Raw genomic sequence first — 72,089 nt, 5'->3', positions numbered from 1 at the left:
TCCCTTTTCAAGGATATTACAGGTGCCTGTTCTGCAGTCCTATTTCAAAAGTAACATTTATGCATAGGACACCAAGACAGTGAGCACTTCCATCCCCTATCTGGGCTGTATCAGATGGTTCCTTTGGGATTTTCAACCAAAATATGCAACTGAATATACTGGGAATCCTATGTCATGTCCCTGACAGATCCACAGGCTAGGGATGAAGAAAGAAGAGATTATTATGTGATTGCTTATTGCAGCTCTGACTGCCTTGTTCTCCCCTTGTGGTAATTCATGAGGTCTCTCCTGATGGCACAGTTTTAATCTAAGGGTTCCAGACAAAGCTATAAATATTGGCCTTTGGACAACAGATCCTGCTTTTGCAAGTGATAATCCCCAGTGCAACAGCAGTAATTGCCAACTGCTTCTCTTTTTTGGAAACAAAGCAAGCATATAGACTAGGTATGAATGCTTTATTCGGTAACAAAGGCATTCAGAAGCATACCCAACATGACAACAGTATTCAACATGTTAAAATAGTTTGCGTGAAAAAAAACATTTCCTTCCATTCCATAACTTGCCACAGCTCCTATTACCTACTGCATTAGGTCACATCAGTGTGTGCTGCATGACATGACGTTACATAGCTTGAGAGCAACTGACACAGCTTTGCTTCTCCTCGGTTCAGAGAGGACATTAGATGCTTGGGCAGCAACTGCTGCAGTTATTGAATCCACTCTACTGACTGCAATTGGGCAAGTGACCCGTGCCCTGAAGCATGGGGGTGCTGAGAGAATGTCAGTATTTTCATAACCAGGAGCACCGGGTCCAGAGGAGATTGAGGAGCAATCCAGGAATTGGTGAGAGAGCTAGTGTTAGGCTGCTCTGATGGCTATGGTGACTACTTTGCATCGAAGAGTAAATTGGAGCATCATAGTTGGAAACTGTAAGGGGTTTATAGCTGGAAAGAGGCAGAAGTGAACTGAGATGTCTGGCCTGAAGGTTATGGGCTGGGAGCTGTGTCTGCACATCCTTCTGTGGGTCGCTGATATCTAAGTCAGGATGTTTAAAAACATTGAGGTGAAGCATCAGGTGTAATATTTCTTCTATCAAAGTTGTAAATTGGCTCTTCTCATCTGTGTTGTTTAAGTAACTGAGTGTCCATGACCTCTGCTGGAGTCAGAGGGAATGTGTGAGTCCAGACCCCTTTCTTTCTTGCCACATTTTGAATCAGCTAAAATAGCTGAACTTGGGATCAAACTGGTACTGCCACAGCTAAATAACTACCTATGTCTCTGCTCCCCTGACAGGGACTTGCAAATATTTCTGCTGTCAGACAGACAAGTTGGAACAAGAAGGAAAAAAAACTGGACATTGAATTGCTCTGAAAGCCTGGGGAGACCTAGTGACTGTGTGCACATGTAAAGCAGGGTAACGCTGCAGTCACCATGGCAGCATCTCAATATTGTACAACAATATTTTGAAATGTAATAAAAATTCCAATTTTTCAGTCTTAACCCATCAAATCAGTTTTACTATAAATATCCACACTATCAAGTCTCTGAAAGAACTAAGGCTGACAGCTGTTTTAGAACTGTCCAACGAAAGACCTAAAAATGCAAGTTATATTCCTTGCCAAAGCAGACTTCTTCAATTAGGAGAACAGAAGGATTTTCATTTTAGGCAGGCAAAATCAAGGAAATATAGAGGACGTAGAAGGAATGTGGTCTGTACTTCCTCATACCTCTGGATTATGGCAGCCTTCATTTGCCCAGCATTTGAAAACACTAGGGCAACATAGACAGGTACACAGAGACGGTTCTTACCATGACTAGCTACACTGTGGATCAGCTACAACTATGAAGGCACGGAAAGAACATGTACAACAGCCTAGGTTAGAGTGAAGCATCAAGTTCCTTTAATAAACTTTGACTCAGAGGCTCTGAGCACTGGCCTTTGCAGCTGCTGACAATTTAAATTAGCTTATTTGTCAAAACCAAGCAAAATGCCATATAAGCATCTTGTGAGGTAAGTTACCCATGCATTGTAATGAGCTTGAAGATCCTCCAAGATTTTCACCCTGGTCTGCTGTCTCCATTTTGATGTCTGACAGATGGGGATGCTCAGATAGACCTCATCTAACCTCCAGGGTGGTGGGCTCTGGCCTCAAAGCTTTGTAGCTGCAGCAGCCTGACTTTCTGAGTTAAGTACTTGCCCAGGCTAAATTAACCAAATTTCTTCCTCCAGCTGAGTGTGTCTGGCTCTAAACTTCAGTGTATATACAAGAGGGAGCAAATAGCATTTTCTGGTCCTTGCTTTCCTTTCCATGTCCTATATGGGTTTCTATATGGGTCATGGGAATGGCCTCTGTAGGTGCATGATGGAGAAATAGTTATCATAAAACAGGAGGCTGAATAGAGGCAGGTTCCCACTGAAAAGTAACATGTAAAATTCTCCCAAGAGCTGATAAGCCCTGGAGACTTACAGTTTCATTCAATCCACAAGAACTGATAAACACAGGACGCTAACAGTCCTGCTGAATCTGCCTAAGGCCACCAGCACATGCCAGTCTCCACCATGGTGTGTAACTCAGAGCACGTCTGAGAAGGCGGTGACTGCTATATGCAGATGACAAGTACAGGCTTAAATACACACCTAGTGAAACAAGGGACCCTGAGGGCTCTGCTGAACCCTCTAGTGCATCCGTACAAGCCTCAAGTCTGAAGAACCAGCTGGGATTGGCCTCCCAGCAGTTGCCCCGAGCAAGTAACCAGAAGTGTGTGTGTGTGCACTCAAGTGAGTAATTGAATGTACTCTGTGATGATTGTCTGGTCTCCATAATAACAGCTGGATTCTGTTCAGAATAGCAGCTTAATTGAGATAAGGTGTTCTAATGAATATCAGTTGTGATCTCTGTCTCCACCTGACTTTTTCCTCTGTTAGGGAAATTCGCAATGATCTTATGGGAGCTGCTGAAAAGTTACCTATGGAAAACATATCCTCATCCCTAAATATGCAAATAAAATTATTAAGCAATGAGCTGCAACTCAATTTAAAGTTATTTGCATTTGTCTTGTAACTCTATATACAGATGCTATTAGATCAGATTTTCTTATCCCACTCTCATTTTTGCCCCTGCAGACAGATCACTTCGATATCTGAAACCCCAATTTCTCTTGCAGACTGAATACTTTGAAGAGCAGTTGAAAAATGTTTTGGACAGATATCAAGTCCCTTATAAACACCAGAAGCTTAGTCTTATCCTCAGAGGGAAAGCAATGGGTTACAATTTGTCAGTCAAGCATGACAGCTCTGACCCATGCTAGAATTACTAATTAAAAAAAATGTTACTTGTGCTGTTGGCAAAAAATAAGTTACTTGTGCTCTTGGCAAGTTGTATTTTGCCATCTGTAGTAGCAGATATATCACAGCCAGCATTTCTCTAGAAAATGAGAATGTTTTATTCTTTCCAACATCCGTAGATATACTGAGGAGTTGCTAGCAGCTTTGCAGCTGATTACACGTAAAACCAAACCATAAATAAATAAATAAATAAATAGAGCGTGAGATAATTACAAGGTGCTGAGAATGTCAGATACATAAGAATAATCAATAAACAACTGTTCTAACAGCTGTCTCTGTGGAAACTGGAGACTCTGATGATCAAACAGAGATACCAACTCAGTCACTTATTTGCTGAGCCTGTGCGAAAGATCTCAGTGCTCGCCATTCCTTCCCAGTGCAGTCAGGGTGTGTAGGACTAGGCCCATTTGTAGAGCGATGCATTGTAATGCTTGCAATTCAATGAGAAAGAAGGAATCAGCAAATGCAGGTCTGTATGAGATGCTGGGATGCAGTTCATACGGTATGAGGCTGCAGCCATCTCTGGATAAAATGACACCCAAATAAGAAAGAACAGGAAATTACATGACAGCTTGAAGACAGTGTGGGACTCATTGCCCAAATTCAGAATGTCAGTGCCAGCTGTGATGCTTGAGAGAACTCCCCTAATTCTTCCAGAGGTCCTATGTTATATCTGCTTGCCCTGCGCAGATGATTCAACTGCCCTGAATGTGTATGCATAGTCAGCGTATACAGAGCAAAGCTAAATGCTGGTGGTCATTTTTTGGTCAAGTATCTTTCCATGATGCCCACAGTCCTGGTCTGTGTGTAGTCACTCCTTTAGCCTTGCATGCCAGTCTTCTTCACTCTCAGTTGCTCACTGCAAGTCTGAATGGTTGCTAATGTTGCTCCATCATTACCACTCCGGTAGCTCAGCCTCAAAAGAAACCTGATTGCTCAAGCTCTGCAGCAGAGTAAGAGACTGTTCCACCTTCACTGGCAGCAATGCACATGGCAGGAACACATCTCAGCTCTCAGAGCTGCCTTGGCCTGCCTTACATCTATAGCCACATCACACAAGCTTTGCAGCTGCCACCATCACCCATGTGTCTATTGGCTGCCTAGTAAACACAACGTCCCTTTCCCCTCAAGGTGGGATTTGTCTTGGGAAGGTCTCTTCAAGCTTGGGGGTTTTCTGTAGTTTTGTCCCTCTCCTTCAGCTGGTGAGCACTGCTCCCTCATTCATTCAGTATCGGTCCCCACTGCGATGCAGAGCCTGATGTGCCCATCTCCAGCCCACTGGCATCACCTCCCCTGGCCCCAGGCAAGAAGGCAGGAGGGCTGAAATACTAGCCCACGATGAAAAGGGAAGGACAGCCTGATAACCATGGAGATCACCAACTGAGACGTGTGAGCAGCACAAATGATAACCAGTGGCACCAGCTGATAGCTTCTACCTAAGGAGCAGGAGGAAGAAAGCTCAAGTTATTGCATTTAAACACGAGCCAAATGCCTGCCCACAGTCATTTTCAGGCAGAAAATTTAGATGTGGTCTGCAGTCTTTTCTATTTGTACCACAGATGGTGAATACATTACCCAACTTGTCTTAATTTTTAGCTGTGACTGTGTGTGTTTCCTACATGTATTCCTCCCTCTCCAGAGGCCCCCAGTGCAGGTGTTATTCTCCTCAAAATCTAAGCCGATCAGGAGTTACAATCACATAGTTAGTGGTGAAAAAAGTGAGGCATGTTACAAAGGGAGAAGGTCATAATTTCAAAACACAATTCCCTGTCTCTCCTCCTTCTTATAGGCCTCTATTTTAAAAACTTCTTTCTCTCCAAGAGCTGATTCTACCTTGTTATTTGCACGGTGTCTGGAATTATCACATGCAAGTGTGGAACCCTAGGCATCAGCATTGCATAAATGCTTTTTAAAATGTTCTTGATTTAGGAGAAATGAGATTATTTCTCTCTGTTTATATGGTAAGACCATATCTCTGACATTTTGGATAATTAAAATATATATAGCAGAAACAACGATTAATTTGGAAAAAATACATTTACTTATAAAACATGAAAAATTATGCAAAGAGCAAAGATACTTCACATTTACAGGAATACTTAGATATTCTGTATTAATCTTCCGGTCAATCTGGAGCACAAATATGCTCAGTCAGAAAATTCAGTTATCAAAGCAAACCTTAACATTAAAACTTTAGAAACGGTATGGTGATTTAAAATAAGCAGGCCCACCTTAGAGGTAAATATGAAATGCCACAGTTTCATACAGGACTGAATTTAATATGATAATAACATGACACAATGCAGAAAAAAATATTAATAACAAAGAAATCAAAATCCTTCTCTAAGAAGTGCTGCCTGTTCCATGTTTTAACATATTTTAGAGAGGGATTTATTGTTCACAGAATAAAAGCTGTGAAAATATATCCAGGATTTTAGCTGTTAAAAGCACTGTTGAGAATTCAAGGGAGACAAGTTCATGATTTGTTTGTTGGCAGAGGGAGGCATCTTTTCTAATTTATGATTTGGGAGCCTTGGAGAACTGGGTTTTAGGACAAGTCAAGGACTTAATCATGGAGAGTCACTTTTTATTTTATTTCCCTTCCTTTCGCTCTGGACAGATGCCAGGACCTTCAGGACTCCCTTTTCCTGGCTGCTGCTGCTCACTGCTCGTTTCCCCTCATTGCATAAGCTTGTCCCAGTCCCGCAGTATAAGGTATCACCCAGCACAGCAGTCGGTGGAGAGCAGCCTGTTGCACTGGATCTCCTAAATAATTCATGGCGCTTAAATACCACAAGTCCTGGTTTCCAGACACCAGCTATTTCAAGTGGCTCCTCTGGGCACGTTGTGGCAGTGGTGTTGATGCAGGCTGCAGCCCTACATGTCCTTCTGGCCTCCCTGTAAAGCAAGGAGTTGAGAAGCCAGTGCTTGCTGCAATGCTCTCCATCTCTCCTCATCACTTCCTTCTGAGCCACCCTTCTGCCCTTCACAAAACCTCAAGCACGCTACACGTGCCCATCTCTGCTGTCTTGCAGCTACTGCCGAGCACTCATGCTGGCTTGAGGAGGGGCAGTAGCTTCTGACCCACAGCACTGTGAGCAGCATAAGAAATTCCTCTTGCTTACAGATCCACGCAGGCTTTTGTGGTGAAATCAATCAATGCTCATTAAACTCAATCTTCCTTACAGACCCAGCGCTTCTATCTCAGGTGGGCTTTGCTTTACTGATGTGCGTGGTCCTGGACTGTGCTTTGGACTCCGGGAACGGCTCAGAGAGAACTGACTGTATTTGGATTTACTTGTCTGTGGCGGAGATGCAGTGTCTGAGCATGAATTTGTTCTGCATGAATTTGCACAGGAGGCAAATGCAGAGGTCAGACTCTGCCACGTTGAATCATGAGGGTTTCTTAGTTCTGCCTGCCTGCCTGCTGATCAAGGTTAATAAGAGCTGGCAAGCTCCAGAGGCCCAGCTACACTGATTGCTTTAAAATCTTTCAGAGGCCAAATTGACTCTCATAAGTAGAATCAACTGTATTGTTCTCACTGGAGTTATGTTTGCTTGCCCCAGTTGTGACTTTATCTATCAAGCAGGTAAACCTGCTGCTGGAATAAACCACCTTTCTAAGGTCAATGTTGATTTAAGCTGAAATTGCATTGAAATGGGGACTGAAAGCATTTGAATAAGTGGACCAATAGAATGTCTACTTGTGTTGCAGTTTATATATTGCACCTTCAAAATGTGCAGTGCAAAGAAAGATTTAAAATTGAGTGAAATCTCATTTTTCTGTGGCTAACACCAGACACCCTTGTGACAGAAGTGCTGAATAGATTAGTCTTCCTTTCACACTAGAGATGTTGCCAAAAAAAATCTATCATTAAACAGAATCCTTACTCCGTCAAATAAAGCTACAGAGCACCTTAGGTTTGACTCAGAGAGGCAGTCCTGTGCTTCATGCCTGAGCTGAACTTTTCAAGTCTTCATCGCTAAGCTACAGCCTGAGGCCCATATTCTTGCAAGAATGAAGGCAGCATTCAAGGTTAAGAGCACAGTCCCACAACCATTGTCTGTCCTACACACTCAAAAGTCACAAGCCCCTGAGCTCTTGCTACTAAAGTTCTCAACGTTCTGCTACTTACCATGCCTGAAGTAGCTTCTTTACTGCATGGCTGGATGTCTCCATACTTATGTTGCATCTCCACTTTGACTAGAAATCAGAGTCTCTTCAGTTTAATCCTTCACACACCACACAAGCACAGTCTGGTATAGCTGGCCCAGAGAGTTGCTGTCTTAAATTCAGGATGAAATTTAAATGTGAATTCATTTCAAACCAGTAACAGTGTTCCTGAGGGAAGAATGAGGAAAGCTCATCCACTTTTTCTAGAGACTGTACAGACCAGCGTAGCATTGTCTGTGTTTTAAAATAGTAATTCTGCTGCCTGTTCTGAAAAAGATGGCTCAGATGTTTAAGTTCGCAGTGGGTCCTAAGCTTTGAATACCAGGCCTATGTAGGCATGAATATCAGGTTACAAAGAAATACCTGAATTCAGGGGTGAAAAAAAAGATATCTGACACCCCTTCTCAACATTTCTGCCTTAGAGGACTCTGTTCTCAGCCTGCTGTCTGGCAGGAACCCTGTTTGGAGGTGATTCACAGCCCCAGCACACCTCAGCAGAGCCTGTATGCATAAAGCCAGCCAGGTACTGCATCTAGAGATTCGGGAAGATGGCAGCAAAAATACCATGTGGGAATTCCCAACAGAGTGCCTAAGGGGCAGCTGCCCTCATCCCGACACCAAGACAGGGCAGGAGGATAATCCCCTGCGCTACATGAGGCTACAAGACGTACTTTCACCTGCTGGGCAGAAGCAGCAGCACCAAATGACCGCAGAGCAGCAATGCTCTGGAGGAGAGGGCTCACGCCACTGGGTTAGTAGCTCAGCATTAACCTGTCCTCTCAGCATGGGCACTGGGCTGCCTTTTGGCTATCAAATACTGATCTAAAAGAAGACATACGTAGCCTAAACAATTTCATAGCCAAGCATTTGCAGATGCTGCCATCACAGTAAATCTTTGTGTTGATGTTATGTTAACAGCAGTCTGTGTGGAAGGAAACAGGGTGCCGCTTTGCGCTCGGTGCTAATGCTTTTGGTTAAGCATAATCCAGCCAAAGGTCTTTTCAGTACAGCAGAGTTCAGGGAAGGACTAGCCGAGTGTGCTGGTTCAGAGGGCACTAATGCAATTGTGTGATTAATTTACATCTGTGCTTTTGTTTGCTTTGAAGGCTGCGTTTGGTGGAGACAGGCAACGTAATCCGGTCAGCCACTCCTACAGTGCCTGCTGTCCTCTGACAAAGATGACTGCTGGCCTCTGAGAGCTGTCTCCTTCAGAGCAAAGATGAGACACTGCCCCTGGGTAAACAGTGAATGCTATGATAACACTCACGATTGAAAGACAGTGAGGTGGAAAAAACCAAGGTAATTTCTTAACAAATATTTATTTCAGGGAAACAAATTGGGCTTAATACTTCTTCCACTGATGTTTATGAAAGCTTTGCATTGACAAAAGACACTGCAGCACTTGTAATGTATTTTGACATGTGTGGATGAAAGGCTGTGTACAGCAGCTAAAGATTATGTATTCCTCAGTGGGAACATGAGCTAGCCTACTGGATAAATTAATAAACACATTGTTATGGTAAGTATGGTAAAATGCTGCTGTTGCTTCATGCTTACACTTGACATGTTGGCAAAAGTAAGCTGAGGATTTGGTTTAGTTCATTTCATTTCATTTTATTTTGTTTTATTAAAATTTCATATTGCTAAGAATTACTTGAAAAATCTTGAAATGCTTTCTGGTTTAAGACATTAGGTCTCCAAACAGAGACAAATAGTTTAGCTCTGTCTCACACGTAGATATATTGAGGTATGCAAAACATCACTGAGGCTTTAAAGACGTGGAATCTGTGAAGTAAAGGCTGCACCTCTGGTCAGATGCAGTAAGATCTTACTGCAAGATGCAGTAAGAGCTATTTACTCATTCTCATCATGCAAAAACCTTAAAAAGGTCTCATGAAGAGAAAGGCACCTACCTGGTGTAAAAATCAGAAAGCAGGTGTTCTTTAGGTTTAGATATTTAATAATGGCCAAGAAAATATACCATGCACCCATTGTGGTACACCTTGTATTCTACCCTAATTTTCACCATGAATGCTACAAGCATGGAATTCCCTAGATGGCTTTCTTTGCTATGTGGGATACATATTCCTGTCCCTGGAGGTTTCACTACTAATTTCTCAAAGCTTCATAAAAAGTTTTTCTCTCCCCTCACCTGAATTTGCTGTTGGAGACACTGTGCAGCATTGACGGTGGGTATTAGAATCTGTCCTTGCAAGCCAGCCAAATGCCACAGATCTGCTGAATGCCACTGTATTTAAGTCAAAGACCTTTCTTTCACTCTTCTTTCTTCTAAATCACTGAACCTATTTTAAGAATTTGTAAAGTGGTCCTCACTGTGTTACTGAACAATTTTTTAAACACTAAACTTGATCTCACAACTGAAATGTCTAGTACCTGAAAATGTGATATATAATGATAACTCAAGCTTGAAATCTGTCTGCAGACATCAGACTACATGGTACATAAGTGATTGGTGTTTGCTACTAAATGCTAGACAGCCTAGTATGGAGTATTTATAACAAACAACAAAATATATCATGGAAGTGGTTCTGTTTTCCAGGTGCAGCCTACATCCCTCCTGCAAAGGAAGCCAATAGAGTTGACCAAGGTTATGATTAGCTACCACCAGCCAACTTCCAGTGCTGCCATCTTAGTCTGGCATTGTATTTTCTGCATTTCCAGTAACGCCACAATTATTCTTCTGGACTTGGACAAAGTTAAGGCTAAAAGGTCACTTTTCAGTGGCTGATAGTTTCCTTCAGAGCTGAAGAGGATTTTTTTTTTCATTTTTCCTTCAAAGGTAGTGCTTTTTACCTGGAAGAGTTTAGTACTCTATCTTCAGTTTCTGGAGCCCTGACCTGCAAAGACCACTGCGATATCTGTGCAAAAAGATGTCAAGCAAATAAACAGGGAAGGGAAAAAAAAAATATCAAGGGAGTTTGTGGTATTTCCTGCCTGTTTTCTGTTCCACCTAAAATTTATTACTGTTTTCCTGTGGGAATGACATTTTGCATGATTGTGCTGCCTCCCTGTCTGTCTCAGTCTGCCTTCCAATGTCAATGACATTTGGAAGGAAGTAATTTTCTGAAGGAGACAATGTTTTCAAAGATCTCAGAAACAGAGGTGGTTGTGTGTGTGAGGCCAACTTTAAGTGCTTAGACTGAGAACGATCTGGGGTGGCAATCTCACACACTATTGGAGAGCAGAGGATTCAGATGACAAAGTCTTTTTAATATGCCAATCATAGATAAAACTCCAGAACTTATATATCTACTACACAAAAACCAATCACCTCAGAAAAAATATTATTGGGAAATCAGGTCTGCTTAGTCCTGGTGCTCACGGATCTGCCTGTTCCTTGCCTTTTTGGAATGTATTATCCACTTAGATGACTCATGGGGACAAGGACTGTCTCTGAATAGATGTCTGTACCTAGCACAGTAAGTACCCATCTCAGCTGAGTCAAGGGCTCTTCCACGGCAAAAGCAATTATGCACTAATGGAGTCTGCTTGCTATGAAACAATAATACTGAGATCAATCAAGTCGATCAGTAACCTTCCTTTTCTTCTCTTAGATACAGATAATGGAGATTCTGCCTTCCATTACTTCTCTGGTATCAGTAAGAAGAATTATTTATTACCACAGGAAATTAAAAAGCTGAAGATGAAGCTGAAACTCATTACAACATAGTGTAGATTTTGATTCTTCTTTTGATCTCTCATACTGGAGACTTAATACACAAAGGAAGGATGAAGTCAGTGTCATGGGCTGGCAGTTCTAGCTTGCACTGCATTTACTTGAAGGTACATGAGTATAAAAAGCAAGGGTGGAAGAAAAGTGGGCATTTCTCTGTTCTCTCTTTACAGCAGAAGGACATGCATTCCCGTATGCATCTTGTCTTCATCCCAGAGTCATAATCATCAGTGTCAAAAGCTTTTGTTGTCAAGTTTTTCTGTGTGAAGAGAGTGTCTGGCTGCTGGAGCTGCGTCAGCAGCTGCTGTCACAGGCAGCACAGCTGGAGATGCCTCCTGGAAGTCCCAGCTTGTGGGTTGCTGCAGACAGCCTAAGTCCAGCTGCTGGTTTTTTTCTTAGCTTTTAAACAGACATTCCATTTAATGCGGGGTGTTCCTCTCTGGACACAAATATAGCGGAGAGCAATGCTTCCCTCCTCATGGTGCAGCAGCTAGCATGCAGCTTGCTCCCCTGCATCACAATCGCTTGCTTGCTTTCTTTCCAAAATAATAGCAGACAGAAAGCAATAACTTAAGCCGTATAATTGGTATGATGATCTCTGTGCTGCTGACCTTTTCCCAGTCCTGGGAGACCAAACAGCCTTTTTTCTCCTGCGCAGCCCTGCCAAATCCAACATCTGCCTGTGCAAGACAAGTCTTTTGTCACCCCAGCCTGTGATTCTTCTCTGCCAGTATTGCCTCCCTTTCTCTCCATTTCCCTCCTCTGCGTCTGTCCCTCTCTTCCCTGCTTCTTTCTGCACACAAGCCCCGGCCAGTCTCTCCACATGCCACGCTCCATCTCACCCCTGCCCATTGCAGTTCCTACTCAGCCACTTTTCCACTTGGGCTGGCGCTCAGCGTGCCTGCTGCAGTGACCTTTAGAGCGCATGTAGTGCCATGTGTGCGTGAAAACACACTGCCCTCCACGTGTCGGAACAGCCACAGCCTCGCATAAACTTTTGACCCTTGCTCAGCCCTCTGCCATCCCCTGGCAGGAACAATGGCAGAGTTATATGCCTGGGTTTAGTTACCAACGGCTGGAGACTGTCACAGAACACAGTGTTGCAGCTCTGATTACATGTACATGGGAGAAAAATACTCTTAAGACAGCAGCTGACATTTTCTTCTTGTTTGCGCTTGTTTTCTACACCGTTTTTCCTCTTCTTTGAAATGTGTTTTCTTTTCTTTTCTTATTATTTGTCTTTAGGTTGCTGCTCAGGAGCCAGATGTGAAAGGCTGCAGTGTGATGTTCTCTGAGCTGCTTACCAAGTCCCTATGATAGGTGAAGGCAAGGAAGAGCATGGAAACAGAGGGGGTGCTGCAGTTCTTTTGGGAGAGTGAGGAGAAAGTAGAAGCAGCAAGTCCGTGTATATAAACTAGAGACTTAATGAACAAAATGGCACATTCCCTGATTCCGAGAAGCAGAAGAAAAATCCCTCTCCAATCAAAACTGCACAGGATATCAACCATTGGGGTTTTTTTCTACTTGTAAACAAATGAAAGTGACTTTCCATTGAGCTCCAGTGCAACCTTGAGTGCTCTTATCAGAGCTTTGGTTTGCTTATTTTCAGTACATCATTCTCCCACTGCTGTTGTGCTCTAAACAATTTATAAACTTCAAAGCCTTGCTTAGAAAACATTTTCAAAAGCATTGTTCTTTCACATTATTTATTTGCAATGCAATAGGTTTCTTTTCAGGTCCTGACACCTTATTACATCAACCTCAACTATCCTTCTCAGTTGCAGCTCTTATCCTCCACCATCTCTTTCACCCTTTTATGAGGTCCATGCCATCTGAGTGAAAACCAGTTAAGTAATGGATGTTGTGCTCTAAAAGATATTGCATTGGGCATGGTCATACTGCAGAAGGGTTGGTTAAATGTCAAAAACGCAGCAGCATTGTTCTTCCAAGGGGAATTAGCTAGTAGAGATATGTTCAGATGCATAAGGTTACTGGTAATCTGCAGGGCTTCTCTGAGAGCATTCAGAGGCTGGGTTTCACTGAATGCTTCTTTAGAAGGAAATAAATCCCTCAGTCTGAGACGTCCCTTCATATAGAAATGCCACATCTCACACCTTTGACATGGTTTGCTGCTTTGGTCTCAGTTGCTTCTGGTCTTGTAGTTGGCCTCATGCATGCTGCAGTGAAATTAATGTGTTAGACTACAGCATAAACTCATTGCAGAGAAATGAGACTCATTCTTGCTACTGTATTAACACTTCATGTTTACAAAATAGCTGTTTGATTCTTCTCCTTTCTTGTCATATCCCATTTAATTTAAACTTGATACCCTATTTTTAAACAGAGCAGGTGCCACAGCTTTAATGACTGAGACACAGTATCTCATTATCCTAAATAGACTAACAACAACAACAAAAAAAAAATTGCAGCTTATTGTCAACTTTCATGAGAGAAGTTGCAGATGCAGAGCAGGAAAGGGCAGTCAGGTTTGGCAACCTGATGAGGAATACAGAGAAATGTTAAATAAATTATTACTTATGCATTATTAAAAATAACAGTTACACTTCTATAGCTCCTCTCAGATAATGAACTCCAAGCCATTTATAATTAATTTCACAACTCCATGTAGGTGAAGGAACTATGCCATGTTGTTTTTATGAGCAAAGAGCTGAGACATCGAGAAGTGAAGTGTTTAAAGTTGTGTATATCCTCCCTGAACTGCATGAAGTTTTTCCCAAATGGCTCCACCAGGTAAGTAAGGCAGGCAGGCAAACATCTCATTTGATTTACCAGGTTTTAAGCTCCTGGAGCTGGGACTGACTGCCTGTCCTGGATTTGGCTGGAGTCTGGACCAATGGGCTGCTCTGATTTGCCTGCTGGGACACTGATCCAGCATCCTCAACTCTGTGGGATACAGACTGTTTAACCCAAAAACTGGAGCTACTAAAAATACATCCCAGTGCAATGCTGTGACAGGGTGATGAGGGCTCATGTCACTGTTGTTGAAGCCTGAAAAATTGTAATGCTGCACAGAAGAGGCAAAAAAAAAGCTACAAGACACAAATGCTGATTTAATTCAAGGATGGGGGACCTACAGCTGGAAGCTGTTGGGCCACATGCTGACGGGAGGCAACAGGGCAGTACTTGTCCGATCTGATGACAGGCAGCGAGGAAAGCACTCATCTGCTGCTGAACCCCATGAGAAAATGAAAATCCTCCCCAAAATGATTTTATGACATGGTATATTAAAAAAAAAAAAAATAGCAATGACATCCACTGGCATACTGACAACAACATGAACGTTACACATAACACAACTGAGTATTTTATCAGAGCTGAAGTCAACTGTGCAGCCCAGATTACTTCCACTTTTGTAGACAGCATTGCAGAGAGTACTGTGGGTAGCACTATTTCAGGAAACGGCATGGTTGGAGAATCTGAGCCCTGCGAACACAAGAGAGTGCGACTTGCCTTCCTTTCCCTTGCGCCGCTTGGGTTTGCAAATGGCAGATACTTCTTTCTCTCAGTTGTCTGTTTTGTTTTATTTAATGTCCCATTGGCAATTGAGTCAAATGGCACTGTACATGTGGTATCCTCTGATATTCCTTATCGGGCAGTGACAATCTTCCTGTGAAACAACACATCTAAACATTTCCTTACGTTATCATCCTTGCCCAGATGAATGTTTGCTGGGGTCAGCATCTTCTGCACCTGCTCTGCATCATGCAGGGAGCAGCAGTGAGGTCCTGGAGGCAGAAAATGCTGTATTTGCTTCTGTACTTTAAATGTGTATCTTTTTTCCTCTCTCCTAAAATTGTCTTTATTATCTAGCCATGTTTCAAAGAGACAATGAATTTCTGTATTTAAAAAACTTCTGAAAGTGATGGGATTTCCTGATTAAGAGACAGGAAGAAGAACCTGTTCCATTTCAAATGCCTGAAAATAAAGATCCTGACAAATTATTGTTGCTTCCTTCTTGTTGTTCTTTTATATAAGCTGTTCCAGAGGCTCGTTGTGCCCGTGTCAGACAAGAGATGCGCGGAAGTTGCCTCCAGCTTTGGGCTGTGAAGGGCATAAGTAGTGTCAGGGAAGAGGATGATCATGAGAAATGCCCTCCTTCTCCTGGGGCCAGTGGGCTCCCTGCAGGAGATGAGCTCCAGACAGCGAAAACAGGTGATTTGCTCTTCAGATGATGGTAGAAAGGCTGTCAGGACTCCAGCTGCTGATGTGGTCCTCATAGGGGTCTGCATATTTTATGACCGTGAATTTTAGCTGCATTAAATATACGGTTTCCTTCCTCAAAGCACCATCATTTTCATAGGAATTATTTTGTTATCTCTTTTCCTGCAACATTCTATCACTTAGGGGTTTAATATGCTACAGAATGTGCCTATGAAATGGACTGTGAAGATTCAGTGAATATTGTGATACTCATAATAATCTGGTGAACAGTTGACTCTTACCTACATGTGTATGTGGAAGAGCATGAAGAAAGGAAATCTATTATGAGTAATGGCCATATGAATAATTTATTTGACACAAAACTATTTTGTATCTTGACAAAACTCTTGTATGTCTATGAAAGCAGAAGTTCCTGAGGCAGCACAGTTTGTCTCTAGGGTAGTATGTTTTTTTCTTATCTTCATTTCTCATTTTCTAGCAACAGTCTTATTTACTCTGTTGGATTCATTGCTAATAATCACTTTTCAGGAGTTTTCTGACATTACCAGTGATTATTTTGCCATCCTGCATTATCATTTCCAGAGTGAACTATGGACTATCTATTCCATATTTTGTAATAAAGACATGGGAAGAAAATATTTGTGGTTTTGTGAATAAACAGAATGGATGTAAGATTTTATCAACAGAATGATGTACAGGTTTGGGTTTTGAGTGCATTTTTACCAAATGAAAAAAAGACATTAGGATTAGAAGAGAAACATTTGCTGAAAATAAGAAAAGGTCACCTCAACTTTTTTTGTCATTACAAGACAGTATTCAAAAGAGGTATTTTTATACCCATCAGGGAGCCATGCAGGGTTTATGCAGATTTGACATTTTCTTCTTTCTTCTCTATTTGTGTGTGGACCCCAGGGTGAATAGTCTCCTTTTTATTTGCTCTATCTAAATATCTCTGTCTGGGCAGCTGTTGATTCACGCCCTGTGAATAAATAAAATGAAGAAGACCTCCTGCATGATTTAAAAAGAAATGGTGTTTTCTGAATCCTGACTTGCTATTTGTGGTGTTAGCATTATCTTACTTGACAAACAAATGGCCTTTTCTACCCCCTCATGAACATATTAGCTTTTCACTTGCAAAAGCTGCAGCAAGTGAACTTCCTTGACTTTAAGGGGAAATGACAGCAGGCAAGGGAAGATGCTGCCTTTGTCCAAGAGGAGGAGAAGTGCTGTGAGCCCAGCAAGCCTGCAGCGCTCTGGCTTCCTGCACAGCTTCTCTTCTCCCACTGCCTGTGAGTGTTACTGAGGGAAATCGAAGACAACATCCTTTAAGAGTTCAGTCTTGTCATCCCCACACAAACACTGCCTCTCATCATCATTTAAGGATGATTATTCATGCAAAAAACTCAGTGTTCACTGGGTACAAGCATTGAGAAAGGGGGGCAGCTGACAGAAAATGCATTAATTTACAATAATAACAGTAGTGAGAATCCCATTACCCTTGTTTTACATGTATGGAAATGGACTGGGAGCACCACCTGTGGCTGGAATGCAGTTCCTCCCATTTCCAGGTCTCTCTTCTAAGGACTAGACCAAATTGTGTGATCAAAATGTGCAATTGCTACCCAATATTCTTTATTGAGCATGACTATAACTTGTCAGGAGAGCTTCACACAGCCCTCTGAAGTTCAGGTCTCCTCTCTAACGCTCAGTCATACCTGCACGGCCTCTTGATGACTACTAGACAGTGTGGATAAATGCAGTTCAACAACTGTTTGCATGGTCTAGCTCACCTGAGCTCTTTTTTACCTGTCATTAGCATGTTAGAAGGCTACCACACTAACTGCACCCTGCACCAATGTTTTAGCTCCTGTTCCATTTGGATGATGCAAACCTAGGGAGGAAGAAGGGGAAAGGAGAAAATCATAGAGACAATACGCCACACTGCTGTGCATTGACAGGAAATTCGGATGTGAAGTTTATGGTTGGACTTGATGATCTTAAAGGTCTTTTCCAACCTAAAATTTTCTATGATTCTATACTAATAGATGCTAGTTATTTTAGTTGAAGGTCCTAAGAGTATCAGAAAAAATACCAAGCAGCTTCAGCTTGTGATCCCCTCAGCAGGAGTAGAGACACTCCACTTCTCTCAGTTGACACTAAGCACTCACAGATCACCCTGATAATGAGCTCAGGCAAGCACATGCTCCTTGGGTGGCATAGTATAAGGAGACACGAGAGCTTCCAAACAGAAAGTGGAATGGACACTGTGTCTTCATCAGCCATGGAAGAAGACCAGGAAACCCTACGCTTTTCTTTAAATCATACATTAAATACACTCTGTCAAAAACACTACCCCATGGCTGTAAAAGCTGAACAACATGTTGAAGCTCCAGTCTCCAGGGCTCATACGGGTTGTGGGGGTTCCCTGGTGGGAAAGCTGCTCTGTCAGCCCTGCCTCTCTGCCCTGTGCTGCAGCACAGCCAGCCCAAAGCTGCTGCTGCTGGGGCCAACTGCAGCAGCCAGATGGAGCGTGTGGGGCAAGAGAGCATATGGGTAAATCAGGAAACTTCAGCACAATGATTTATTTTGAAAAATCTCTTCAGAATTTCCTCTCCCCTTTTGCTTTTTGCCAGCTAAAAGGGATGTGCAGGTGATGGGGTGGTGATTTTTTGGTAGTGCTGGAAGGACTCTTGTGTTTACTGTGTACTTGTTAACGCTCTTGAGGGGCACAGCTCTGACAGATCAAAGTACTTAAATAAGAACCACTTCAGTGTAATTTAGCACATATTCTTCAATATCTGAAATCAGAAAGAAACTTTCAGGTCCTCTTTCTTATCCAGGAAATATTTGGTGGAGTAGTATTGATATCAGCTGAATTCTGTTGAGATCTGCTTGCTATTTCATCTGCCTCCAGTATTATCCAGGAGTTTAGACACCACAATTTCTCCTCCATGCTGGCTGTATGCTGAGAACATGGTCCATGTGTAATTGCTCAAAGTATGCTCCATTCCTTTCACATTCCATCCCTTTTATGCTCCATCCCGTTCCCTCTTGCCAGAGGGATCTCATGGCCTCCAGCAAGTCTCTTTGCTCCAGCAGGAACGTAAAGTACCTGTCTGAGTGTCTGCAACTTCTCTTAGTTAACTGAATATTTGACAGAATATAGATATTAATCGTGAGGATGACACCTAATATGGTTACTAAGACACTGTTTGTGAACTTGGCAGTCCTGTGTCTACTTTGAGTAAAAACTTTTACTTTCTTTATTCTCTCAGTCCTTTCTGATACTGATTATAAGCTTTGTCCTGCAGCACCTCCGCAGCGTGATGCTATGTTAAGATCCTTTCTCCCCATCACTGTTTCCTCCATGGTTCTCAGCCACTTACTGGTGTGACACACTCCCCAGCTCCCAGCTGGCTTGTGTTTGAATGTCTGTTGTCACATAGGGCTACATAAGCAAAGTTCTTGCTGTTGGTCAAGAGCTTCCACCTTATCTGGATCCCTTTATGCCAGGTCCAGGACAGCAACGTCCGCAATGGTGGTGTGAGCTCATGCAATAGGAACACAGGATACCCTTAGGCATATATAGATACATCACCTTGTGCTTGTCCAGGGGCTTTCCATGCCATCCATAGCTGGAGGAGCTGACCACTGACAGGTCCAGCTTTCTGTTGGTGACACACAGGGTCACAAAGCAGAAGGCTACAGCGTAGTGCTGTAAATGCACAACAAAGGTGCACTGCAGAGGAGGTGGGTCTGGAAGGTGTCCACATATTATAGCTCATGCTTATCAGGGGTGATTTGACAGGGTTGCTGTGACTATCTCACGGAAGGTTATTCCAAGTAATCCCTATTGTCACCATAAATTTTAGAAATTTCAGAGGTTTAAAATTTTCTAGAGTTTCCGGTGTATTAGAGCAGGAGGCAGTGGAGAGAGATAGGCAAAAGTAAATACTGCTCATGTCTGCTGTTGCAGTCTTCTCCTAAACCTCCAGTGCACAGGAAAAGGACATCAGATTAAAACAGGTTATCAGGCTGGAAAAGAATGAAATCCCTGTCGGTCAGCATGATCAGTTAAATGGAATTTACTTTGGTCTCTGGATGTGTGCACATAACAAGCCTAAAGCATCCAGCTGAGAAGCACAACAAAAATGGACTGTTTCTCTTCAAGCAAATGGCAAATCTGAACCGCTTCTAGATTTATCAGTGGCTGTGTGGCAAAGCTGGCCTGACATCATGACAGCTCAAGCAGATGGAGCTGAAGCTTGTCTGAGGAATGCATTTCTTTGGGAAAAGCCAGGCTTACAGTCAGCAGCTGGAGGATGAAAGGAATGCTTCTGGGGTCATATAGATCAAACTGCCTGGAAACAGAACATGAAGTCACGGAGAGTGCAAGTGCAGTGTAGCAGGATGAGCAAATTCTGAGAGAAAAGACAAAACTAGGTCATAAAAACTGAGAAAAGAGGAGAAACCACACTTACTATTTTTTAGTGATTCCTAGGTTGCTTGGCAGCTCAGATCGTGTGTCTGATCCAGACATGGATTTCACTGTGATTTCACAGAATGATTCTTATTTTCAGCTCACTTTTAAGAAAAAAATCAAATTTGCAAGTTTTATTACAGAAACTAAAGGTACTTCTTACATCAGCTGTCATGTGCCAGCCCACTCCAGCCACACAGCTGACCTGTAACACCTAAGAAAGGGTTACAGCTCCCTCTTCTTATCTTACTGGTAGAAGTGTGCCAGCCAAAGGAAGTGACATGCAGTCACCAGAGCCTTTGGGTGCTATCAAAGTCCTGAGGCACCTATATATTCTCAACAACTTTTTTTAAAGGTAAGACAAGCTTTAAAACAAGTCCTGGACTGTCTATTGAGGTTTAATCATGTGTAACTTTTTGCTGCTTAAAGCTTAATCAAAACTTGACTGGTGGTGCTATATTTATATTGAAGCTTATCCAAGTGAGGGAGCAGCTACGACTGTGGTCGGAAGCACCACAGAGTGGTTGGTGTCTTCTTGCCTGGTGAGATGTACTCTGCCTGAAAGTGCTTTCATTTCTCAGCAGCTATGAGGGGCTATCTTATCTACTGTTTATTTGCTATAAGCAGTTTCTTTACCTAAGCAGAGGTTAAAACGTTGGTACAAAACTCTGAAATCAAGATTGAAGAGAAAAAGTTGTTTTACTATAGATATAATCAACTGATAGGAAGCACAGCATTGACTAAGGGTTGTCAAGCACTGGAACAGGCTGCCCAGGGGAGTGGTTGAGTCACCATCCCTGAAGGTGTGTAAAAGAGGTGTAGATGTGGCACTCAGAGACGTGGTTTAGCGTTGTTTAGGGTTTGGTAATGTTAAGATAAGGGATGGACTCAGATGTTCTTAAAGGCCTTTCCCAACTTAAACAGTTCTGTGATTCTTTGACTACCCACTGTGGATATGTGTGGGAAAAAAAAAAGAGCATGAAAGAAGCACCCATCTTTCTTGTATCTAGCTCCTTTGCTATTGTTAAAACAAAATTGTTATACTCAGCATGCCTGGTCATATGAACTCCTGAGGGGGCAGGAAAGTGTTGTGTCTGTACCTAGCATTGACTTTCAAACACACATGGTCACAAAGAGGACAGCACTGCTCCCAGGAGCATGGTAGCATGACATTTCCCTGCACTCTGTGGACCCCTTAAAGAGCAATAGATTTATGGTAAACCACAAGCTGTTCAATGCCTATTCGAACCTGCTGTGCCGGTTTCAAACCTGAGCTAAAGTGGGACTTCCAGAGGGCGAAGGAGAATTTCTTTATAGTATGTAGATTTTAGAGTCCTGTGTAACAAGAGTGTTTATTTTTCCTCAGAATCCTTGAACAGATTTGTATGGGTAAAGCTTGTCTGTTTGCACATGGATATAAATATTACTGTGCTGCAACAGAACTTAACCTTGGAAAAGTTGCCCACGTGGCTAGGTGAAAACAGCCGAGAGACCAGGAGGTGCCTCTTAGTACAACACAAGAATACTGTTTCCAGTCCAAATAACACTTCTCAGGTTTTTCTCTTGCTCTTCCTTGTTCAAAAGATTCGTGCCTGAATTACCTTGTTGGCCCAGAAATGACACCTAATTAGCAAGACAGGAATTTGCTTACAATGTATGTTACTTTACATCACGTCATTGGCTTGTGCTGCAGCAGGGTAGGTTACACCATGGTACAAACTACAGGTGATGATGTGACACCAGTCACAGGCTACCCCAAGAAACAACTCTCCTTTCCCTTCAAAATTAAATATATTTCATTTTTCAGGCTTTGTTTCAAAGTGCTTTTTTTTTTTTTTTGAGATTTGATCTAACAGAAAAGACATCTGTTCTGGAGGTGTTGTTCTTTTGTCTTTAAAGGCTTTGGAGCACCCAAAACTTTAGCTGAATTAAAACCATTTTCTGAGATTGCTGAGTAAATCCAACTTTTTATTTAAAGATTATGTTGTATTCAGGTAGACAGCATGAGACTTGTCACATTGTGCCAGCATTTTTAAAGTTTCTGGGCTTTGCTTGCACTTGCTTAAAAATGAGTCTGTTTGACAAATATATACATTGCCAATAAAGATAATAAAGATAGTCACAAGTGTGGATGCAAAGTATAAATGACCTCAGACATTCATAAGTAGCCATAATACATTTATTTACCATTAATTTTCTATATTTTGCAAATATACATACACCCCTGCAAAACAGGATCTCCCATTCCACCCACCTTTGCCAGTGTTCAGTCAGACTGCTGTTTAAGGAACTCTTGGAGAGTTATTTCCTTCACTGCCTACAGCTACTGCCCCATTTGAAGACATAGGCTATTTGTGGATGTCTTGCACATCTACATTAATGATACCCCTGTATTATACTGCAGAGATCTTTGGCATATGACCCTGGCATGGCTTGTAGTCCTCTGCTTATTAGCCTGTCTTCCCAGCATATGTGTTGAATTCAAAATCTTGTGTTCATCCAAGTAGCTACCATTTAATACCATAATAAATAAATGCTTCATAACAACACAGCATTATAAACCTATCCCTTAGACACTGCAGGATTGCAGGCAAAGTCAGAAGCTTTTAAAGCTTTTCTGTCGGGCCTCCCACACCAGTATCTCTGGAAGAACCAACAATTACATCCTTAAAAGCTAGGACAGATACATTCACCTGGTTTTGTTCTATGAATTAAAAAAAAAAAACCAAACAAAACCAAATACAAAACCAAGCAATGACCGTATATTTTAGATCATAGATTTATCTGAACCCTGAACTGTTGTCTTATGGTAATTCACAGGAACAAAAATAGTCTAGGGTTATGTCCCTAAATAAGTTTTTGTGTGGTCTCTCATATAGAAATAGACCAGAGTCTCTTCATTGAAGGTTTTATGCCCGTTGGTTAGGGTGATCTAAATTTATTGTATGTAAGGATTAATTAGCTAACATGTATATTAGTTTCAAAGGTGCTTGGCATTAGTATTAGCTTTCAGACTTATCAAAATATGGAACCGATAGTAGTATAAAATAACACCAAAGCTAAAATGAAAAATCTCAGCAATTACTTTATGGCTACGAAAACTGAATAAGCTAAAAATGAGATGAAATTGCTGGGGTGGTCTACTTGCTGGAACCAAGTTTCCTGGTTCATAATGAGTTTGCCCTTTCCATAGTGCTGAACGAGGTTTGCATCCTGCTGTTTCTTCTTGTATCTCATTTCCAGTGGCCTCAAGACTTCTTTTAGAATCATCAAATCACAGAATCATCTAGGTTGGAAAAGATCTTTAATGTCAACAAGCCCAACTATTAAACTAACACTGTGAAGTCCACCACTAAACCATCTCTCTAAGCACCATATCTACTCCTTTTAATCTTTGAATAATATAATTTATTGCACTGGCAATACACGCCAGAGAGCAAACAGGAAATGAGGGAAAAAAATCCACATTTGTATGTGGTGATATATTCACATACACAATTAAACATAAAGCATTGTATGGTGGGAAGAGAGCTTTTTTTATTGTAAACTCAATGCTTTGATCGCTTTTTTTTTTTAACATGCACAGATCTCCTGTCTGACTAGAAATTCTTTTTCAGCTAAACCTTTATGATCCTTTTGCAAACTAAACATAAGGGAGAAGGCTGTGCACTAAGCAATTGCTGTAACTAACAGACAGAAAGGAGAAGGTAAATACAATGCTTGTCCTGATCATTCAGTTCTTTAGTGTAACTCAGGGTTTGTTTACTTGATAGTTTTGCAAGGAAAACTGCTTTCTCTGGTGACATATCTCCCAGATTTAACCTGTTCACAGATGTGCCTGAGCATTTGCAGCTCCTGAGCACTCCTAGACTCTGAAAATGTGAATAGGGAAATTAATAACATGACTATCTTACCAGCACAGGAATTCAAATGCTATTGGAGAGTGACTGGAGATAAAAGTCTGTCTACGATTTGAATATCAGGGTTTCTTGGCCTTTGCTTTATTCATCTTCTAAGGCATAAAGAGAAACTTCATTTTGTTTTTATTTATAGATAAAGGGGGATTTTGCATTCTACATCCTCCATCTGTTTGCTTGTACCCAGTGATGGCTGGGTTATCACTAAAATATTACTTTCGCCCATAGAGCTCAGCAGTGCAAAATTATGATGTATGTACACATAGGCATCTGCTGGGAATCGGAAGATTGCAGCAGCCCTAGACCTTAAATAAATTCCAACAAGCAGAGAAAATTGTGTCAGCTGCCTCTTGTTCTGGCCATGCAATGAAAGCTCACCCTTTCTTTGAGTCTGATTCCACAGTGGCCTCGTACCCCAAGTTTTATATTGCTGTGTGCACTATAAAATGCATCTGGAAACTTGCTAAAACGGCAGTTCTGAGACTCCCTCTGGGTAGGTGAGGAACAATGTGGCATCTCGCAAAGCCTTTTACTCAGCTTATTTAGTTTCCTGCTAGGCAGCTGCTTTCCCCCTGCACATACCTTGAGCTTATTTTTGCCCTGTATTTCAGACTATCGAGTTCTGTCCTTGCTGAAGGGGAATAGCCGATACCTGCCAGTGAGTTTTCACAGCAACTGCTTCTTGCTGTTTGGAGTAAAACTGTATGACCTAGTTTAGACAAATGTGTTTGTGCAAAGGGCTGCTCTAACCTGTCTCTTTCATGCTCTGTTGTAGGGCGACAGTGTTATTTGGTCAAAACTAACAATCACAGAGGCCAATGACAGCTCCAGTAACAGAGACAAAGTAGATACTGCCTGAAGGAAATGCCCATGGTCCCACTCAGCTGTGGCAACCTTAGTACTGGGGTATACGAAGAAGCTGTAGCTTTTTTTGTACCAAAACTTGCTGCTGCTCTGGCAGGTAATCACTAGTTAAGCACCAGCTGGGTTCATTAAAAAGAGCTCCTGGCTTAAAATGTTTTGGCCTATGTGATATCAGAGACCAGACCTAAAAATCTCTCCCTCTAGCCTACAAGGACAGGAAGCAATTGAATTAAAAAACACCACTATCAGCAGCACCAACAAAATGGGATCATTATCCAAAGTCTTACAGTGAATGATCTGGCACTTAATGGCAAACTGCTCCTGTCCTGCCCAACAACCTCCAAGGGTGCTTTTTACAGCAAAAATGATCCACAGACCTTAACTATAAATACTGATTAATTTCAGCCATAACTGTAGCTGGTGCTATGGCTATAACATCTTGCAAAACAACCAAAATCCATTAACAACCTAACACTTCATTATCAACTGTTAAATGAATTCATCCATCAGAAATACCCCAGCAACTGGGCTGGTCAAAAGAATGACTGGAATTGGTGGTAACAGCCATAGACCGTACAGCTCTTTCCTGCATGGACACAGAAACCTCAAGGCCTCCCAGTAATCTGCTTTGAGCTTCCTTCCAGGACGCATTGTTGTGGACACCATCTTCCCTGTGTATTAAAACACTGTTGATTGCTTGTGCTGTTTTGTCATTGTATTTTATTTTCTACTCCCAAGGGGCTGGCTGGACATAGCTGGAGCTGCACTACATGTTAGTGGAAATATTATTTCTACGTACAGAAATGCTGCTTGCAATACTAAGGTCTCACCGTCCTAACATGATCTTACCACAAAGATGAACACAGAGCCTGATGCATTGTGTTGTGCTATGTCATCCTCAATTAACTAAAGGGGGTTTGCCCCAGGGCCTGCCGATTCATCTGTTCGTTGGAGCTTGCAAAGAATTAACATACAACAAAATCGAAAGATTCTTCCACAACAAACAGCCTGCTCATTCATCTGTTGTTTCTTTGTGGTGCTGTTCTCATTACTACCTTTGATTTAATTTGTACGTGTGCTAGTCATGAAAAAAAATATTGTTGTACCCTTTCTTTGGGGCTTGAAAGGTCAACAAAGCAAATAGCTGCTACCCTTTGGGGCAACCAAAACATATAATGTAAGATAAATATGGAATGGCTTGCAGACGCTGCGCATTAGGGAGCTAAAATGGCTTTAATCCTTACATAAAACTTTGTATCTTTGTGTGTGGGGTGGGGAGAATTTTTACAATTAATTTGCACAAGCATCTTGTGTAAAGGATTCCTCTACCCTTAATGAGCCTTTTCCCTTTCAATCTCCACATATCCCCCAATATTAAAAGAATCATATCAGATCTATGTTCTAAAGAGTACTGTGTGCTAGACAAAGTTATTCAGATCATTAACTTGTGCAGCGATCACAGTAAGGGGAATCTTATAAGCACCTCTATGAGGAACTATTGAGCTGCCACACTGGATTTAAATACTGAAGTTGTTTTATTAGTTTCTGTTCCTGTTCACATAGAAATAATCTTATTTAATATGCAATTTTAAAACTACTTTGAGTTAATAATATGACATTCAAAAATTCTCAACAGTTCTTTTTAAACTGCTAAGATAAACATTTTCTTTTCTGGCAGCTTCCTAAGTTTAGCACTGTCAACTGGAAAGACATAAGCAGAGTACATCAAAGGATGGAACTTCCCTATAAATTCTTCCTCCTTAGCAGAGAAAATAAATCTTATTTAGGTAATGAAAATTACTGATAAGCAAGGTTCTGTCTTTAATAATTAGTTTGTGACAAATTTCTGACAGTATAAAGACCAATATAGAAAGAATAAAATTTCCATTAAAGTTGCCGCATCTATTCAGCCAATAATGTTTTTGCATTTCACATGATACGAAATATTAAGGCCAGTTAATGACAGCATTTCTCTGTGTCACCTACAGACTGCTCTGTGGGGCAGCCTGGGGTACACTTCTCTAAGCTCCCCAGCACCTGCCATTCTAGTTACAACAGTCATACAAAGATGAGGGTGGGGAAGTAACAAACAGTTAAAAGCAAGACATAATATTCATAAGCACACTTAGGGTTGCTCCCTAAGCCAAGATAATTGCTTCATATATCAGAGAAACACGAGATGATTCTAAAGGCCTTTTCAGGATGTGCCTTTTCAGAATGCCTTAACATTACACATTTTTTAAAGATATTTTAAAAGGTCAAGTTTGGAAATCATGTAAATATATCCCTTTTAGTTAGAACACAAAGATATGTGACAGAAAGTTTGTTGCTATTAGTAGTATTCTTGTAGTTAATAAGATCCAAATATTTAGCAACAATGCCTATGTGGTGGCACAGGCAACCACCCAATCAATGCTTTGTTCTCAATTACTAGTACTTAACTCTGCAAGCTTCTAAGTATCCTTTTCCCTCACCAAGATCAACTCTCTCCTAGGTAGAGAGGCACAAAGGGTGGAGGGGCACAGATATATTTATGGTACTTTGTATCAGTTCTGTGAAGCCTTTCAAAATGCATTAAGATCACTGACTAATTTTCATGGCAATAACAATATGATTTTCAGTTACATAAATAAATGAGACAAACCATACAAACTGGAATTTATTTAATTCATACAGCGCAGCAAGGAATATAATAACTTCTGCTTCACCTATGTATTTTAAATTCTTGTTAGGTATTTTAGTATATAACTTAAGATTTAATAAAAAGGATACTATCAAAAGCCAAGTTTGAAGACCAGTTAGGAAGTTCTCTTACTCCATGTCACTTAACAGCCTGTCACACAGGAATATTTAAAAACACTTATTTTCTGCAGAAAAGTCAGAAAAAAGTCCTTTAAAATGTCCATTAATATTAAATGGAGACTTATTTGCTGATATACCATACCACTATTTCAAAGCTGTCATACTGGCAGTATGCTGCCACTCCTGTAATCTCCTGTACGTAGCTGCAACCTGTTCTAGCTGCATTTTAGTAAGTGATACATTTTAAGATCACAGAAACTAATGAGAACTCTTCTGTTACTCAAAGTAACACAGGCTTTGCCACTGGAAGGCATTACATACAGTTTATCTACTCCAAGCTAGTGTTTTCAAAAAAGATGCATGGGACATTCACTCTGCCTAGCTGCTTTTACAGAAGAGAAAATAAGCTCATCAGAGCATAGCAAAGTGCTCTTTTAGCTGTTGGATGAGCTGTTGTGTATCAACGTGGCCTGGAAATGCTTCTTCTGACTTCTGAGCAGCTGTGTAACTCTTCTGAAGGTCTCCAACCTGTAAGAAACACACAAAATAATTTTGTAAATCCAAGCGCTGGAGAATTTGCATCACGTATTCTGTGCAATATATTTCTAAACAAATGTTTAAACACAGCTGGTCCTGAAAGCAAACAAATAAAACAAAGTCCCTATAGATGCTTCTGAACCGGGGGTTAGGTCTCCCTTACATCAAGGGAGAAGAATTAAAGAAACAGAAATGTGGTTTTAATGGAAGGCATGCTTCAAGACACTAACTTTATATCTGATCCCACCTGACTTATTGAAGAATGGACAAGGTACATCATGCCCAGTGTTTGAACCGAGGAGGAATAAAACCAGGAAGGTTTGTTTTTAAACCTCATGGAAGTGCTGTTGTATATACAAGCCATACACATGGGGCTCCTGTAAAAGCTGCAACTCCATGGGATTTCCTGCACACTCAAAAGGTAAGCACAACAGTGTTGGACAGTTGATGTTGCTCCTCTGCTGGTTTTAGAAGTATGTTTCCACACTGTTCCCCACTTGAGGCACTTCATTTTTTTCCTAAATAGCTATCATTTTTTGGAAGGAATAAGTTTACTTAAGAAGAACACCTCAGAAAGTAGGTTCAGCAACAAACAACCCAAATGTTTGGGAACACATCTAGTAAAAGTCATAGTTCCTGAGTGGAAAGGAATGAGCAAGTGACAGCAGGAGACCTCTGTTGCCCAACACAGAGCTTCAGTGCAGCAGGAATTCTCTGAAGAGGGAGAAAACAGGGTCCTGGCCAGAGAAGTTGTGTTTTGTAAAGCATGGCCTTACACTGAATCTAAGGATTGCATTACCACAGCTAGCTGATCTGGCCACCTGTCTTCTCCCACAGCCTATGCAGGTCCTTTGTGCAAAAGCTATGTAACAAGACATTTGCAGACTAGGGTTTACTCCTTTATCAGTAAGAACAGAATGAAATTATTAAAAACCACAATGGAAAGTATAGGCTTACACACATACTTCGTTATCTGTAGGAGCTGGGCTGCCCACACTACACAGACTCATAACGGAATCTTGAAGGTGTAGGCGCAACCAAAGGAACAATTTTTTCTTGTGAAAAATAAGCAAAAACTTTACAAGTTCTGACAGTAACAGGAATGTTGGACACACTGTTAATTCAGTGCCTGAGACACTCTTTTGTTTTATACACAAAACTTTTGGGTATTAAAATGAAAGTGTAACTTTAGTTCTCCTTGAGCTTACGCACTCAACTATATTGTCTTACATATCCAGAATTCTCAGTAATACCAATAAAAACCAAAATTCCCCATCAAAGCTCAATTTTTAGATTACAGGAAAAGGATAGTGCATTACCTTCTCTGAGAGTATTGCAGTATTGAAATGGGGCTCATACATATGAGGTGCTAAAGATGAAGCAGTCTGCAGCAAAGATCTTGCCTATGTAGAGAAAGAAGGGAAAAAAAAAAAGAAATCTGTGAGAGAGGGAGGGTAGCAACAGTTTAATGCAATTTTTATTATTCTGAAAAAAAAACCCATCCCTTTTTCTTTACTACGTCTTTATTTAAAAAAACATCTTCAACTATACATGAGTTATATCAGCAGTACCTCCAGTTTAATATCATTGAGAGGAATAAGACTCTTGGTTGAGTCAGAAAAAATACGCTGGAACTTATTCAATTAAGCAATTCAATTCTAAACACTGAACAGAAAATGTAAATCAAAAAAAGCACTTAGGTCCCACTCCACTGTATTTGTCTGTTGTCAATGACAATGCTGTCTTGAGTACACCTGAAAACCAAAATTGTATCTTGATAGTTTTCACACTCAAAAATGTTAGTAAAATTAACTCTTTTTTTCTGACTAGCAAAATAGCAGCATTAAAAATTAATGAAAAATTAAGTATCACAGTGTGCATTTTCACACTGTAAATCCAATACAAAATTAAGGGCAATTTGTGAAAGCTTACTCTGAAAATTATTTACAAATTTATATCATAATGTATCTCTCAGGTGTATATTAATATGTCAAAATAGGCTTGGTCCTGTAAGTATTAAAACAAAGCCAGTGTAGTTTAAATCATTCAAACAACGCACATTTTCCTCGTGGTTGTGTAAAAAACAAAGGCATTTACTTAACTGTGCATATCTAAGCACAATACAATTTCATAGGCTCACATTGGGTAAAACACCATGCTCACCAATGTAAAAGCATTTGTCAAGAACTTCCTGCCTTGGGACAAAACTTTAAAGCAATCTCTTTATTGAAAAAAAAAATAAAAATTAAGAGCTGATCTGAATGCTGCCTTCTGCCACCCAACAAAATACATTATCTACATTTATAAACCGAACATATAGTCAAAGCTGTAACTGAAGTGACAATTACAGAATGAGGGTTTGGGTTTAAGTATCAATTTGGAAAAAAGATCTCAACAGCTGCAGAGCCACTGTAAACCATCTGGATATGCCCAAGAACAAGCAGCTGAACAGGAGATTGCATGACAACATGGAGGTTACACTGAAACATGCATAAAAGTTATCTGTGTTTTCTGCCTGCAGCAAGCAAGCTAGACATTCATGACTCCTCCACCTTAGGGAAACAACACATTTCTTAAGTACAAAAGGGTCAAAGGAAGCATTCTGCTTAGAACGAGATTCAACACCAACCTGTTCGATGTGACCTTTTTGCATTGCCAGCACAGCCAAGTTGTTGTAAGCTTCCGCATAGTCATTATTGTTGACTAATGTTAGCCTGAAACACTGGTAAGCCAGATTCAGGTCTCCTAAACCCTAAAAGTAAGATTGTATTTTAATTTGTGAAAAGACTGGAAAGAACATGCATCTGTTTGTTATCTGGAGTATCTTTTCACCCTTAAGTACTACCATGGAATACAAATTACAACAAAAACATATTGATCAGTACTATATGTGCTTTCTTCCCAGACCCTCTCATTTGCTTGTTATTCTTCCTTCAGACAGTCTTTTCTCTCCAACACAAACTTCCATGCTCCAAGTGGTATTCACTTAATCTAATTTGACTTTTAGATGACTAAAGTGTCATCTAAAGACTACGCTATCTGCTACCACCTATAATAGGATAAGAAAACCAGAGATGCCTCCATAGAGGAGGTGATCTTGCCCCTCTGTCTCTACACAGATTTTTTTAAAAATAACATATAAGGTTAGTTTTTTAGAAAAAAAATTAAAGTACATTAATTTCTTTGTATAGAGCAGCTGACTACTTTTTAATGCTCTAGTTCTACCACTTACACTGATACAGTATCAGGTTAAACATTTAAGAATGACAAATGCTGAAAATGCAGGCACATCAGTTCAAATTTCAGTGTTTTAGGTAGTATAAATCAATGTGTTTATCCTAGTCACTGTACAATCAAGACGAGCAGATGAGTTTCTCTCTGACTTAAGTTAAATCATAATCAACATTTGAAGACAACTCATATTAGAAAGCTGTCAGAAAGTTTATTCAGTAACCTTATTCTGGTCACACAGCTAAACAGAAATCTAACATAACTTCTGAAAGAACATTTGCAAAAATGGGCAATGAACAAAAATGAATATAGAAATCTATCAAACTTTATCACACAATTATACAACATTTCTATTGCTGCCTATAAGGCAGAGGAACATGCCTTCTCAACAATGACATACATAGTGCCTTAGTATGTTACTGCTGAATATGTACCTTTACGACAACAGAATCAGCTTAATGCTCCATGTAACACAAATAACAGCTTAGACAAAAATATCTTGAATTCAATTGTTTTGTCAGATTAGCTTGTATTGCAGCAAAGGTCTTCAAGGGCTAGTAGGTATTGCAATTGTTTTAGAAAGAAGAAAAGGTTAAAGATGGTGGGGAGGAAGCATCTTTTAGCAGGAGTAAGCCACATTCTTTGAAGATGTACAGAACTTTTTTCTTTTGCCCCTTCCTCCATAAAGTGCAAGTAAGCCTTTAATCTGTACTGCACTTTATCATGCACACTATCTGTTTTCATATTGCAAAGCAGGGCAATGAGTCCTTCCCAGTTATTCTTTTTCTAGGTTTTCTGAAATTAAATTTATACAGAAAGGTTGTTAACAATATTCATACCACAGCCACGTGTCCCAAGTTGTACCACACATCTGCTGTCTCCTCCTCATTTTCAGCCAAAAACAGTGCACGTTCAAACGAAGACAGTGTCATATCATATTGTTGTGCATAGAAGCAACAGAGGCCCAGATTATTAAAAAGCTGGCAGTTATGAACACCCATCTGCAGGAGCCGTCTAGATTGAAAGAGAGTATTTAATTTGGTCTTTTAGATACAACTTCAAATAAGAGCTCTAGCCTAAACAACAAAGTTCCCTCCTCCTTTCTCCCCATTCTGAGAGGGTGTAGTAATCAAGTGTTACAGTATTACTCTTGGTACAGGTTTCATAAAGGGCAATGCAGGGCATTTTGCATTATCAGAATCAAAGCTGTGCAAGACTCTGTGTAAATTAGGTAACTTCTCTCTTTTTGTCTGTGCCACATGATCTGACTTCACTGCAAGACAAAGCTGTACACCGACTGTCTCCATTTCCTCTTTCCAATCCCTCAGCTTCAATCAAGCTGTAATTTGTTGCAGTTACTTTTTATAACTCTTCAATGTTTTGCTTGATTCCTGTCCTTCAGCACTGCTCTAATCAGTACTAGTACATCTAGTATGTGAATCTGCATTAACCTTACATTTGAAGCATAACTCAGTTATAGATTTAAATTGATGTTGCGTAATATACATTTTAGAACAGAGATGTTTTATAAAAATTCTGTTTATTAATATTTATAGGAAAAATAGATATGTTAAGAGAGCTAGGGAAAACGAGGGCTGCTGCCTGCAGCATGATTGTGATTTTCTGAACCTAAAGCATAAAACAGCTCATGTCTAAGTGAAATAAGGTTGCACAGAAATAAGGTAATCTGCTCTTAGATTTAAAAACACAAGTCAGGCTCATTTGCAGTCTGACTGTATTGGAAAAAAAAATGAACAGCATTGTTTCATGTTATCTTTTTTTTGCTTTCAGTAAAACACGTTCAAGTAAAGGATTTTGTGTTCACAACTGCTTGTGACTTCAGGTGGAGTTTTTGAAAGATTATTCTTTTTCAAATGGCTAAATAGGAAGCCCATGTCCCTTCTGAATGCAACTGAAATTGAGAGTAAGGTCCACCGTTCTCAAACTGCGAAAGATCATTCCTTATTTATTAATAAAATAATAACTGTTTTGATAACCTCTGCTGATACTGCTACATACTCTGCATATAATAAGTTTTTGAGAGAGAGATGTAATTATCACTGGCCAATATGTAGGTTGGCATGGTAATTTTATGGTGATATTTGTCCAAACGCTCAATCATCCTCCCATGGCAACCCCCTAATGCTCCTTTTTGCTACCAGCATTACAAAAATCACCCTCCCATGGGTTCAGTTGCCCCTCCCTCCCACCAAGTGTTGATACCTATAAAACCGCAGAGCTATCTCAGGCTGGTCTGAATAAAAATGGTTACTGCCAATGCATGCAATGGCTTCCACATGAGTATTGTCTTGTTTTAAGACATCTTTATAGTACTCTGCAGCCAAGGAGATATTGTTCATTTCCTATACAATTGGAAAAAAAATCAAATTATTTCTACCTTTTACCATCAATTTTTATCATAAAACTTACTAAAATGTCAATCTAATGAGTGCTTTATCTATGCCCTGTACAGTACTTAACTGACATTGAGATATATATACACTCTTAAGAGTTCTCTAATCATACAATGCAACATCATCAACTGGCATCTTCACAAGTAACACACACATCTATGAGAAAAATGCGTATTAATTTACCAGTGTTAGCTGTATCTCTCATTAAGTCTACGCCATAGCTACAAGATGAGATTTGGGTTTTTTATTTTTTAGAAAAAGAGATTGGTCGAAGCTTAGCATAGGCAATAGACATTTGCTACTTTTTGCAAAAGCCTTGTGATACACAATACTGTGCAGTCAGTTTCCCAGCATGGTAAAATACAGTAAACTTATTTCCTCAATGTCTCAACTATTTTTGGTGCTTTGTAAGTCAAGTCAGTAATTTCTCTCAACACAAACAAGAATGTAACTGCATGTGCAGAACTACTATGTGCCTTCAGAAACAGGAATCATGGATTTACTACCAAAACTTGTACAAGTTTGCATATGCCAGTTAAGAGAACTATATTGTATTAAAAAATACATGCTTGGATGTATGCTACTTGGAAGACTAATTAAGGTGAACTCATTGCTGTAAATATCACAGAGTTTCTGAGGAGAGCAAGTCACCAGACATGTCTACCCCATGTCAGAAGAAAATAAAACATCAAAACGCACTTCTGTGTTTAGAGAGGAATAATTTCTACCTGTGCACTGCAGATACACTGTACTCTCAATGTGAGTAAAGAATAAGTTTTTTATTTATTTCAGCAGTGTATTTACCTATGAAAAATGTGTATTTTCTATGATTATATGAAATAGTACTGAAGCTGTCCGTTTAAAAGTAATTTTTTTTTAAACCCCAAAAAGACTACAACTCTTTCTACTGTCAAAAGGTAATGACAGAGAAGAAAAGCTCTGCTTCAGATGCCTAATGTATATATTCCACTTGTGAGTCTATGTAATGAGAACAACCCTCTGCTGCAGTGAAAATCCTTGCTAATGAAGCTATAATCCTGCTCTCAGGTGTCAGTGCAAAACTAGATTCTGTCAACTAATATGCTGCTTTTTAATAATTCCTTACAGGGTCATGCAATGTTATGTATGGTTCTGCAAAATAATATCCATATTAAACACTGTTTAACAATTCAGAAAGAAAAACCTCCAAAAATTATGTAGCCATTTTCTTCTTTGCTGAAGGACGAAAAGGATTTAATATGAAAATGGATTACTGCTTAGGGGTTAGATGAGAATGATGAGAACAGGAAAGAATGCCAAGTATGAATGTAGACAAAAAAAAAATCATGATTTTGTTTAAAACATTTGTTTTGGCATAGCCTCATTCCCAACTTTCAGTAAAAAACAATATTAAGTCCAGTGTTTTCACATAAAAATACACACTTCGAAAATACAAAGTGCATGGTTACCAAGCTAAAACAAAAATACTTCAAAACTAATCCTGCTTAAAAGAACATCTACTTCCTAAACTAAGAAACATTCACATTCCAGCTGTCCTCACTGGCTGAAGAAACTTAAAAGCAACACATACAAAGACAACATTGACAAGTAAATTATTTTGCTATTTAATCCTGATAGCAGGCTATTGGTCACTTGAGCAGTTTTAGTATCATGAAACACATATAAAGTAGACGTACCTATATGGACACCTGGACCACTTGACTTCATGTAGACTTGCTTCTGTGTGTCAAGAGCAAATGGATTCTTACTAGTGTGATTAATCAGTTGAACAAATAAGCCTGCAAGGCTGCCCTGACATTACTTGGGTACCTTTGTGTGATGCTACCTGTTTTGCATTAGGTCTACTGAAAATCAGCATAGTTAATGTTTTATGACCTTACAAGTTTCATTCAACTACTAGTTCTTTTTTCTTGCTCAGCAGCTAACCTTGCCCACCATAAGGACTGCATTGTGGGTGCATACCTCATAGATTCTAGCAATTCCACAAATAAGAGTCACTTCTCCAGGAAAACGATCCAACCCTTGCTTGAAAGTGTTTACAGCTGTAACAGGCTGATCCAAGCGCGAATACACCTAAGCAAATAAAAAGTGTATATACATGTCAAACATCTGACTTTCATACTTGTACCGTTTAATGAGGGAGACAAATAAAAGGGATGACAACTCCCTTTACTCGGTAAACCATTAGCTGAGATGGTGAATAATACTAGAAAAAATACTAGAGTGAATACTGAATAAATGTCTGTAATGAAGATAAAGTAGACTAATTAAGATAATTAAACATGCATATAATCTAAACATTATTAATTCACCTGGACATTACTCATAAACAAAAAATATATTATTTTGATATGATAATAAGTAAGAAGATACTTTGACACTGAGGTGAAGGTATCGCCTTGAACATTTTTCTGTTTAATATGTTTTTAAAAACTTATGTTCAGGCTTGAAAGAACTGGATGTTCAGATTGATAGCCCTGGAATATCAAAATGTTTTACCTGGTCAAATAATGCTGCACTGCACAGAGCAGTGACACTTTCAAATTTCCTTACTGCTTTGCCAACCTCCCCTGTCACAAACAATAAAATCCCATAACAGAAAGAGGACAGTTTGGCCTCTGTGTTTTGGCTTCTGTGGCAATTATGATAATGTGTGATGTGTATGAAGTTGTGCGAGAATTGGGTAGAGGATATCAATGTGTTGATACAGACCATCTCTGCAGCTGTTTGAGTACCACTGCAAACCCCTCCTGTTGTGGGGTATTATAAATACAGCTACAGCAAAGGAAAAAAACCCCACACACCTACTTTGGGAAACTAGATGGTTAGAGTGATTAATCCACCTCCCACTCAGTGGAAAAATGTTTTGAGTACTCCTGTTGGAGAAATATTAAATAGTGCTAATACTTGATATGACTTAAAAAAGGGAAAGAATCTGTGACCGGTATCCTGACACAAACATTTTGTGATGCAGTGTAAGAAAAATATCAACGTTAACTCAACAGCTGAGAACTCTCCAAATATATCTTCTGATTCTGCCCCTGAGCTCCATGGACTTTTAAATGCCTACAAACAAATTACCTGTCAAAGTTTTAAATTTTTTTGCATTCCTGGACATTTGCTAAGAATTCTTTCCTGTAACCACTCAAGTGACATTATTAATTGTCAAAGTACTGTCAATGGTGAGTGATTTTCTAAAAGAGACTGCTACTCCAAGTTCATTACTGGCAAAAAAACCCAAACCAAAACAAAAAAAACCCAATACAGGCAGTTCATCTGCCTTCATCTGGAGGTGCACTACAAAGATGCTTTCACTACAGATCCTCTGTGAAAATATTACAGTAAGGCAACACAGCCACCATAACCTACTATGTAATTCCCATATCCAGTGGCATACTGCACAGTCCAGCACCTTGGCAGACTGCAATGCTGCTGTCCAGATGACTAGCAAAAGAAATTAAAAGATAGGTGGGACAAATTTGACCTACTCACAGCTGCTTTGGGGAGACCTGCTCTACCTGTACTACAGCACTAGTCATTAAGTTTTAGATACTAAACACAGAATGGTTCCATTTTCTTTTAGGTCTCGTAAAAGTAACCCATTCCAGCTCTTCTGGGTAATGAAATCCTTTGTAACTTCTCAGCAGCCCTGACTTCTTTAAAGACTATTTTTTTTTTACTTTTCTTGTGGTCTTTTATCTTTTCATAAATTTCATTTCAAGGGAGACTTAGCTTTCAGGAAAGTATTAAAAGAAAAAAATAAGCCAAACCAAAACAGATAGCTGTTGTAATAATGAATATAAACAAAAAACTAATTGGAATCATAGTATTTGTCTGTCTGCACAGAACCTGATGCAATCCCATTATTTTTTTTGACGGCTCCTTAACTCAATTCTAATCTTTTCCGTACTGTCAGACTGAACTGTATCTCAGTGCTCTACTCTATTGCCTGTCCACCCACATCCACTAAATCATATTGTGTGATACTTTATGTTTGAGTGAGCTGGTCTATGAAGTAAGAGGTGGAAGTTCAGATACAGCTCCTACTTGAACTAGTAATGATGTGGGGGGATGAACACCTCCCATATCAAATCACAATTTATTAATCCAATTACTCTGCCAATTTAATCAGTGTAGCTCATGTGCTTTGCAGAATAACTCTGGCTAGTGAGAGAAATCTAAAAATGCTAAGCTCAACTGAATAAACTAATTCCAATTGCTGTACTGAAGACAAGTCTCCAGATAGCAATAATGATCATTTAAATATGAACCGTTAATTGCTCAAGAAATGCAAATGTAAAGCAAGTATCACAATATGAATAATTGAATTATCCACTAGTAGTAAAACTTTTGACTAAGCCTGTGACAGCTGGTTTAAAGGGAGCTGATAAAGAGCAGCTGATTTAATCTCTTTCTAGGACAAGAGGAAGAAAAATGCAGTTTTAGTTTCTCACAGGCCACCTTTTCTTGAATGTCTTGGAAAAGTTTACAATCTGATGTGTATGCTGCTAAACAAGTAATTCTGAGGCTCAGCTGTTCCACTTGTTCTTATAAAGCTTTTAATGCCTTTATTTTGAGAGAACATTCTCTATTTCAAGGTCTCTGATTGCTTCCTTTAAGCTCACTCTGTTTTGATTCTGCTTGCAAAACTAGGATATTAAGCTTCACTCTGCACTTACAGATTTATTGCATCAGTTTCCTAGGAGACCGTATATAGCTACATTGTTTTTCATACTCAAAGTCAAATAATTCTTTAGCTACAGAATACTCATTGGAGTTTAGAACAAAGAATATAGTAAGGTAGGAGATAATTTTTTTTTTAAAATCTGGAAATCTCCAAAATCCTTTGGTAAACTGTAGACTTTAATTTAAATTGTTAGCATGTATTGCCTCGGGTCTATATGGAGATCACACACTATAAAACTCAATGGTTCATCAAGCTCAATACTCAGCTATTCTGGTACACAGATTTCTCAGAGGTAGTCCAGAATTTCACTTGATTCTTAAACAAGCAAATCTATTACTTACTTTTGCCAAATACAAGATTGTATCAACCATATCCTGTTGCTTGAGAGCTGACTTAAATTGTTTTTCAGCTTCACGATATAATCCTAACCTAAAGAGACAACAGATAGATATAGAAGGTACGTGTTAGGGTTTGTTGGTTGTTTTTTTTTAAAAAAAGCTTACTAAATAATGAAGGAGTACACATTGAACAAAGACACCTTCTCCTAGCCTCGCATGGAAAATGGTGGAACTTCTGCTGCCGATATTAAAAATCGTTAACTCTGTGATGAAAACATTCAATATTGTAAATGGCACCATTGCTTAAGACCGTCCAAGCAGATCACTGAGGAGGGGAAAGTATGAAGCACAGGAACCTCACAGAAGTCTTTTTCATCTCAAAAGCATTTCTTTTGCAGTATTACCGTAGAATATTTTGCAGTAACCTAATAAATGCTCTATAGACTACAAAATTAAGAGGGCTGTACTATTCCAACCATAGCCAAAAGGTGTACTTCTAATATGCGAATTGCCTTTACTTTCCTCCCACCAGAGAGCACATACTCTTGGTTAAGAAACACAAAACACAGACAGAACAAGCCAGCTGAAACAAAGAAACACAGTCATTTAGGACATAAGGTAATTTTGGAGTCTGGAAGTACATATGTCTGCTTGGACACTTTAGTCTCTATAACGCTATCCATAAAAATCCTGAAAGCAATGAATGACCTCTAAGCTAAAAAAAAAAACCAAAAAAAACCCCAAAAAACCCAACCAACCAACAAATCTGTTTAATCTTCTGAAGAATGTCACATAAAGGTTAAGGATAGCGGAGAATTCCATTAGTTTCGGCATCTAAAAAGAAGTAATAGTTCCAAGCTAACATACAGTATAGAATTTTAAAGGGCTAACTGCTTTGTAGTATCAGCCTGTTCATACAAGCATTGCTCATAGAGCTGTAAAAACTGCAGACGATACTTTAGTTTTTCAACAAACAATACAGTATCCATATGTTTTACATTCACAGGCTAAAGACACTGTAGAGACTGAAAGGTGAAGCTGCCTCAGTACTTGTTTGAATTATGGGAAAAGAGGTTGTATCAGGAAGAGTTTCATCTCAATAGGAACGGTTGGACTCGATGATCCGGTGGGTGTCTTCCAACCTGGTTATTCTGTGATTCTGTGATCTGATTTGGTAGAACTGGGTGTTACAACCATAGCCAGATCCTCAGCAACCCCACTCAACAGCTTGCAACAAGCTCCCCTCCCCACTGTTGCTACTCTTTCCTCAGAGAGGTTTAAAGCAGCACAGTGTCAGAGTACTCTTAGAGTCAATTTTATCAACATTGTACCAACTATTGTACAACTGTACCAATTGTACTAACTATTGTTCCAACAATAGCTCTTCACATTTATTTACTGACTTTTCAAACAAATTACTTTGAAAGACACTGACAAAGGTGAAGATGCAACCAATTTGGTTACTTAAAAGTACTAAATGTTGATGCCTTTACCTCAAAACAGTCGAACATAATCTCCTTGAATATTAAAAGAGATATAACTGTATGCACAGCACTCTGCACTGCACTATTTCTTAGTGTTCAGCATTGCACAACGCACCCAGCAGTTCACCTTGCACTCATACTCACTGATTACATAAGAAATGAACAATGGCTTACCTATAGTAGCACTTCCCAATTTGGACTTTCCACCACCAGTCCTTGAATTGTGCATGTTCAGTGGCAAGGGCTGCCAAATCTAGAGCCTTCCAAAACAAACCCATCATCTTAACATTACTATCTACAATGCTTACACAAAGAAAAAGAATACAAAATGAGCAATGTAAAGATTTTTGTAAGGTGACAACTTTAAAAAAAAAGTTTTGGCAATTTGAGGTAGGGGCACTGCTTTATTTTTACAACTTAGTGTATAAAGTATCTGAATGGATAATTTGTCCCAACATGAACACCTAATTCAAACAGCTTTTAGTAATTCAAAGACAAAATATAGAATTAATTTGATCAGACTCCTGAAGCGCTGCTTCAGAATACATAGAATATTCATGTAAACTGACACATTTTTTCCAAGCTTCCCATCCTTGTTCACTACAAGTTGTCAAAAACAAGTAAAATAAAGAAATCAGTTCCGCCAGTTTGAAATACTGTAGAAATTGTCATCTCATTGGTAATACCAGGCTGCCTCCACTTTTGGGAACTTTCAGCTGTGTACAGTAAGAAATACTTCTTCCTTTAAAAAGTCTATTACATAAATAATTATTTTATGGCAGATAGGAAAAATAGATAAATATTCAAAGAAACAGATAGCTATCGAAGAGGGTGGTTTTGTAAAATCCCTTTTATCTGGTATATTGGAAAAGGTGTGCTAGTCAATGTGCTACCATCAGTCACCACAGATAATCTATGGCTTCTCATGTTTTAGCTAATTTGAACACCTCTGTTTGAAACAAATAGACATGTATTCTGTACCAAAACCTACCAAAGAAGCAATTGTTACTGTTCCTTTCTTTAAATTTCCTTTTGTCCCAGAACATATCAAAGCCATACAATGTTTGCTACTTATATTTTAAGAATATCATCAGAAATAGTCTAAGAAGCTTTAGCACAGTATGTTTATAACACAGAACTGACTTTTTTTTTGTTTTCATAAACGTTCTGGAGACCACAGAAATCCAAAACTAGCTATCTATTAGGAAAAATATGGAAAAGTTCTGTGCACCAGACACTCGGTGGCAAAGGAACCAATAATTTCCACGAGTAAAATAATCTGAATATGACAAAGAGCCTCATTTAGTGACTTCTATACCTGCGCTTGATTTCTGTTCTACCTGCTAGCAAAATGACGCTGCATGTAATCAACACATGTAGATTTGACATAGTACAGGAAAGTCAGTGCAGCTACAACAACTTAGATAAGCTGTTCTCCTGGCTCTGCAAGAAAGAATAATTTGGGTTTTGTCGGAATTCGGAGTAAGGACTTGCTTTTTGTCCTCAAAGAGAAAAAGACAGTTGTCATTCCCTGCCTCTGTGACAGGAGAGAAAAAACTGAGGAAAGCTTACAACTCTGAAGTCACTGTATCTTCCAGTTAGGCGGAAACCTTGAAGAACTCCGATGGCAGCTCTTACCTTGGTTCCCCTTCATTTCTTACTGGCTTTGCAAAGTGCACAACAGTGCCTCTGGACACTGCAGCTACAAATGTATGAACAATTTGTGTCTGTCAAATACCACACCTGCTTCTAATACAGCATGAGCAGTCAGTTAAAATGAGTAATGATCATTCGGCAAATAACATGCTTCAAAAAGCATTCCTTAGGATGCTCTGATGACAAACATTCAAGAAGGACTGAACTTCAAAAATTGGTCCCTCCTGTAGCTACACATTCAGCTTTCTTTCTGGTATCCTAATTATTTCTGATAACTATTTTATGCAAGGCTGACAATTCTGGCTGCTATTGGAAAGTGAGAACTGAGACTGCTTCAGGCTTAGCAGACACTAACATCAGTTTTTCTGTCACTGCAGATCTTGAACACTTACTGGTATCTTATTACTAATATTGCATGAATTGATTTTGAAGTAAGTTGCTGACGTTAAATCTTCTTTTTACACTTTACTATTAAGGAAGCAGGATAGGAAGGAATAGGAAAATACTGTTTCTGATACTTTAAAAGTGATCATAAAAGCTTTAAAATACTATAAATACGTTATCAACATATCTAAAAAGCATTTGCCTGAAAAGGCATTGTGCATCAATGTCAGCTATTTGCATACTTGTAGTTAAGACTTCGTCCTGGTATTACAACAAAATCTTTTGACAATGGGGCCTTCAAATGTCAGTAAATTGATTAAAATAGACTTTTAAAAGTCAAAGCCTTCACCTTGCTATGTCAATACCAACTGCTAGTGTATTTCAATTTCAGTTTGCTGCAAACTTCTTTTTTAATTGCACAATTTAGGTACAAATCAATATTCAACCTGCACAGCATGTTAAGTTAAAATCAATCTATAACAGCAGTATTAAGTATTATGCCTGTCCCACACTCTTGTGCCTTGGCTGAATGTCGGTGCAGTTGTATTAATAACTAGAAAGGAAAAATAGCACAGATTGTGGATGGGCAGATAGTGGTATGTCCATTTAAGGATCTTTGTTCCTAATGTATATATCAGACAAAAACCCCACACTGATTGTCCCAAAAGTTTTAATAAACTTCAATATATAACTCATAATCTGGAAATGCTGGTTAGCTGAAACTGTTACTCTATAGAGCACTTAGCACAGTTACTCATGTATGCAGGAGTCCATTTCAATAACAGTCCTAGCACTGGGAAGCCTTTCAGAACAAATTTATTTTACTCCCAGTTGTTATACATGTGCAAATAAAAATAACAATCCCTCCTAATACTTAGTGAATTTTCCGTTGGGTTATTCTGTTTGCTTGGGGTTTTTACGGTTTTCTTAAAGAATAAACCAGAGTTGAATTTAAATGAAAAAGAATGTAGATTCTTTAATTGTAAGTGCACCTAGCATGACCCTGAGCTTATTTTTTTACCATTACTTTCCTTAGTTAATCTGTATTATTACTGCACTAATTATTATTACTGTATTATTTCCAACTGTTTACCAGCTGCAACTCAGTATAAAACAGCTTGTAGAGCTGTGATAATATATTACTGCATTGCAAAATTAAAATTGTAAATGTAGATTTGTTTGAAACTTAGTAACTTCATACACAGCATTGTATGCGCCAAGAAATTAGATAGATGGAAACAATAGCAAGCATCTGCTGCTTCTTTCACATGCTGTTGAATGGCAGTAATACTCCCTGCAAGTTATTGACAAAAGTCTTATTTGTAGACAAATTAACACAGGGCAGTCTATAAGACAGTTGAGTAAATGACTGTAGCCATAGTCAATTTAACACAATTCCTTTTTGTGTGAGTCTTCTAGATTTCTATAGTTTGTAAATGTAATATAATTCCATTATATATAGACTTCTATCAGAGAGTATAAACGTCAGAGTATTAGGAAGAACTAAGAAAACATCAGAGGCCACAACTTCTGGCCTTGCACATATATTGCATACTCATTGTTCTTCCCCAGAACAAAGTGTCTTATCATCATTACCCACCTGTGAATAATGGCAGAATACAATGTCACAGCCTGCTGCTGAAAAAAGTAGCAGTTGAACTATTTCTTGACAAGTCTCTCAAATTGCCCTGCTCTTACAGCATTTGGCCTATAAAATGGTTTTTAAGAAATAGCTCAAGGGTACAGAAAGCCAGTTAAGCATATGTGTTCAAAAGGAAACAAGTCAAGAACGATAATGGATAGAGTAATAGTAATTTCTTCAGAGAAGTGTTTAATTTTTTATTAAATAAGATTAAAGACTTCTGAATAAATTTTCAAGCACAGAAAAAGCTCAGTGCTTCCCTCTTCTTGCAAATCCATGTTTCTGACAGATTACAGATGTACAGATGTATTTACTTTTAATTTAAATGGAGTTCCTAGCATTATTTGTCCAGTTGAATGCACACTGATTAATGGTATTTCTCAATTGAAACTGCTGAGGTTTTTTCTTTCTATAGACTGGCTGAATACTAAACAGAAGATAAATAATAAAACTGCCTTTGCTTCTTAAATAATAATGCAGTTGAGAACAGTACAGACTGTTCCAGATCAGCACCGTGACAGAGGAAGGATATCATTGCTACTATTTTTGTTTAATTTGCAAAACTGCAGCAACTTGTCTTCCAATTATACCCATGCAGAAAGTCGACAAGTAGAGGCTTTTCAGTCTATACAAATTTATGCCTATTTCCCAGGCTTCCAAGCCTTTCCGAGCTCTTACATCCCATCTCATTCAGAAAAGTGGTTTAGGTTCTTTTAAGAATGTGCAATGTTACACAGTAGCAGGTAAGACAAAGCTACAAGAGATGGCAGTGAATGGTCTAATGGGTGATCAAGCAAGATCCAGATCAACAGTTAATGTGTTGTTTCTCTGCTGAATCCTAAGCAAACAAGTTCTTTCCAGGAAAAGGCAAGAAAATGAATTAGTGAAATTAGGAGAGGTAACAGTGATGCAGCCAAGTTTAAGCAATATTTAAGTATTTCTTCTTTTGTTTAAGAAAAATTAATGCAGTTAAGAGTTCAAAAGGAAGAGGGGTCAGATTGAAGAATAGAATTAAAATGAAAACTGTATAAAGTGCCGAAGAAAAGAGCAATGAAAGCAAATGAGAGAAAGCACACTGAACAGTTAAAAAAATACCTCTTCAGAGATACACATTATATCATAAAAGCACCTCGAATGGTGAAGAGACACAATTCTTTTTCCGACAAGAAACTAGCATTAACCAAATCTGTTGACCTCCCTCTCATTGCACAGTAAACAGTGGTCACTAAGTTGATGCTTCTTTGTTTATGGATATTTACTCCAATGGATAGGGTGCATTAAAAAAAAACCATAGGCAAAACTGTTACTGCAAGACAGTTATTTGGGCTTCTTAGCAAGGATTTCAAAATACATGCAGTGCACCATAGAAACAATTTACAATTTTTTTTCTGGAGTGCTTGGAAAACTCTTTGCGTTCTATGAAATCATCTGTCTAGTCTAGAGATCCTGCATGTCCTTAAAGTGTAGGTCACAGGCATGTCTGGCATCTTATCAAGCAACCCTTTTACTCTTACTGAACTAAGTTCTCAGTAACGAATAACAAAAACTTCAACTAGTAGTGACACAAAACCCAGGAACTTCCTTCTTATTCAGTCTCAGAATACATAAATGTTAATTGTATTTCTCTCTGACACTTCTGACACCTGCATTTACTGTTTTAACCATGTTTTGGATTAATAATGCACCGCAACTCAATCCTCTTAAAAAATGCTATGCAATAAATTGACAGTGTACAACTATAATCATATGACACTAGATTAAGAAGCTTCACACAGCAGTACATTTGGAAATGGTTCTGATCTCTATCAGCAACAACAAAATATTTTTGTGGTTTGTTGATTATTTGGAGAGTTTAACTTCGAATCTATTCACACACCAGTTAGTAGTATGGCAGAAAATTCAATAACTGTTTAGTCTGCTATGCACAAACAGTTCTTTCAAACAAACTTCAGGCAGAAATTCTGATTCCATTTCAAGTGGATGCACATATCTAACATAGCAATGAAACATTTTGACACTTTATTCATCGAATAAATGTTTTCCTTAGGTGAACTGCCACAAAAGTTTCACAACCTTTACCTGTTTCTGGAAGTTTAAACAATAAAACAATGTACCCAAACTTGATCTTACCCATTCAGTATATTACCATATGAAGAACCACAGAAGAAAAATTTTGGATAGGGTAGGAGGGAAACTGTATAATTAGGAAATCTTTTGCAGAATGTTATAGACAATCATATGGAAAATACAATCTTTCTCTTGAGATCCCAAAACCCCTCAGTACTATGGAATTAAATTTCTAGAAAAAGTGCCCAAAGTGCTATTGATACTTTGTTTTTCCACAGTTTTGCCAAATACCTTTCCTTTCTATTCACTCAAATTCATAAACAATCATCTCTGCAGTTTACGTAGTCAAACGATGTTCAGTCCAATCACTAACTATTTTGTCAGGTATTTTCACCTTCTGTTAATGAAGTCTTCCATAACTTATTGATTACTCCTAAGCCTCAGGAAGTCTGAACTATTGAGGCAGTTCACCTACCTGACATGGCATTTCAGTTACTAAACAGTAATAGAATCTGCTAATATGAAATCATAAGATACAAGGATCTTAAAATGTCAATAGATAAGGGACTTAGTTTTAAGCAACAGAATGTTTCACTTCTCAAAAAAGAGAGCAGTCCATATCTTGGTATTTGCAAATTATCATCCCTGATTATGACCCCTGTAAGTAAGGATTTCTCTTTTTTAAAGTTTGTAATGCATCAGTTCTGCGCTTGGATGTGACATGCTATCTGGGTCCTTAGTTCAGCAGGCTACTGACAGAAATAACAGTGATACTTGATAAAAACTAAAATTGGAACATACGAATTACTCACATTTTTTACGTCATTTTCATGGTGAAAAATATATTCGAACAATGCCTGTCAAAAGAAGATTTAAAACACAGTCATATTTCAAGATAAAAATCGATAGTATTAGAGGAATACAGAATCTTGATTATGTTAGGCAGAAATTAATTCTTTGTGAAACAATCACAGTCACACATCACAATTGCTGACATTTACATTTAATTAAGACCTGAATAGAAAAAAAAACAACCCAACCCAAAACCCCCCTATACATGTGCTACACTCTCAATACAGGAAAGCATTTTAATTCTTAATTTGTTGCCAGCTGATTAGTGGAATTGTCTCTTATCTTTGGTCCTTGATGTCACTTCAAAAAAAAAAAAAAAGTGAATATAAGTCTGAAAACCTGGTACTGTATTCATGACTTTTTAACTGTAAAATCAACAAATTATCTAAGAAAGATGTTTTGCAATACATGGTTAGGCCCCCATGTAGTAAGAAATCTACTTAAATTAAACACAGGTTTATTAAGAATGTCAGGCAAATTTTGCCTTAGGGAAAAAAATTCTAAAGAATTTTGAGATTTGTAAAGGCAATATTTTCTTGATGTGTAAATGATAAATGGTAAAAATATTGCATTTCTGAAACTCAAACGCTTGTAATACCAAAACCTAAAGAACTTCCATGCATCAGCTGTGCTGTGGTAACTGCTTATAAACCCACAACAACTGTACAGTAACATAACTGAGTCTTTGTTCACTCCCATATGAAATTAAGGAAGTCATGCTACCTTGTAGCTGTTCTGCACTAGAATACAGAAAAGTATAAAACAGGTAATAGGGGTGGAATTTTAAGTGAATAAAATGATGTTGAAAGATACTAGATAGCTAAACAGAGACTGACCACGTTTGTCTAAATTCCTATCATTCATTATAAAAAACTAAAAGAAAATACTGCACCATGAGGAAAGAGCAAGGGCTTCATTACTGTTCTGCCAGCTTTTCATAGACAAAATTCTTAAGATTTACCTTAAGGAAACTAGAGAATTATTGATAAATTGTCATGCCTGATGAGGAAAGTAAACCACAAGCTACTTTTCTTCTGCTTTTGTTCAGAAAAGACTCCGAACAACAATTACAACATTAATTTTTAAACAAAACCACATAAATAGGGAGATTAAAATAGGTCAATAACGAAAGAATATAAAATAAAGAGGGAACAGAACATATCCTCCTCTAGTTTGATAATAGGGAAGCATTAGGTAGAAGTGAGTAATGAAAAGATGTCTTCTTGCATGGTTGGCACGAAGAATTTACTGCCATTATCTTTAGGCCCTGACCTTCAAAAGGATTTAAAATACTGAATATTCACTTGGATAAAAATATCTAGAGTTATAACTCTACTAAAAATCCACAGGCTAAAAAAGGATAAAACTTCCTGTTTCACACCATAAACTAGCTGCTAACTGAGATATACCAGAAGCTCTCTCTGGTGACAGGTGATACCTCTATATCTACTATGGCATTTCTTGCAATAGCCCTTAACACGGTTGATGTTAGGTGGAGAAAAGCTATATTCCTGTATACTTCAAAACATCAGAAGACCTAGTCATGCAGCAAAAAGATAATCTAACTTAAAAAAAGATGGTATAAGTATACTTTGCAAACATAAGGAAGAAGTACAGAGGGGGAGCATATACCAACACACACACACACAGGCTACCCATGTGAATTTAACTGTTGCAAGATTTATCACCTTGTGGCACCTGGGAGAGGTGACTGCTCAAAGAGTTTTAAAACTTTCATTAATGATTCTTAACACAGAGAGCAGTCTGCAGTTTCACCTCCTGCTTTGGTGTTAGGCTTAATACTGTCTCATTTTAAAAAAAGTTATAAATCATGTAGCTTCAAATTTAAACTTATATCTTACATTCTCTGTGAAATGTTAATGTCATAGTGTGCTAGCTTCACAATATTGGCAAATACACTTGTTGTCTATAGATGTTTCTATGACTGTTGCTTCATGGTTTTTGGTTTAAGCCTCTTTTTATACAAAACCAAAGGAAGACAGAGCTACCCCATTGTTCCAGAATATGCTAATTAAATCCCAAAATTGTTAAAAACATATATGTTTCTCATTCCTGAGAGCTGTTTCTGAGAATATTTCATCTGGAAGATAACTCACCAATTTAAATAGCATATAGGGTTACCAAACACAATTAAAAGCTAGCTGTCTTCAAGCAGAAGTACTAAGCCTAATTTCTTATGAATATGTCTTGTGTTTCTTAACAGATTTAGATTAGATATCATGAAGAAATTTTTTATGGTGAGGGTAGTGAGGCACTGGAACAGGTTGTCCAGAGAAGCCGTGGATGCCCCAACCCTGGAGACATTCAAGGCTAGGTCAGACAAGGTTTTCAGCAACCTAATCCAGTGGGACATATTCCCACCCATGGCAAGGGGGCTGGAACTGGAGGATCTTTAAGGTCTCTTCCAACCCAAACCACTATGTGATTCTTACATTCTCCCTCTTTTACAGACTGTGATGGATCTAGAACAATAAGTGTGCTGGCTAACTGCTGGCAAGGACATAAGTGGACAAAAGGCCTGCAATTTTTGCAGAACTGATAAAGAACTGCCCTCAGATCATAATTTGGAAGTCTTTCATTACCTCGCCAGACTAGAATTTACTATATTTGATACCTATTCTTCTGCCTAGTTCGGTTAAGTGGCCAAGGAATGCAGATGTAAGAAGCGGTTGAAGAACAGACTGCAATCACACTATTTATTTCATTTGAAAACCACACTGAAAAGCAATGCCTTACATAAGTCTACATGAGGTTTTAAAAAGCAAAGAAATTTGCTAATAGTTTATTAAAAGTTATTAACTAAAGTTTTCGACTACAGGAGCTAATTTCCACCAGCATATTATTAGATCTTTTAACTGCTCATCACTACATTTCTCAATGTAGACTGAATATATATGGTAGCACTCCAGGCTGAACAACCTCAGCTCTCCCAGCCTGTCCTCACAGCAGAGGTGCTCCAGCCATCTGATCATCTTCATGACCCTACTCTGGACCTGCTCCAACAAATTCCATATCCTTCTTATGTTGGGGATTCCAGAACTGGATACAGTACTCCAGGTAGAAGTCTTTATATATACAAAGTGTTAATCATACCATAAAATCAAAGGGAAAAATCTAAACGATTTGAACATTTTTAGGCCAAGTTTGCCATCTATTTGTACACAGACACTAAAGAGGGTTCTGCTGGATTTTTTCCTCCAGGATTTTTTTTTTTAGTTGCCCTTTATCACTCCAGTATGCACAGTTCAAAATTATTTACCAATGGAATATTTTCTTCTATATGAATGTTTTTCCTAGGTTATACTTTCAAATGTATTTTCAATTTCAAGTCTGGTAACCACTGCCAAAAGATAAGTTACATGTTATTTTTCTGAACTTTACATCTACAACACAGTTCATTGTTTGTATCCCAAATCCCATGAACAGTTACATTAAAATGATGCCAGAAAATAAGAAGAAGATATCACAATATTAACCAAAATAGTTACATACCTTTGCCAGTTTGGGTTTTTGAGCATATTTTGCTAAATTCAGTCGAGACAGATTCATGAAAGGGCCATCTGGATTTGTTAGCATTGAAGCCTGAAAAGGAGAAAGAAGTTTTTGAGTGGGAAGGGAAGATCCACTACCGTTTCCCTGAAAATTTTCAACATATTAGTAGTATACAAAAAAAAAAAAACCCAAACCAACAAAAAACCCAACTCATCAAAGGAAGTATTGACTCTTCTTACTGAATTTAATCTTTTCTGAAAGCCAGGAATTTTTCCTACTCCCATATATTTCTTGAACGAGGCTGCATGAATTACCTCCTGGAATTACCTTTTCCTTCCCTCTCTTCACTATTTCTGTAATATGCCTAAGCACGTAGCTTGCACTGATAGATGGGCTGAAGGTAGTTAGGACATATAACAAAAAAAATCTTCAAGAAAGATTTAGGAAGATCATTTCAGAAGTGTGATATAGAGAAGATACCATGCTTTGCCTTTAATGTCATAGCAATCTGTATTACATATTTTTGCCAGTTGCAGTTTGTTAATTCCACCAATAGAATAGGATAAAACTAGTATAGTTTACTTTCTTTAGAGATTACTAATTATTTTGTAGTAAACTAAAAAACTTGGGAGAAGGTTTCAACATACTTATGGTTAAATCATGTCATAGTCTTTTCATGGCCTTCAGTGAACAAAAATGAGCCTCACAGAACTTGTGAATTTGGAATTTATGTGAATTTTTGTGTACTGTGAATTTAGGTACATTTTTTTCTATAAACAGACTAGTAAACTAACAAGAAGTAACATTTTCAAACTCTACTTTGAAAACAACTTCAATAACAAAATTAAAAATGCTCAACTCCTTCAAACTTGAAATTAGATGTAGCATTTAAGTATACTACAATGTCATTGTACCAGATACTATGACCAAGAAAACTATCTTTCTGAAAATAGAGTCGAACAACTTACCGTTCCTAGCCTGCCATATCTCCCAGAAGCACTAGTAATTGGACGAGCTGTGAGAGCTGTTCGAGGTGTTTTTATAGCCTGTTCCATAGTACTTGGCCGTCCACTTTGTGTGCTGGGTCTCACAAATCCTGTAATAGGTCTTCCTGACTGTGTTACCGGCCTGAAGGTGTTAAGCACATTATCCTTACATTGAGTGGTATTTATCGATAAAGAATTTAAACCCTTATATCTGAAGCATTTCCTTTTGACAACTTAAATTTTGATTTGCTCGTTTTAACTAGTCATATTTAAAAAAAAAAAAACAATCACATACCTAACAGCTGGGCTAGGGCCTCCACCTTGGCTAGTTCCAGGGAGTTTCAAAGATGTTCCTGGTCCTAGAAAATAAGAGCATTTCTCACTCCACAGTGAAATATTGCATCTTTGTCCAGGGGATCTGAAAAAATGATAGTGTCTTACAAAACTCCAGAAATTTCTTTGTTCAAACTGAGAGGATGTAGCACTATTAAATATCACAAATTAAATTGCATTAAATAATACAGAAAAGGTATTAACTACGTTCCCCTTGGTAAAACCAATTAAGTATCTTAATGATGTTAAAATAAGGACCAAAACTCAGAATTCTCTCTCTTCTTAGAAAGAAGGGATCTTAAGATCTCTGTTGTTTACAAGTTCTTTTTCACAGTCCTGTGATTCTTGAATTTTCTGCTCTACAACAGAAAGGGTGGGCAGTCCACCCAGTAGAGCTTCTATCATGATAACTAGGGCACTCTTCTGAGAAAAGGAGAAAGTGCCTTTCAACTTATCAGGCTAGCAGACAATGAACTAGTCTTCGCTCTCTGAGCCTTTTTTTTTTTTTTCACTATCGTAATAATATAAAAAAGGTAAGGCACACAGGTTTTTTTGTCTTTCCCACACAGTTTTTTTAATAACTACTGTTATTTTGTTATTTTTCTGTAATGGGAGATTGCTTACAGAATTTAGATCCCTTGATCTCACCCCAGGCAACTCAGTGCTTACTTTGAGAATCCAAACTGACACAGCTATGCACAGACATCAAAAGGCCACAACAGCGCATGTGGCCACTAACAGTGACAGAATTTAAAAGTATAATTTTAGCAGTTAGTAATGATTACAGATGAGTCCTTTAATAAAATAGCTGTGATTATCCATAATACCAATTAGTGTGAGTTTCTGAAAAATATGTTGTCAAGGTAACACTTTTAAGCAAGATTACAACCTCAGCCAATTATACTGATCATGTTAGAGCCCAGAGACAAAATAATGGGAATTTCCTGCAAAAATGATGCTATAGGACATTTTCATTAAAACAAGACTGATGGGAAAATATAAAAATTTAAAAAGTGATGGAAGATAGATTTCATTTTATATATACAGAGAGGAACCACAGATACAGTTGTTTCCAGGACCCTATGCAAGTTAGTAATTATTTAATAGTGCAAGACTGAGAGCAAACTCATTATTAAGATAGTTTAATCTGGAAACCAAGATGAGGACAGATGCAAAATTGAAATGGACACGTAACTAACGTAAAAGCATTTGAACTGCTTAGTAAGTGAAGAACTGACAGTATCAGCTCTAATATGGAGGTATGATAAGACATTGCTAAGTTTGTAAGCTATAATTATAGTAGGGGGGGATATCCTGGAAGACTTGCCACAGTAAAAGACCCTGAGTCAAGATGCAACTATGGCTAATGCACTTCAACAAGAAAAGAGAAAGTCCACAGTCAGCAACCCATTTTTATTACATCATGTGTAAAAGAGATCATAGAATTGCAGAATGATTGAGGTTGGAAGGGACCTCTGCAGGTGATTTGGTCCAACCAGGCTCAAGCAGGACCACTAAAGCCAGTTGCCTATGATCCTGTCTAGATGGTTTCTGAATATCTCAAAGAACAGAGACTCCACAACCTTCCTGGGCAACCTGTGCCACTGCTCAGTCACCCTCACAGCAAACAAAAGTGTTTCCTGATGTTCAGACAGAACCTCCTGTGTTTCATTTTGGGCTCAGTGTCTCTGGCCTGTCACTGGGCACCACTGCAAATACTCGCTCCATTCTATCTGCACCCTCCTGTATTGACATCTGTGCTTATCTCTCATATAAAAGTGTACAAGGAAAACACAATAAAGTAAAATCAAGCTGTAGAAGAAAAACATATTTTCTGTGTCAGTGGACTGCTGTCTGGTTTGGTGACTACACTGAAGAAGCATGCAGATTAACTGGAAAGGGTTAAGAAGAGAGTTTCAAGACTCAACTCAAAAATTAAAAGATACACCTCAGAACAAGAAGATTGTTTAGCTTATCAAGGAAAAGATCACTGGATGACTTTATGGCTGTTTTAACTATTTGCTTGGGAAATATACTTTTGAAAATAAAGGCTTCATATCAGTAATAAAATGTACACAAAGAAGCAACACCTGGAGCTATAACTGGTAATTCCCTCTAAAGATACAGCATACACTGATAAAAGCTGGCAAATTAAAAAATTTACTAAAGACTCATGGGATTCTCTCTCTGGAAAGTTCTTAAGACTTTCTGAAAAACTATATACTAGCTTAGGCACATTTAGTGGATTTGCAGCACAGATAGCGAAGTCTTATCTCAATGATTCAGAAGCACAGGCTACACTATCATGATTTTCTTTGGCTTTTAAATCTGTGACACATTATCCTCAAAGTCACCTTTTTCCAGTGTAATTACAGTATGAATGTGTTCTTCAGGAATGCCTTATTTCTCAGTAATATTCATCTAAGACTTTTCTTGGCAGATGGTCTCTACCACAGGGGGCATAAAATCAAAACGAAAGTCTAAATTATATTATTATGCTGTTTTAAGATAGATACAGGTAACTCCATTATCATAATGTATTGATACAACTTGAGTGCTGCTTGACTGTTTGTAAGTGACCAAGCATATAATGACAATTTTAAAAAAAATGTGATCAGGTAGATGTGCAATTGCCTAGTTCTATCCAGATAAGAAAAGCTTTTAAATTTTCAAACATTAGTTCCGGCCTATGCCCAGTTCTTTCCTTGAATTCCTTGACATTGTAGCTGATTGAGAGCCATCTCTATTAGGATGCATAAAAATTCCCATGTGGACTGAATAAAGAAACAGAGAGAAACAGAAATAATTTCAAAAAGTAGAAGAAGACTACTAACTACTGCCCATTTAGAAGGGAACTGATGAAGCTGGAAAGAGCTGCACACCAGAAACAGCTGAAGAAATGCCCCGGGAAGGAACAGAGGAAAAAGTAGAGAAAAGCAGGAGAGGAAAGCAGTTCAGAATATATTTGTGGGAAATGATACAAAAAAGTGATGGCAGATTTGGTCAGACTGTTGCCTACAGTACAGGCATATGGATGAGACTATCGAGTACATCAAAGGCATATGTTTTTCTCTAGTTTTCCACAGTGTCCAGAGTAAAAGAAATCAATGCACTGATAGAAAACAGGTAGTAAGTACAGAGACGTAAAGGAAAAGCTAACAAACACTATTTGTCTGAACCTCCATCTGACAGGTCTAAGCACTATATCAAGACAATAATGTGTATCTCAACATTGCCACACAACCATAAAACCTCTTAAAACTCTTCTTGTGACAATAGCTTAAAACCATATCACGACACCTCAGTATTTACCATAATATTTTACGCTAGATGACAATCCTGACCAAAAGAGCTCTTGATCCTTTAATATAATTAAGTGAAAGTTGTTCTTACGTGCAACTTGAGCAATGGCATTTTCATCTAGCATCATCTCTGCAATTCCTTCTTGATCCATATCAATTTCGTCCACATACACCATTTCTGTCAAAGCTCGCGTTTTCAGGCTCCATGCAGCCTGAATAAGGATAAAGTTAAAAAGTAAAATATCTTCAAGCCACCAAGTAAATAATCTAATCAGAAATTTTGCCATTTTTTTTTTTACTATTATTCCCTTCACAGTTTTAACAGGCTTTAATAAGGTATTGACTTAAAAAGTTGGGTAAATCCATCAGTTAGTTGCCTGACGAAGGTAAAGAGGATCAAGACTTTAGATAACTCTTTCAAAGTGGAACAGCTATATCCACTGAGTTTAGAGGACAGAATTTCATGCCTCGTGAAAAGTTATCCCAAATTTAGGACACAGAAAACTCTTCAGATCTTGTGCTTTTGAAGAAATCAGCAGCCATCAGTGCCATTCAAAACCAACGGGTGACAGACACCTTATTTAAATTAGGATGAGATGAAGGTAAAACACTGTAATGCAAAGTACTACCCTTCCCAGGCATCTGTAGACAAAGAAGAAAATCTTTTAGCCAGCAGTTAAAGACATAGTATATTACTATCCACAATCAACAGGCTTTAGAAAGACAACATAAAACTCCTTTGTTCAAAGAATCAGATATTAAAAATTGTGTAAATGTATAGATTAAGCATCTCAGATTGTGAGATTATTGGAGCACTTGTTAGTGAACTGAACTAAAAAATTACTGCATTAAATGTCTTGAAGCATTATATGAGCAGCATGGAAAGTGCAGCCTAATTCTAGCCTACGTGACAAGCTTTGCATAGACTGTAGAGACACTAAAGCAATAAGGAACAGAAAAAACAGCAGCAGCCATACGGAAGTACCAACAAAGTGCAGATCCAACCACTTTGATAACTTAATATGCCTGTAATGTACTTATGGAGCTGGCATAAGGTGAGCCAAAAGATCAATCCCTGATATTCCTTCAGATACTGAACAGACCATCATAAGAGTAAAAATCACTGCCAAAACAATTAGATTTGTTTCTTTTCTGACACAGAGTACAGCAGTCTGGTGGAAAAGCATGTTTAATATTTGCTAAGGACTCATTTCAAAATAGAAACAGACTGATGCTACCTTAATAGAACTAAAGGTCAAATACATGGAAACATTTGTTCTACATAACAGGTAAGGGAAGCTCTGGACCTCGGGCTTATTTAACAACTTATATAACCATTTAATGGGATGCTTCTCATTCATTATGTCTCAGACCATCCCTTTGTCCACAATGCCCTCATATTTCCGTGCAACCTTATAACTGTCTATAAAAAAGAAAGTATATGTAAAAACGTTAAAATATTTAACTCTCCTTTTTAGAAGTGCTTTCCTCCAAGCAGAACTAACGGAGGAATTTAGACAGCCAGTTCAACCACAACTAGAAATCTTTGTTCAAGTATGAAGAGAAATTAACAAAGCAGGATGATTTGAATCTAGGCCAGACAGACATAATCCAGTCCAGCTTTATTATCTTTTAGTTTCTTCTTATGTAGAAAGGTTACAACCTTTAATTAGCACTGAGATTTGCAGTTAGATGTTCAACACCCTTAACTGTTTTTCATTATTCTATAGAAGTATTTAGTTTGTTAAATTTTTAACACCTTGGCAGCACTCTGCTTCTTCCAAAGACACATCCATCTGAAGTCAACGTAACCATGTCTATATAGGGAACACCCTGAAATCAGAGCTCTCGGTATAGCCAAACACAGGCTAGTTTGCTAGTAGAGATAAGAAAAGCTACCCAGAGTAATGATCTTTTCTGGGACTGAAAGTTGAAACTTCTTTACACTAACTGCTAAAACTGGGGCCAGTTCTCAATGTAGACAGACCACTGTGATTTTTTCCCAATAAAAAACATGAGTTTTTTTTTTAAAAGTAACATGCCTCTGTCATTACGGGACAAACATCTGTCATAAAAAAAGAGAATCATTCTAGCTTCTAGTCTGAGTCTTCACAGCCAACAAAAAATTCAAATTGTATCTTATACTTTAATTAAACATCAGCCTGTAGACTAGAGCTTTGTCTGCAGCAATGTTTGTTGCAGGACTTCTAATCAAAACAGCAAAAGAGAGAAAAATGCTGAATTCGTTACTTAAACTATAGAAAAAAAACCTTTGCCTTGAGAGACAAGAAGACAATTAAAAATACCTAATAGTTATAAGACTCATATGAAACTGTTGTGCTTAATTTCTGAAAAATCAGTCCATGGGAAAGGGAATAAGAAACGCGTATTGACACACAAAGGCAGATGTAAGAAAAAGACCTTTTTTTCTAAAAGAATTTAATGAAATTTCTGACATTCATTTAATTCGTAAAAAAATGTTATTTTTTCCATGGACAGTCACAAAGGACTTAATTAAAACTATGCCATATGGTTACTGTCTTACTTTTTAAAAGAAAGCCTGAGATCTACACTTCTCTGTTAAATCAGACACTCCCCAACATATTTTGATTTTTTTTTTTTGTTCACAAAGTAAAGGTGTCTTTTATCACAAGATTTAAAAGTCGTGCAAGGTTCAAAGACTCTCCTAACAGCTCAGTAATTGCAACTTTTGCTGACTTTATAGAAAGAATTTGTTCCAGCAGTCCTGGTATTTCCTATAGCTATTTTATCCTTGTGTGAAGCCTGCTTTCTGTGTTGCAGTTTTTAGTGATTCAGAAAAATTTTAATAATTATGTTCCCAAGAAAGTACACAGTTACAGTGTTAACAGTGAGAAGGTGGCTCACTTACAGTCACAAAAAGCTGTAAAAATAAGCACACGTATTTCTGAGTTACCACATGACAATATTATTTACACCTAGCCTTAGCACAAGTTTGTCCACTTAAAACTTCAGATTTCATTCATATTACCAGCTCTCTTTTTGCAGGATCAGTAATTTTGTTTTGTGACAAGCAACATGTCTGGTGCTTACAAAGAACATCTGCATTATTATGAAATCATAGAATCATAGAATCATAGAATAACCAATGGGCACTTTGACAGTAGCATCAAGAACGGGACAGCTCATTTTGGACAACCCATGTATTCACAACATAATAACAGATTTAGCTTGCTTAACTCATAATCAGAACACAGCTTTACAATAACTAATCATAATAAAAAAGAGAAGTGATATTGTAAGTGCCATAAGTACAGAAACTATATAAAGTATTTCTTAAGACAACTAAATTCCAGAAATAAAAGTGGCAAAGTGTTTTTCATTTAGTTCCTAAGAACTGCTTTGTTAATGAACCACATATCTTCCTCTTGGTCCTGGAAAGTCCAAAACCCAAACTTTAAAAAAACCCAAAAACATCTAAAGGTGTTTTCTGAATCTGGTAACACATTTCTAAGAGTTTTCATTCTCCAATAATCCTTTCCATTATCAAAACCTGATTCCATATGCAACGAAAATCCCAGAACACAACTACTTTGTGAAGCATAATCCTTAGTCAAGAAAATATTTGGCAGTATTTCACTGAAACCATCTTATATGCAAACAATTTGCAAGACTTTATTGAAACGTAATGGCAGACAGATAAAATGTGTTCTTGAGCTGTATTTAAAGATGCAATTTCAAATTGCATTTGATCTCTCCTTACTTTGGGCTGGAGCCAAAAGATGCCAGCAGATGCACATGACTGTACTTCCCATTGCAATAATCTAGGGCTAATGCGGACAGAGTGAAAACTAACCAGTTACTCTCAGTTTCCCATCATCATTATGCAGCCTCAAGACTGCCAGACTCTTTACAAAGCAGGCAGTGAGAATGAGCTGCAGGAGCAGGAAGGACATAGGAAACAGCCCACCATTACAGTGCATTAAATGAAACAGGAACACAAACCCCAAGAACATAGCGTTCTGTTTGTGAAATACACATTGACTTTTTCCTAATCCCATCAGCAGATGAAGGTCATGCAGTTCTAGATAGATTCAATTCAGCTTCTAGAAGGCACTAAGCCACTGAACTACTGAATAAACCAATAGGAAATAAATGAGAAATAAACTGTAGAAATATGTAAATATATGCAATATATAAAGCCTGCCTATTTATAAAATATATCTTATCAAATGCACTGCCTTAGCAATTATTAAAAACAAGTTTATACCATTCAGGATTTAACAACAAAATAACTATTATTCAGTGCGTCAGAAAGTCTTCCTAATTATTGTATCTAATAATTGCATTTATTAAAACAATTTTACCTGGAACACGCTGTATTCAGAATCAGGCTCCTGAAAAGAGAGGAAACAGAAACTAAGGAATGGAAATATCAAACAATTAAAAAAAACCCCAAAAATGGAATTGTATTCGGTGGCCACCTTGTTTTGCACAAATGTTTTCTCTCTGACACATATACTCAAATTTCCCTTTTATTACATTATCTCAACTTAAACACATTACGGAGCCAATCAATGTTTTACACAATGAGAGCAGATTTGCATTAAGTACATTTTTCAGATACCTTTTGCTTTCTTGCTTCTACTGGGAAACATTGGCAAAATCTTAGATTAACATTACAGAATTATTAGACTGAAAAAATGGTACATTAAAAAAAGAAAATGAAAATTAAAATTAAAAAAGAAAGAAAGAAAGAAAGAAAAGCTTGGAAAATATAAGCAAATCTCTGAAAACTGGATTATTAGGCCATGGGCTTTAGAATGCCTACATAATAAAATCCATCTTTGTGCAGTTTTGTGATATCACTGAAGTACATGTAAGAAAACTTATGCACATAATTAATTCATTCTGTACTTTCATGATGGACATGATGTATTTATTGTATTCTGGAGAGTAATGCTCTAAGTCAAATAAACGTCAAACTAATTGCTTAGTGGCACCATCCAACAAGCAAAACTACCACTGAAATTTACTACAAGCCAAAACATAGGAAGTTGCATCTGCTTGAAAACTTGAGGTAAAAGTGACTAAACAGTCACTTTGGAGTATTTATTTGAGGAAATATATGTTCATCATTATTTATTGTATCATTATCATGTTTACGTAACATTTAAACTACTCTTCAGGGCTTCTGCTACTCACTTTCAGGCACTGGGGAGGAATTTTTCCACTCTAACATATACTTAGCTTTAGAGGGAAAAACAAGGAAGGTGGGAGAGAGATGTTGCCTTCTCTAAATTACTATTAATCTTTCACAGACTCAGATCATTTCTGCTCCCAGAGACAGAGGAAAATTTCTTACATATCTGGCCTTGTGTAAATCTATCTCAGTTCAACCGTCTATATTAGATTGACTATAAAACCTTAGAATAATTCAGACTAGAAAGGGACTTGAGGAGGTCTCTAGTCCAACACCCTGCTCAAAGCAAGGTCAGCTCTGAGGTCAGTTGAGGTTGCTCAGAGCTTTGTCCAGCTTAGTCTTGAAAACTTCCAAGGCTGGAGACAGTACATTGCCTTTGTGCAACCCATTCCATCACCTGACTGTCCCCACACAGGGATGTTTTTCCTTATATCAAGCCAAAGCCTCCTTCATTTCAACTTATATTCAGTGTGTCTTGCTCCATGCACCACTGTGATGGGCCTAACTCAATCCTCTTGATAACCTCCTTATAGGTATTAGAAGGCTTCTGTTAGATCACACCAATGTCTTCTCCAGCATGCTGTTAGCTCTCTTTGCAGCGAGGGCACACTGCTGGCTCATGTTTCAGCAAGAAAACAGCAAGGTCTAGCTCATCCTTTTCCTCTGTAGTATGAGGCATGGTCTACTTCTTTCAATTTGAATATTTTTACTCAGTAATTTCCACGACACTTTGAAGACTGGTGATGCTCTCACATCTTCCTTTTGTAGTGCACTGGAATTTCTGTGGCCTTTTAAGGACCATATTTGGAATCACATACTTGTTCACTGGTGTTAGAATGTATAACACAGCTTATAAATTGAGTATTCTATGGAACTGAACATTAATTGAGGGATTAATCTCAGCTGTCTGTTATGTACCTGGGCTTGACTAAGGCACTGAAAACTGCCTTTATATTTTAGATGTATGATTAAATGAACTTCAAATTCTTTTAATAATTTGTTTTATTTATGGTATTCACCTTCTAAAAAATAAACTGTACTAGCTTTCTAAATAATAAAGCAAAGGATATTGAGATATTTCAGCTTGCATTTTATTCAAGCGCATTGTGTCCAAGTGTAACAGCACATATGGTGTACTAGAAAATGGTTTAAGAGCAGTAGGTGGTCTTCCATACCAAATGTGCTACAGCAAGTAATGAGGACAAGGTTAGGAATATTACATCAACACTAACTTAAAAATGCCTTCATGTTACAGATGTCTATCTTACTTTAGGCACTGTTCATTAGTTTAAAACAATAATATAAAAATAAAACAAGTTTTCTGATGCAGGAGTATTCATACTACTGAAAAATTCAGAAATTGCATTGCTCACTGTTTTTTGCAACACTTGGGGGAAGAAAGTAGAGTCAACCAATAATACTAAAAACATCACTTTCTCATAATGGCAGGGGACAGAATACATTTTTCATACACCCTAGTATATTGTTTCAGTTTTGGATCCAACAGTTGCTACTCATGCAAGTAATCCACTGGAACTAGATTCCGAATAAAGATTTCTTTGAGAGGATTAAACAAACAGCGTCGCCTCATAAGCTTGTACCTCAAAACAAAAGGTCAAATTTATTCTTCATTTACACATATAAAGCTCCTTTGAAATTAATAAGATTGTAAAAGCAGTGAAGGAAGGATTTAACCCAGACCTCTAAATCCACTGAAGGCATTTTAAAATTAAAGTCAGTTTATTTGAAGACCAAAAATATTTAGAAAAATTAAGTCTTCTAATGCTTGCAGCCTAGAAGAGGAAATGTAAAAGATTATATACCTTATATTCTAATAGAGCTTCACTCTACAATTAAATTCAGGTGAGTATGTATTAATAGATGCAGAATAGTAAAATTAGTATATTCTGAAAATGCTCTTCTAATGATTAAAACTAGAAACAAAGAAAAACGTTATGCAGGAAAAATGACTTCCTTGTATGTATCACCAGTTTTTAAGCATAAACATGATAATTAGTCTCTTGAACCAATACCTGATATCAGTTGAAGACACTTTTTCAAATCAAGTTCCATGCACTTAATAAAGTTACCACAGAATTGTTTATGACCTTAGAAAAAACAGTACTATGCAAGTAATAGTAGCTGAAAGTTCACTGTGGGAGAAGCAAGGACGAATGAAAACAAAGCAAATCCTCATAGCACACCATTAACCAAGTTAAAGGCAGGACATCCACTGTATGTCTATTAATTACATTAGGCATTTTTTTAATTGCTAAACTACAGCGGGCCTCATACATTGGCGCTGGTTATTGCCTTGAATCTGACATATGGAACACAAAGAAGAGTAATCAGATTAGGTAACTAATCAGGATGATCAACAGAGACAGCCCTGGATTGTATTTCCTCTAGGTCATGATATTACTATAAACACCGAAGACAACGCCTGTCTGGTTACAATAGGAAATAATTAAACTCAACATTAGTGCTTATGTGCTTGTATGCCCCAATGCTAGTCAATAAAATTTATACTCCTAATTCTTAAATGAAGAAATGCACATGACATTTTATAGAAAAAACATTTAAGTATTTAATAAAATATAACTCAGTCGCAGCTAATTATTCTTGTCTCAAAATGTTCATCGTGCTTTATCCAGTTTAAAATGGCATAGCATTCAATACTGCTGCATAAGGAAACTCCTGATTCATGCCCAGTTGGCTAAAAGGTCCACAACATACCTTTAAAAACTTTCTAGGGCTTATTGCATCTAGTGACAAAGTTCAAAGAGCCAATTAAGCAAGGTCTAAATGTAAGTACTTGTGACTATTGATTGGATCATCAGTAAACTCATTTTACCATGTTCTTAAAGGAGAACTTCTTAAACATCATTATACTTCCGATGAAAACATATTCTGAATCCTAAGCTACATGTACAGGGAGTGCTAATTTAAGAGATGCATCAAGATATACTGGCAAAGAAAATTTCTTATTACATTTGTAAGTGTAACTGGCAAAACCACCTACTTCTAAGGCAACTGTAGAAAGCCAACGTCACAAAACTATGAGCAACTGAAAGTGCTGTGGATGCAATGGAGCAGGAATGGTGCTATGACATAGTAGACCAGCTGATAGCTGCAAAAAATGGACAGGTCTTCACACAAGCAAGGTCTTCTCTTTGAGGGATAAAACCACTCTCAGATTATCAGTGTTAGACTCTTCCTTTACTTACTTATTGTTACATGATGCATCTTAGAAAGGAGAAGGCTAGTGGCCTGAGCAAGAAAAAGTTCTGATCTGTAACAGTCAGAGTTTAACTCAATCATTCCCGAGCATCTCCTGTGACGTGGTTTATATCATATCCTAATGCTGTTCAAAGAAGTGAATCCCTGAATCGAGGGCTACTATTGTTATAAAATCCTTTTTTCCCTAGTTGCAGAGGCTGGGAAGCACACACTTAGCAGAATATGGGACAAGAGGACAAGAACAGATGGCAGGGTGATTACAGCAGCTGAGTACTCCCTTGTGCTGCACAGCAGCTCACTTAATCCAAACTTTCCATAAGTGTTGTCATTTGAGTGTTTGTTTTCCTGGCACCCAGCATGACATGTCATGGGCCTGATTTGCAGAAGTGCTCCCATTCAGGGTTTGAACATTATATGTTTTAGAATTGCTATGTATTTTTTAAGCATAGTAAAGCACACATACTGGGTTATGTGCCAAAAATTATACATATCTAATTTCAGCTATTTATTCAGGTTATTCTAGAATACTATTAATGTAAGTCACACAGATGGAAGACAGTGTCATTTTCTGATAGGTGGCTGATGAAGACAGAAATAAAGTTTGATCAAAATATTTAGGAACTATTGATTTCATTAGCACACCACTGTCAAAAGTAACACAGAGTTCAGGAATCAACAGTCAATTCTTAACAAAAAGTAATCTTAGATCACTTTTCTAGTATATACAACTACAGCAACTTAACCAATATGCTACCATTAGAATAAATACAGAATAATGTAAAATACTCTTAGACTAGGTGGGTCAGGACAATTAAGTAATGTATGCCACTTACTTCAGTTCTGATTACCTCAGCCTTGGACTTCAGTATCTTCCAAAGGTTTTATAAAAATAATGGTTCTATTAAATGCAAAGTATACATGCTGTAATACATAAACATCAGTTGTTTTTTCATTCTGTTTTATTAAGCAGGTTCAAAATAGTTTGTAAGGTTTCAACTATATATAAAACACATTCCTGAGGCACCTTATTGTTTCCTTTACTCTGTGCCTGACGTCTAGCAAGGCAAACCTGAGAGACTGATACCTTAAGTGTTAGAAAACTGAAAGCCCAACAGCACAGCTAGGGCAAAGACCTGTAACACTTCACAAATGAAAAGCAGAATAAAAAAAAAGGCCAGTAAGCATTAAGATTTTGTATTGATCATAACAAAAAAATGTAAAATCTAAAACATCATGAGCACAGTTGACTGAAGAAGATAAATGTCATTCCATGTTAGGTCTGCTGCAAATGTTAAAGCTGTATTTTAACTAGATAACTAGACAATGTTTTACTTGAAGACATTTCAAATGTAAGATTCTGTATGTCTAGTTGGTTTAAGTTTGGTTCAAGCTGCACTCTTGAAAGTTATTTAACCTATACCCTGGTTTCTCTAAACTGCTGTACCGAAATAAAGAAGTGGTATAAATAATGGCACAACTTCTCCTGTCAGCAGCTATGCTCAAACAGAGAAGAACGATAGGAGAATGCTGTGTAGGCATTACATTATACACGAGGAAGCAGAGTATATTTCATGATCCTTCTAAAGAAACAAGCTGAATTGCCACTTAATAATCACCTCTCTATTTATTTTATTTTTTAAGAAGTCTCTGAACTGTTACTCCACTTACATTTAAGTACTTAAACAGAGCAAGACTGACTGAAATAGAGACTGGAACATTGTTTCACAGACTTAAAATGTTTAAGAAGACAACTGATATTTTCCAAGATAAAGTAGATATATTTTAAAACATTTTCAGAAGTCATTAATTCTTGCATAAACAGACCTCTTAACAAGGTTTCCTCAAGAAGATTAAATGGGGCAAGAGCCAAACTAATCATATTTCAAGTTTGCTTCTACTGAAACCGAAGACATTTTTCTTCTATGTAAACTTTCATGTAGGTCCGAAATACGCTGCTGCTGAAGAGTACTAGTTTAAAACAAAACTGAACAGGAATACAGTTCTGAAATGAACATATTGAAGTTAATAAAGTCCAGTCCTTTGCAGTCAAATATGACCTGGAAGTGTTTTCAAAACACTGATGAAACTCCATCTTAAAATCCAGAGGCCCTCTCCCAAGAGCTTGTGATTCGATGCAGTATAGACACCATTCATATTCCTATCCTCCCCTGTTTCTCAATGCATAATTATCTTAAATGCTTTCACTTTTTCATTCTTGTAGAAGATGAAGCTTATAGGCTAGTGTGATCATTTCAAAGATTTAATTAAGTAATCAAATGTTTTTTGCAACTTTTATAGTATTTGGAAAAACTCTTATATCGCTACGTAAGGTCCTGGCTCTCTAGTGAGAATGAGTAGCTTTATTTAAGAAAACAATTTAATTTATATATTTAAATGTTTGCAGCACATGAGCTCAATATTTGGAGGAAAGAAGGAAAACCAAATGGGACCTACATCCTCTCATTGCTGTTTTATTATTTTCCTCCTAAACATTTTCCCCAGCCTTTTAAACCTTCTGTTCCTTACCAAACTTCTGTCAGTTGCAGATGTCTTCAAGAAGTTCCTTAGTGCTACTGGAAATAGCCCAGCAAAAGTCCGGAGTTGCCAGGTGTAACAAAACAATTTTATACCTGAGCTTTAGCAGTAGAAATGCAATTGTCTTTATACTTCCATTTTGAGATCATAGACTGGAAAACATTTTACCAATTAAAACATTTGTAAATGAAAAGCAACAGAAGCACTGTGACCTTTACCACTCTAAATTACTATTATTATCTGTACCGAATCCAGACCCTGTAATCACAAATTAAGTGCTGTATTTCATATGCAAAGATGATGTGTAACAAGACCCCAAAACATAGACTCACATCAATTATACAGGACTTGCACAGAACTATTACTTAATCTCTTTTACCAGTTTTCTTGGAATGCCTCCTCCCTTAAAATCCTTTCTGCTGATGGCTCCTGACTAGGGGCCTCACTGTATATATTATAAGCGAAAGCGTATTTAAATATCTATCCTTAACCAGTTGAAACCATTACTGTGCTTTACATGTATACAACTGTGTGACTGTGCAGCCTTCTTTAAAGACTTTTCCTTTGTGATGAAAAGAACTGCCTTCAAGTTTCTTAAAATACGCAGCTATAGGATACTTTGAGAGGCTTATTTACCATGAAACATTTATGAAGTCCATTCAATTACTATTTTCCAAATACCGCAGTAAAAACCATTTACATGCATACAAATTATACTCTAGAAACAATATCCTCAAATCCTTCCTTCTTACACAAGGATGAGAGAATACAAGGTATCGAACAACACATGCCCAACATTTCCAGAGTCTCTGCAGCTGGACAGAGAGCAGAGAGCGAGGAACAGAGACGCCTTCTGCCCCATGGCAATGCTTGCACATAAACTGAGCTACAGTGGGTGTCTCTTAAACTAATGAGGCTTAATCTGTATAGCAACTGTGACATCCGAAATTCTGTGTGAAATCATAGCCTCACAGAATAGTTTAGAAGGGACTTTAAAGATCATCCAGTTCCAGCCCCCGGCCATGGGCAGGGACACCTCCCACCAGCCCAGGCTGCCCAAGGCCCCATGCAGCCTGGCCCTGAACACCTCCAGGGATGGGGCAGCCACAGCTTCCCTGGGCAACCTGTGCCAGTACCTCATCACCCTCATTGTGAAGAAATTCTTCCTTATGTCTAGTCTAAATCTGCTCCTCTCCAGTTTAAACCTATTGCCCCTCGTCCTATCACTACAGGCGTTTGTAAACAGTCCCTCCCAGCTTTCTTGTAGCCCTTTCAGGTACTGGAAGGTCACTATAAGGTCTCCTCGGAGCCTCCTTTCCTCCAGGCTGAACAATCCCAACTCTCTCAGCCTGTCCTCGTGTGGGAGCTGCTCCAGCCCTTTGATCACCCTTGTGGCCTCCTCTGGGCCCGTCCCAACAGCAACCTCCCACCCCATCTCGTCCTATCACTCAAGCCTTCGTAAAAAGTCCCTCCCCGGCTTTCCCGTATGCTCCTTCAGGTACTGGAAGGAAAATGGAACGGTAACACCCCTAGGCAGGCCGGTTTTCAGCCCTCGCCTTCCTGCCCGCAACTCCGCAGCCCCCGCGGCCGGCGCGGCGCTGCCCGGCGCTCGCTCCCCGGCTCGGCGGGGCCGCCGCCTGCTCTACCTGCTCGCCGGGCGGGCTCCGTAGCAGCTCCGAGCACAGCTCCGAGCACCGCTCGAACTTCCTCCGCCTGAAGCAGCTCCAGGCCTGGAACAGAGGGTCCAGCTCCGGGCCCATCACGCTGCCGGGTGGACGCGGCGGCCCCGCCCCGCGCGGAGCGGCTGCCGGGGAGGAGCTGCCCCGCGCCCCGCCCGGGGCCCGCGGGGCTGGAGGAAGGAGGGCAGGGAGCGTTTCAGAGGGCTGTCCTGGAAGTACACGTGCTAAATACACGCGTTTTAAATAAACGAATTGCAGTATGTTTCATAGAATCATAGACTCATAGAATAGTTTGGGTTGGAAGGAACCTTAAAGATCCAGTTCCACCCCCTGCCACGGGCAGGGACACCTCCCAGCAGCCCAGGCTGCCCAAGGCCCCATCCAACCTGGCCTTGAACATCTCCAGGGATGGGGCAGCCACAGCTTCCCTGGGCAACCTGTTCCAGCGCCTCACCATCGTCATGGTGAAGAAATTCTTCTTTATGTCTAGTCTAAATCTGCCTCTCTCCAGTTTGTACCCATTGCCCCTCATGCTGTCACTACAGGCATTTGTAAAGAGTCCCTCCTCACCTTTCTTGTGGCCTCCTTCAGGTACTGGAAGGTTGCTATGAGGTCTCATCGGTGCCTTCTCCAGGCTGAACAAGCTCAGCAGTCTCAGCCTGTCCTCATATGGAAGGTGCTCCAGCCCTGTGATCATCTTTGTAGCCTCCTCTGGAGCTGTTCCAACAGCTCCATTATCCTTCTTCTGTTGAGGATTCCAGAAATGGACACAATACTCCAGATGAGGTCTCACAGGAGAAGAACAGAGGGGCAGAATCACCTCTCTCGACCTGCTGGCCACACTGCTTTCGATGCAGCCCAGGATATGGTTCGGCTGCGAGCACGCATTGCTGGCTCATGTTGAGTTTCTCATCAATCAGTACCTCCAAGTCCTTCTCTGCAGGGCAGCTCTCAATCATGTCATCCCCCATCCTGTATTGAAATAGGGGATTGCCCCAACCACGGTGTAGGACCTTACACTTGTCCTTGTTGAACCTCATGAGGTTCTCACAGGCCCACTTCTCCAGCCTGTCCAGGTCCCTCTGGATGACATCCCGTCCTTCGGGTGTGGCAACTGCACCACTCAACTTGGTGTCATCTGCAAACTTGCTGACGGTATACTCGATCTCACTGTCAATATCATTGATGCAGATTTTAAAGAGCACTGGTCCCAGTACGGACCCCTGAGGGACACCACTAGTCATGGATCTCCATCTGGACTTTGAGCCATTGACCACTACTCTCTGAATATGACCATCCAACTAGTTTCTTATCCACTGTATCATCCACCCATCAAATCCATATCTCTCCAATTTAGAGAGAAAGATAGCAATTGGTAATACACACGTTACTGGACTTCAGCCATAGTTTTATAGTGCTAAGATTCTATTTAGAACAAGAAAGACCAGAGTCTTCCAAAGCTGACATATTAGGTAGCGTTGAATGGCTTCTCAGCAGAAGAAAGGGGAAGATGTTGGAAAAGGTATCTGTTGCACTTTGAGGCTTCAGGCTGAAATATTGTTGCCATAAGGTAGCAATTAGATCAAGATGGATCTTCAGCTTTTTTGCAATGAGATTTAACAGTGTTAAGAATGACAGGGATATTATTTTTCCTTTCTTTTCAAGATGTGATGTGTAAGGGGTTTTTTTGGCTACAGATATAAGAAAGTTTTTTCAGTTTCTACGTCATGGTATGCATCTAGCTCAAATGTACGAAGGCAGAGAGAATTGTCCTGGCAAGCCTAATTCATCCCCCCATGTCAATGTGAACACTTAGAACTAAAATCACAAAGAAAAAACCTGTACTTTGGACTGAAGTTAAAAAAAAGATTAATCTATAGAATAATTTGTCATCAATGCTTAGATGAGGAAGAGGCTTTGATTATTTCCTTTACGTAGCTTCAAACGTAAAGAAGCTGCGATTCTGGAAATTTAGCTTTTATCAAATGATTTTACTTTCATGGCCTACCTGCCAGCACGTAGAATAGAAACACACTGTCATCCTCCTTCTGCTTCCAGATCACATTGCAGCTTTGTCTGTGCTCCCAAAGCTATGCATGGTGCATTGAACATTTTACTGATAAGTGCTCTTGACACACAAGTTTGTATAAGGGTCAGAAGAAGTGAAGATGGACAGAGAAATGTGTGTCCGCCCAAGCTAGCAGTTACACTACTTGTAAGTCCAGGCTCATATGTTGCCTCACGCCATGCACTAGTGGCAAGACCACCCCAACACGTGCTGATGAGGGTTGGATGGGCTTTATAAAAGAACTCACAAAGAACCATGACTCTTTGTCTCTCTTTCTCTCACCCATAACTTCAATCGGACCAGCCTGGACCACGTAGCCTGGAAGAAGCTGCTGCTGCAACCACGTGTTCCCGAGAACTGCTGCTGCCATCGATGTGAGGATTTCTTTCCTTTTCCCTTTCTCTCTTTCTCTCTCTCTCCCATTACCTTATGGTGTGTGTGTCGGATCAGATCTGAGTGGCCTTGATTGCATTCAATGATCAGATTGTGATCTGAACTGGTTGGGATTTGTTCCTGTAACTTTAGAAAATTGCACCCTCATATCTCAGCTGTGCACCTGAGTATTTTGGTCTGTTTATGTTTGCCGGAGCCAGAATAAATATTGCTTTTGATTTTTGCCCTGAGAGTGACCTTGTTGGCCTCCGGATCGCTGAACAGATAAATGAACCCACCTGCCCCCATCAGGCCTGGACACGAGCGTGTGGCTCGTGGGGATGGGGTGTGGCATTCATCCTCCATAAAATCTTAGAAAATGTCAAATTTCTAAACTGTGGCACTGTTTTACTCTCAGAAACAGCTGTCTACAGTATGTTTTGGTCCTGAAACACTGCTGAGATGAGTGTTGGGAAGAGCCTGTAGAGGAATTTTCATATCCTTTTTTCCATATTTGTTCTAGTTAACAGCAACACTAACTTTTAAGACAGTCCACCAGCATGGGCAGCTATGCACTTCAGTTAGCCTCAGGTCATTTTGCACAGTTTGAACACAGACTGAAAAATAGTCTTTTCCATGCCACCTTCTGAGAAGCATAGATTTATTTAGAATATTTCAAGTCCAGCTAGGTGATTGGGGTGTTTCAGAGTCCTGCTGTGAGGCCTCTGCAGTAGAGGAGAACAAAATGTAGGTTATTTTTTGCTTTATTTCCTTGAGGGTCTGCTGCTGGCATCCTGGCCTTTAGAGACCTCTACTCTTTTTAGTTTCCTTCACATCAGGTGAGCGGTATTCCTTTTATCCATGTATGTCAGATTCAGAGCTGCTGTCTTTGCTCTGGTTATGTGGCCTTCCTGGATGTTAATGAGTCCAGCCTGCCTGATGAGGTATTTGGTATCAGCCTCTGTTGCAAATGCAGATGCTTATCCCCCCAAAAAGTGGACTGTATGCATTTCTCTGTCTCAAAGTTGGACTAGATGAGTCTGAACCAAAAGTCAGTGGAAATTTGACTCTGCACTCTACACCACGGATTTTTGCTCTCAGGTCTTCATGTGTTTGCAAATCTGTATGCTAGTCCTTTGTACATATGCCTTGCTATGCATTAAGTGATTCTTTTTTCAAGTTTTGTAATCTAACGTTTAGTCCCTTCCATTACTTTAAGTAGAAATGCTTAGTTTGGTTATAATTCTTAAATGTCCTCCAACTATAATGAATCCCTCCATGTTTGTTGTTGTGTCAGCGGTGACTTGAGACAATGATAGGTATATGATAGAACTATAAAAATCAATGGGGTTTATCAAAGAAAAGTCATGTGCTTGTCTTGTATAACTATGCACATTCATTGTGCTGGAAGGGACCAGACTTTAGCTAGTATGTTCCAGGGTACTATTCTCATCTTTTGTGAAAGGACAAGAAATTCAGTGGTGCTGTTTTATTTACAGCTGGAATATTGTGATGATATCACTGTCTCATGGGTAATTTGAACTTTGCCTTCATTTATTAGAACCAGGAACAGCAAATTGAGGAATCAGAAGTAAGGGACAGTTTAATTTGTCTTCTCTCTGTGCTTTATTCTTCATTGGAAAACTCAATGTCCCCGAGACAGGCTACAATAAGAACTCTTACTATTATTATTTCTAAATGAAAATGTTACAGAGCTCTACTGAATATCAGGAATCCAATATTATTAACCTTTATTCATAAAACACATGGGTTTGTATAATGCTTTCCATAAAATGTCGGTTTTGTTGACATCTATCTGTATACTGGATTTCAGTTGTGTTTCAGTCAATTGTTCACATACTTGTCAAGATTAAATGTTGCTTAGAGATTTAAATCTGCTTTGCTTTTTCACTTTTTATTTTAACAGTTTTTTCTTCTTACTGACAAGGGCACCTTAAAATGATACTGAATACAGGCTCTGAAGGGATAGATGTATTTAATGTTTTCTCTTCTACATACTCTTCCAGAATACAGTATTTGTATGCTGAAAATGCTTTGCATTTTCAAAATGTTCTTACGACTCTTCTGCATCAGTCTGTTAACATTTAAATTATAAGTATGAGATATAT

At 38.6% G+C, this 72,089-nt stretch overlaps 1 protein-coding gene across 2 annotated transcripts; it reads right to left on the bottom strand.

Annotated features, from left to right (window-relative positions):
- Window positions 1-27,297: 27,297 nt before the first annotated feature.
- On the bottom strand, window positions 27,298-67,627 carry TTC8 (tetratricopeptide repeat domain 8). 2 transcript variants are annotated; one of them, XM_069858655.1, is made up of 15 exons: window positions 67,488-67,627; window positions 59,231-59,260; window positions 54,976-55,096; window positions 51,545-51,608; window positions 51,232-51,391; window positions 50,264-50,353; window positions 46,711-46,755; window positions 40,324-40,409; window positions 38,669-38,756; window positions 35,603-35,713; window positions 33,450-33,589; window positions 32,066-32,240; window positions 30,625-30,747; window positions 29,315-29,398; window positions 27,298-27,986 (listed from the first exon to the last, which is right to left on the bottom strand). In XM_069858655.1, the coding sequence occupies exons 1-15, from the start codon at window positions 67,599-67,601 to the stop codon at window positions 27,870-27,872; spliced, it is 1,548 nt and encodes a 515-aa protein (XP_069714756.1). In that variant the 5' UTR covers window positions 67,602-67,627; the 3' UTR covers window positions 27,298-27,869. The 2 variants fall into 2 exon arrangements, with proteins under 2 accessions (XP_069714756.1, XP_069714757.1); XM_069858656.1 differs by lacking the exon at window positions 46,711-46,755.
- Window positions 67,628-72,089: the final 4,462 nt, after the last annotated feature.

The sequence above is a fragment of the Phaenicophaeus curvirostris genome, chromosome 5 (genome assembly GCF_032191515.1).
Source record: "Phaenicophaeus curvirostris isolate KB17595 chromosome 5, BPBGC_Pcur_1.0, whole genome shotgun sequence".
Taxonomy (NCBI): domain Eukaryota; kingdom Metazoa; phylum Chordata; class Aves; order Cuculiformes; family Cuculidae; genus Phaenicophaeus; species Phaenicophaeus curvirostris.
This window is presented reverse-complemented; position numbering and strand designations above follow the sequence as displayed.

Coding starts and splice junctions, on each gene's coding strand:
- TTC8 (XM_069858655.1), bottom strand. CDS start 67,601: ATGGGCCCGGAGCTGGACCCTCTGTTCCAGGCCTGGAGCTGCTTCAGG. Junction 33,590..35,602: donor GAATTGCTAGAATCTATGAG/GTATGCACCCAC, acceptor CCAATTGTATAG/GAAATGAACAATATCTCCTT. Junction 32,241..33,449: donor ATAGCTCTGCGGTTTTATAG/GTATCAACACTT, acceptor CTTTCAATCTAG/ACGGCTCCTGCAGATGGGTG.